Below are 72089 nucleotides of genomic sequence, written 5' to 3' on the forward strand. Positions count from 1 at the left end.
TTGCATAAGCTACTCTATGATATGCATCAGTCTACAGATGGGCCAGTTGTCATTTATTGTGACAACATGAGTAGTATACATTTGGCAAAGAACCCAGTCTTTCATGCCAGAACAAAGCACATTGAGGTGCATTATCACTATGTGCGGGAGAAGGTTTTACTAGGTCTTATTGATCTAGTTTATGTCAGCACAGAGGATCAGGTAGCTGACATATTCACGAAAGCATTGGGCGCAGAGAAGCTGTGCAAGTTCAGAGACCTGCTTGGTGTGCAGGAATTGGGATTGAGCTCGAGGGGGAGTGTTGAGATATCGAGCTCCACTCGCGATATGCCAGGGTGACTATTGTGCATTTATGTCACCGACTTGTTAGCTGGAGATGCGGTTGGTACACCGCCCACGAATAATAGCTGGATGACAGCTATCCTTATGTACACTAGTTCGTGGCTCAGTTAGTATGCCACCTTAGTTAGTTGAGTTTGGTTTGAGACCCACATATAGGGTTCTTCTATTTTCTTTGTACTCAAGTTCTTTTGGCTTTCACAACTAAGAAGAGGAAAACTGTTTTCAGCCTCCACCTTCGTGTGTATTCCCCCATTGTGCATGTGAGAAAGCCGCAAGTGAGACTCCTTCCCTCTCTCCCACTATCTTCACATTCCATGCAAGTATTCTAGACTATGTCTCTATTTTTGAGGACATAGTATTTTTTTGTAGATGCCAGATTTCCATGGAGATTGTTGTAGCCACTTTTCGAGTCAGTTGTGTTGAAATCTTTTATGAATTTTTGCTCCAGTGTATCTGCCTTGCATTTCTTGTCCGCTGTTGTTAGGACTTCTGCTTTGAAATTCTTGTCGAACGGTTTGTACCTGTTGACATCAAGTTTCATTTTCAAAGGAGGGTTAGTTCTGTGTTGTGCAAGCCGTTTGTGAAGGTTACTAGTTTGTTTGATATATCGCTTTGTTGTAGGAATGCATTGAATATAGTATACGTAATAAGTGTCCTCTTTGCCTTCTTGTTTGTCTTCGTTGCACTTTCCTATGTGTAGTACGACATTCAAGAGGTATGAGTTATTTCATGATGATTTGAGAATGAAGATAGCATGTTTTGTAGTATTTGTACTAAAGGATTTACCTGTAGGGGGTGGCGTTACGTCGGTCTTTAGTGGGGTTGGGAAGAAATCAAAAATTTTTCCATATGCTTGTTTTGCGAAATTGAGATCAATAACAGCAGTCACACGTTCTATTGTAATCAGCAACTCCTTTCCTTTTTTTGCTTCATCACTTTGGTACATGTTGTTGAACTCTGTTAGTATCATACTTCCATTTTTTCGATCTATTTTGAGGAGCTCATCCAAGCTGACGTTGTGGCCAAAATGAAGAGCTTCAAGGCAGTAAGTTAAAATCCCTTATGAATGTCGATCTATTATAGCTTGTGCTTCTGTTCTCAACATCATTGGAGTAATGAAATCGTCCTTATTTGTGATTTTTTGAATAAGGTACTTTGTTAGTCTTGCATCATTCTTGTATTGAGTTTTGGAACAAGAAAGGAAATTTGAATTTGTAAAGTCAAACATCGTGATATTTACCATCAACTCTCATGTCTTTGTCCCCATGTTCTTCTTTCCATTGTTGTATGTCTTGTTGATTGTCGTCCATGAAATTCCTGAGCTCTTGTAGTGTGCTCCATCCGTGAATGTATTCTTGTGGCTCTTTTTCTCCCATGTTTGTGAGTCGCATCTAAGCTGTATATAAGAAGTAACTTTGCCCCTTTCTTCTTTTTGCTGATTTCTCGTGATCTTGTTGAGCCAATCGAGCTTTGTTTTTAAATTGTTTGAAAATCTGCAAATAAAGAATTTAAGGTAGAACAAAGGAAGAAGAATTATACGTAGCAAGGAATATAATATTGAATTAACAGATGTGTGAATGAGACCCGCACTTTTTGATTGATGATATGAGATCTACCTCATCTGTGGTTGCCATTCTTTGTCATATGATGTACAATCGGGTAAGTAAGTTTGAATCTGTAGAAATTGTAAAATGTTAGAGAATGAAATATTGCAATTTGCACAATCGTTACAATTCATTTTTTTTAATTCATTTTTTTCCTTGCATAATACAATTAGACTTACACAATCAAAATTCAGATGGCATATGAAGAAAATTCGATGGTGAAATTCGATTCAGATTTCGTAGATGTGTGCGAGTTGTAACTCGAGAGAGCATTACGTATGTTAGTCCAGGTGCAAATGACTTTTGTATCACAACAAGAACTTTTCCATTGAGCATGCATCCTTGAGACTTGTGTCCAGTGATTGCATATGCAAGAGTTACTCGAAAGGTTGTCTTGTGATACCATATTGAGTTTAGAACTTTTCGTTTGTGTTTAGAATATCTAAGTGCAAATTTTTCGTTAGTTGATAAAATCTTTGCATGGATTTTCATTAAATTGTTGTTTTGTTTGTCATTATCTAATGCAGTAACTGTTGTTGCAATCGCACCATTTGTAGCTCCAATAGAGAGATCTATGTTCTCAGTAATCATAATTTGTGCTCCAACTGCGATTTCTTGGATTGAGTGAAAATCAAAATCCTTCAGCCATTCTTGTAACTCGATTATGTTTTCTGCATTTGAAGTCACTTTAATTTTCTTGATTTGTCTTTTGCTGAATTGTTTGTGAAGAATGAGCTCATTGTAGTGGCGTGTGTCATTTTGATGAGTACAGAGTATAGTTGTATTGTTGTCAATGAATTGATCTATGTTTTTTTCATTGACGATCAAGTTTCCTAAGTAGTATTGAATCTCTTCTATGCTAGGTTGGCACATTCTAATAATATTTAGGAATTTGACATGTATAGGATCTTCAAGATGACGCATAGAAGTTTGTAGAAATGAATGATTAGCAATTGTCTAGAAGCCGGAGTTACAGATGTCGCATTTTCAACAGTATTGGTTTTCTTGAATTTTGCACTTGCACACAGGCGGTAGTTGTGCCATGTCCTCGAACAATAGCTTTTTTTTTTTGTCGAATGGTTGTAGCAGAGTTTGATTACAAGTTTCGCATAATTGTTTGATAACCATGTTTAGCATTTGGCAAGTCATCATTGAGATTTCATCAATAATGATGACGTTTGCAGATTTTAGGTCTTGATAGCGCTCGTCAATTATTGGAAGCGATGCACGAAACATGTCATGCTTCTTTGGAAGAGCAAATTGATGATGCACTATAGTTGCTAAGCGGCTCAGTCTTAGTGTTGCTACACTGTTGTAGTTGTAAGAACAACTAATTTTCCTTATTCTATGTACTTGTGAGTGATGTATTGAATCATGAAGGTCTTTCCTGATCCTGGTGTACCATAAATGACATGAAGGCCTCCTGGTAATTTTGTAATTTTATCATAAACGTCTTGTTGCTTAGATGATAGAGTCACTTTCTCGAATTCCTTGAACTCGTCTATCATTCAAAGGATTGAGATTTGAGATCTGTTGTTGATGTTGTTTCCTTTGTCAAGATCTGTCGATGTTATATAATTTCCATTCAATGCACATAATGGACTCTTTTGTAGAATCATATTTGTTAGTTGGTGGAAATTCTCATCAATAAGCATGTGCACCTTGCAATATTGTTCGACGATTGATTCAAAGTCATCTTCTGTTTGTATGAGTTATTGTATATGGCATTCCAAGAAGTATGATTTTGAATGATTTGCCTGGGAAATAAGCTCATTTTCATTTTTGAAATGTATGTGCTTCAGTAGCATATTATAGAAAAATCCATCAAAATGATGAACAGGATGGTAATCTATGAAACGTACAATGCGTGGGGAGGGATATAGATAGTTACCAAAAGAATCCTTAATGATTTGATTTGAATTGTTCTTGTGGTTGCCTTTTTGAATCTCATATGGCTTCCCAAATTCGTAGAATGTGAGGTTTTCCATGATGTTTGGTCGACCACAATACGTATCTATTGGATTCATTGTTGTCACACAGTACTCTTGAAGATATCATTGGCACAATGATGGTGGGAGATGAGTCTATGAAGTATATAGCCTCGCTTCTTTGTATAGTAGGAATTTGCAAGCATGATAGTGCTGCCTCTGTTGGTGATGTTGGCTTTGATAAAATACATGTAGCTATCATTTTCAACTTCAAAGGATCTAGATTGTCATCCAAGAAGCTTTGCATCCTCAATGTTCAAGTTCATATGTCCCATTGGCTCTGTTTTCATAGCATACTTTAAGAGGTAGTATGATAGGCCTGTATTTGTTATTCTTTGAATGTTCAAGTGTGCTTGCCACAACAATAGTATGCTAGTGTGATATGGAATAACATTTTGGTGTTCAAGGGATGGGCGATAATAGAGCCATCTATGTGTAAGAGGATCCAAAGTCGGTCTTGTTTCTGAATGGATAGCAAATGAAAATCCATATTTGCATCTATAGTTGTTATCAGATTCCATCGAAGTGCATGCTGCTCGGCATGTATGAATTTGCTTTCTCTTCACTAAATCATGAAGCTTCTTTTCCAAGGAATTCTCAAGTAGTATATTTGAGTCATTCAGGTACGGTATATGTGCATCAATTTGATTTGATATAATTCCTTTATCATCCTCCTCAATCCACAACATTATATGAGCATGCATTGATCCACGATTTTGGATCTCGTATCTCACTATATGATGCTTGAATCTTCCTAGTAGTCCTTTGTTAGATATAACACATCTGGACAAGAATCTTTGTAGTCGAACATGAAATAGTACTGCACATTCAACTGGACAATCTCTCCATGTGAAATTTGGATTGATTTGTCTTGCAATTGCTTCTATCTCATCAATCTCACACCATCTTGTGTTTGATACCTCATCTGCAATGAGTGTAAGAAATATGTTAGGAAGTCCCCATGTTTTGACCATCGCCATTAGATCTTTTAAGTTTCTACAATGCCATGAAGGTGATCCAGGTATCAACCTTAGCACTTGAAACTTGATTACCTGTTTCATTATCACATGTTCAGATATTCTTGGATTCTGTCATCTTTGTTGATCAATATCTCTTTGTAGAATTGTTGTCTGTGTTGAGTTTGCAATGATGATTGCTTCTTGAATTTGGTACATTAGTAGCAAGTACAGCTTGTAGAGTGTGAATATTGAGAATAGTGTTCCTATTCTCATTTTTAAGTACACATTTAAGAATAGCTTACCATCATGGCTACCATGTCCAAAAGGATACAAAAATGGAAATAACGCTGTCTCAATTGTTAATCCATGAGAATCAGATAATCCATCTGTGGATGTAAACATTTTTTGTTCCACAATTCTTTCTGAATTATGGAGTACAACTGTGCCAACTTCATGTGAATCTTGTTTTTGAAATTGATGGGTCGCAAGCACTACATCTATGTGCTCCAATAAATTGTCCTCATGTGCAACTCGCATTAGATCGTAAGGAGAATCTGCAGAGTGTCTCTCTAGAATATCAACAATAGCTTCTGAGGAAACGACACTAATTCCAAGTTTTGGATGAGGTAACCTAAAGCTTTGCTACAATTGAGCTAGCCTAAAGTCATCAGGCATCTTTAGTTGTGTCCTTATTGCAAGGCTGGTGGAAAGTGGTTCAATTCATAGACAATTAGAGACTCTGTCGTAAATCGCGACATAGGAGCATTCGATTTCTGATTGTAATAAACCTTCGTCTGATGAACTGGGCGCCTGTTGAGAAACTTGTGAGGAGTTGCGAAGGCAAAGCTGAATCACGTTCGGTATTGCGCAGCTGAATCACATTTGTTATTGCATTTGTGTATAGATCTCTTTCGCGTCTGAGGCCATTGCTTCCACTTCTGCGTTTGAGCTTGTTAACTCGGATACCTACATTCCGATAGAGGAAAATTGTGGCTTTGCTGAGTAGATTCTTTGGACATAGGAGCTATAACATCAGTGCTTGTTAGTTGAATACAAAGCTATCAATGAGGCTAGCAATGGATGGCAGAACAACCAAACAAAAGGTATCGCTGTTGGCTCATTCATTTGAACAAAAATGAATTACGAAAGGAGCAACCATCATTTCGCCATACAGAGATCCTGAATGATACAATAGTTAGTTTTGGATTATAGCCAAAGTAATTCTAGCAGAAGCAGAGGAACAATGGAAGGTCGTTAGGTGCAAATTTGATCTCGAAATGTGCTTGGCAGAAATATACAAGTTTGATGGATTTGCTCCGACCATGAACCTAGCTTCCTTGCATCTAGGTTCACATTCCTTGCGCGAAAAGCAGTACACTATCCTTGATTCTTTATCGCGAAAGGATTAGATGCTACTATTCCTGATTCTTTATCGTGAAACGATTATCACGAAACGATTGGAGGCTACTATTCCTGATTTTGTATTGCGAAATGATTGGAGGCTTGAGGGAGGACCTTAAGGCTCAAACTAAAGACGTGCAAAGCCATGAGATTTGAGAGCGGTGAAAGGAGCATGAGGCAAGAGCCTGGGGGAAGGGGGCTCGAGCAGATTTAGCTCGAGTTGTGGCCTTCACCACAGCGGCATCCATACTTGTGGCTTTCGCCTTGGCATGCTTAGCCTCATTCATTGCTAGCGCAGCGACGGTGTTAGCAGCAGCCAAGGCCTCTTGATTAAAGCAAGATAACTTGACAACTTTGGGCAACTAAAGAGCGCTGGATTCTTTGTAACTCCTGGCTTCTTCGCATCCAGCCCGATACGCCCCATCGAGAGCAGATTTAGCTTGAGCTACTTGTGCTCGCCAGTCCTTTGTGTGTGTGTCATCAAGCAGAAGGAATCTTGTGCTCGTTAGTCCTCTCTGTGTGTGTCATCAAGCAGAAGGAATGCAGAGGGAATTCAAGCCTGCTTTGCAAGAAAACAAAAATTGGCAACTAACTAAAGAAGGCTTACCTTGAAGCAGCTGTGCTTGGAGAGGAACGATCAAGCAGTCAAGCAGGCGCTAGAACTCAGCAAATTGCAACAGATCCATAAAATTGCAACAGGCAATGCCCAACTGACAACTGCAAGGAAAATTTAATCCCAATACAGCTATGCAAAAGGCATACCATCCTTTTGGGAACATGCAAAAAGCCAACCATTCTTTAGTTAGGGATCACGACTTGAATTAGAAGGACAAGTGGTTGACAGCTTGAATTAGCTTGCCATGTGGTGGCTCACAGCTTGGCCACATGGTGCAACCACAGCTTGGCTTTTGAATTGATCCCGCTATGCTGCCTGCCTAAAAACCGATGATCAACTCGCAAGACCGACGACCTCACCAGATATAAACTCGGATGACCCACGAGTATCACCAGATGTCAACTCGGATGACCCACGAGAATCACTTTCAAAACTCCACCGAAAGAGAGTGCCCCTTTGAAGACACACCGAGAATCCTAGTGGGGTGGGGATTAAGTTCAAATAATCATGACGATTAAGCTTTCATCATCTTCCATTCATGCTCGCTCTGTTTGTAAAGGCTATGGCGATGGCGTTGCATCTCTCTTGCATGCAAATTCTGTGCTCCTGACAGAGTTTCTGGTAAATCTTAGCTCTCCTCTTCGATGTTTGGAGCACAAATTTGGCTCTCCCGATCGAGGTTTTTTGTGATTCAGTCAGTGCCTGGCATCCTGCCATTGCCAGCCATGGGGCATTTCTCCGTCCTTCGATTGCTTGCATGCCTCTCTAATCTCTCGAGATCCTTTGGCGCCTCCGCCTGCCTCTCCAGTTGGCGATCACTCACTTGAATTGCGGTTGCTTGAGCACTTACTCGACCAGAATCAAGAGAAATCCAAGCCATGTTCAAACGCTCTTCCTCTCGGCCCCGCGCCAGGCTCTCTCGATCTTCTTCCTCCTCCCCTCGGATTCATCAGCGGAAAGGGTGCTTTTTGGGTTATATCGCTGGTCTCCTTCTCTTGTGTACGGTCGCTTTCCTTCATGCCAAGCTTGGAAGCTCTCGACATGATCCTTCCGACGATGCTCATTTCGAGCGTCGCTCAGTTATTGAGTTACTTCCAGAGGAGCAACAGGATCGTTGGAGTGCAAAATCACAGGATGGGCAAGGGAATAGCTTCGATAACCCAGATGAAGTGGTAGTAGAGAGATCCAATCGTGGCGAAGACATGCCAAGGTCGTCTGACAAGGACATGGGGACATCGGCTTCGAAACAGCTTAATGAGCTGAAATCAGGGAATGGCTCCTTCGTGCTAGGACAAGATGAGTACGACCAAGATGACGACGAAGACGATAAACTAGATGACGACACAGAAGCTGATGTAGAGCTGGAGACTGACGACATGGAGGACCTCGAAAACCCCGGAGACACTGCAGGGGAAGGTCTTGATGACATGGATGAAGACGAGGAAAGCGAGGGAGAACAACAGCTGGAGGATTTCGAAGAGAGAGATTCGGAAGAAAAGGAAGAGAAAACTATTGAAAAGCGTAAAGAAGAGGCTGATTCGAAAGTTCAATTAGCTGCAGTTCAAAGAACTGCAAGTGAGGTGGGAAACAGAAATGGAGAGTCCGTTGCCACAGAGCAAAATAGTACTGAAAAAATTCAGGGTGGAGTACCCCCAAAACATCCAGAGAGGTTGGGAGGGATAAAGACTATCCCTAGATGGGATCCCTTGGAAGGTTTGGGCAGCAGAGGCAACGTTGGTCATAATTCTTCCAAGAATGCACAGCATGAGTATGACAAGAATGCCAGTCATGGAAGAGACGGCATCATCTGGGACCATCTATTGGGCGTTGCCCGGAGGATGGGGGCTTTCAAAGAACCCTCAATTGTGAAGAAGTCTCAGATTGGAGCAGATGAAACAGACAACCGGGAATCCTTGTATCCAGGAAGGCAAGGAAGCTCAAATAGTAGCTCCTCTGGTAGTACACAGATTTTCAGTTCCGACGATGAGCCTTTGGATCAGGACATCAGGGAGAGACTAGAAGAGGTCAAAACAATAGAAGACGCACTACTTTTGAGAATCGATAAAGGCTCTCTTAGAAATGGGTTTTTGCTGGACAACTCTGGTAAGAAGTCGAACAAAGGTGACACGTACAAAAAGGACCGATCCGGCAAAACTGCATTTGATCCTTTGAATCCTGCCAATAATCCCCTCTTGCAAGATCCCGACACGTTAGGTCCCAATGGTCTCAGTACAAGCGACAAAGCCATATTGAAGGCTTTACGAAGGGCCAGCATTGAGGGGACCGCATCTCTCCAGGAGAAATCAGTTAAGACACACAGTAGCATTGTCGCAGAGAAAATAAATTCATCTGAGAGTCATGAAGAAATTCCTGGGCAATTGGTTTCTGGAGCAAATGGAGCAGAGAGATCTATTCTCGAAGTTCTTACAGAATCCATGAATTCAAATCCACTAATAAGAAGGATCCCAAGTAGTGAGGCAACAAATTTACAAAGAAAAAGCAAATTGGCAGGTACTGCTAAACCTAGAAGAGGAGTTGTGGTCAGAGGTAGAAGACTCAAGGAAGGCTTGAGGGCAGGAACAAGCTCCAACAAACAGAAAACCATTCACAAGAAGCATCGTTCATCTGGTGACACTAGGAAATGGGGATTTTTCAAAGGAATAGATCCTTGTTTGACGTTTTCTGAGTTTCTGAAGCAGTTTCTAATGCATTCTGAATGCTCCCTCAGAGTTTTTATGGCTTGGACGACTCCACCATGGACATACACTGTAAGATATCAACGTAGTCTTGAAAGTCTTCTACACTTCCATCCACAGGCCTGCGTTGTGGTGTTTTCAGAATCAATTGAGCTCAACTTCTTCACGAGTTTTGTGGAGGACGGGTATGTTATATTCAAAATTTCATTTTGTTTTGTTTTTTTCTGTTTTTTTTGGGGGGGGAGGGTAGGTTGGGTTGTGATGGAAATTCAACCTGATTTAATTCTCTCTCTCTCTCTCTCTCTCTCTCTCTCTCTCTCTCTCTCCCCCCCCCCCCCCCCTTCCCTCCCTCCACATTTCTCCTTCTAATTCTCTGCTTTGTTTCTTGCTTTTTGATATCAAAGTTTTGTTGTTTGGTTGCGATTTCAAAGCTTAGCACTCAGATGGAGGGTACTGATGAGAACGCGTAGCTTTGCTTACTAAGTTCTTTTACTTTTCTTTTTCTTATTTACTAATAATTTTGTCTAAAGTTGCCTACAAACTTCATTTGGGCTGCTGAACAATGCCATAACAACAATTTGCTTTTTATTTTCGAGGATCAATAGATTTGGGATAGGAATGCAAGGACAATATATTTTTGCAGGAATTAAGAGGCTAAAACTGTACTTCTGAACTTTGACCAGAGCCTGCCAGTGGTAGCAGAAAAGGTAGTAGTCCTCTAAGAGGGATAGCATTCTCCTTTAACAAATGTAGGGGTGTTTTAGTATTACGTTGAAGTTGTTTGGTTTGCGTTTCTTGCAGTTTTCATGCCCCTTTCACTTTAAGCATCTTCGCAACTTAAAGGGTGCACTTTTAGTTTTGCAAATTGTCAGTTAGGGAAATCCTCTGTGAGAAGCTGTATGAATCTTATGATATAAAATTTTCTATAAAAGTACTTTCCTGATGTGCTGCTGGGCACATGCTGGTAGAGTCTAAATTGCAAGAAGGTATTGGAGGTTCTTATGTGGACACGCATGAATCCTCTCTGACTGGCTTAGAAAAAGTTATTTTTTGGTCAAGGACAATGTTTTTCAATCACAAAAGGACAGCCTTGATGACCCTTAGGGGCATAATCATAATTATCTTTGTTATTCTGGAGTCTGTACAAGTCTTGTTTGCGTGTCATGGATGATATCAGGAAGGAGAGGTGCCTTGCTGGCAGCTTGGCAGCCCACTGCAACCCACAGCAGCAGCAGGACAGCAGGACAGCAGACCAGGGGCAGACCTACTGCACACTCAGCAGCAGCAGAGCCCATTGGCTCTATGGTAGAGAACCCTTGGGTTCACCATGGTCTGCTGCGTCATTCTGACCCATCACTGAATTACCTGTCTATAGATCTAGTCGTTAGGGAGTCTCAATGCCTTAGCCCTTTCATCCTGGAAGAACACGCCTCAATGAGTGAATCGGAGGTCTCAATATTGTTACAGGAGCTATTTGATGGGTAGAATCTTGTTCCTTCCGTTTTGTGGGTGGGGGGGGGAGGGGGAGAGAGTCGCCCTGTTAGGACACCCATTTACCGTCCGAAAAACAGAAACACAGTGCAGTTTCAAACACAATGGAGTTTCAGAGAAAAGAGCTTCCCTGGAAAACTCCGATTTTTGTATTTGCTGGTCAGATCCTCATGGCAAACTCAAACTTTCGTCCTCTCCTGGATCGGATTCTCTTCTGCTCTTCCTCCGATCGGTGTAGAGCGATGTACTTGTGTCAGATTTCACTCTCTGTCACGCTGCTCTTCACACAGCCTGCATCGCCCTCTGCCCTTACCCGTACAGCCTCTTGTCTGGCGTCACTCTCTGCCCGTATGGCCTGTTGCCCTGGTCATCGCTGCCTGCACATGCCGCTCTCTGCCTATTGCATTCGCCTCTCTCGCACTAGACACGGATAGATTCTTCCTCTTTCTTTCCGTCCCTTCAGTGGATCGCTACAGCTTTGATATGAAATGTGAAGAGCTAGAATTTCGAGGATGCAAATGTGTATGAATGCAGAAATTCGACGATGAGCGCCCTTGTGAGAGTACTTATTTCTTGTTTTACGTCTATCCAAGGTGATACCCCTTCATTAATGTCCTCGAGATCCCTCAAGGTCATCTTCCCATTTAGACCTACCCTTAGGCTATATATAACTCATGCACCTACCATTTTATGCACTCTAGTGCGTCCTTCCCTTTCCTATTACCCATAGGACCTAGACACGTGGGTGCACAACTTTATTAATAATCAGTGGCCAATGTTAGAAATTTAGCGGTACCATCTGCACCGCTTGATCGATCATAAATACAAACATATGCCGCAACATCAAATTGGCGCCTAATGTAATAATGTTGCAATGACTATTAATTGACAAAATAACCATTTCTCTTGTTATGACAGACTTTATGTGATATAGTTTGCAGCCTTGTTGGCTGCCAGCTATGACACTTGCTTGTCCTCCATAGAGCACTACAATGGATTGTTTTACACGTCTGATGTGCTTCTTGTCCCAAAGGTTGTCTCAATGCCTGTGCACTTCTTTGTATTGCGCTTGAATACATATCTTTGCATTGATATCATATCATTTAAGCAATATAAAAATATATGTGAATCAAGATATTTGTGTACATTTATTCCTTGTAATAAGGATCATAGCTTCATCAACTCTTGTAAGAAGGATCTCAAGCTGTTCTTTTTTTATAAAATATCTCAAATAATCATCCAAAGGGTTGAATATTTGTTTTTGCAGGTTTAAAGTTGCTGTTGTCATGCCAAACTTGGAGGAGTTGCTGGAAGGGACTCCCGCTGATATTTTTGCTTCTGTTTGGTTGACGTGGAGAAAGACAGACTTGTTTCATATTCATTATACAGAACTGCTACGCCTGGCTGCACTTTACAAGTATTGGTTAAAGTGTTATTCTATTCTTCAGTTTCTCGGGGAGACTATTGAACATTGGAAGCTGTATTGAGAATCATCTGTAACAGTGTAGGATATCCTTTATCATTTTGCAGGTATGGTGGAGTTTATATGGATACAGATGTTATAATGTTGAAGCCTCTGGATCTACTTCACAATACAGTTGGTGCTGAAAGGGCAGAAAATCAAACACAAAGACTGAATGGGGCAATCATGGCCTTTGACAAATTCAGGTTGTCTTTACCTTTGTTGTCTTTCCAAACTTTTTTTGTATGTGCATGGACATAAAATAAAAGGCTGGTACTGAAAGGACACACAAAAATTAAATTGATTTTAATATTTTCCGGTTGCTAAACCTCCACAAGCCAGTGGTTGTAAATCCTTATGAACAAGCAAGCTAACTCTCTCACTAACCTGGCAAATAGTGAACTTCTCTCTCTCTCTCTCTCTCTCTCTCTCTCCATTCAGACAGCAAAAACCAACTAATACATCTGGTCAGGGAGGGCACAAGGCAGTTCCCAAGGAGTACATAAAGCGACTCTGAGTTATTTTAAGGCACCTACATTGTAGTCTGAAACAGTAAGACAATCTTTGGTCATACACCAGTTTAAGACTAAGGATCTTTTGGTTTTGATTTAAACTCCCCCATATACTGCCCATTTGCCGGCCTGTCTGGCTGCTCGGACCTTGGCCCTTTGATTCAGTTATGCTCGAGTGAGCTTCTCGGCTATCCATACTCTTGTCCCATTTAGTTTATTCGACCAGCGAAGAATGTTAAGTCTTGTAGGCCGTGTGCTAAGAGTAAGTGGCTCCAAGCTCGATGGATGCACTTTACCTCATCCGCTTCATCTTCGTCATCCTTTGGCCATGTAATACTTGGGAAGCAACGCTACACTTATGTTGTCGTCAGTACCCATGCATAGAGATTCCAAAATCTCTTTTACATAAATCCCCCAACGAGACTTTGTGAAACTCTTGGGAACATGCCTAAGCAGGTTTGGGTCAATATCATGGTATGTCTTCTCATAATGCAGGCTTTCACTCATCTGGCAATCACCCTTAAAACTTGTTCCTCTTCATATTATCATCAACCTATAAACTCTTAAATATTGTAAGATGTAGACTATGGAGGGAAATTTGTATACTACATGCCTAAATTATACTTTTTTTAACAGACATAGCCTGATCTCTCATAGACTGACCAGGTTTGTGAGGCAGTTGACAGTATGCCAGGCCCCTATATAAGGACCTGCAGACCCTCATTGCATCTGGTGCCACCTGGGAACCCAGATCTGCTGGCTTTGTCTGCCCTCTTGCTGTACACTGCTTCTTTATGGCTGCCTTTGGCCCATGACAGACCTAGCAGCATGTCCATGGGCTAGAGCATGCCTGTGACATTCACTTCTGCTGAAGCTGGTACCAGGGCATGTTGAATGCCTCCTCGTATACAATAAGAAGGCGAGGATAATTCAGGAAAAATATCATCATCTACCCATGGTGCTTCATGGGAGCAATAAAGCTTGAACTTTAGTGCATACTAGCATTTGCGCTTACATGTACCCTTGAATCTGTGAACAATATCAGTTCAGCTCAACAATCTCTACCTCGTCCAAAATCTCGGGCTGTTCCACGTTTAGAATGGCTGTCAGTGCTGGAGCTGCATAGGCTTGAGCCATGACAAACAAACGTTAGTGCACAAAATAGGGACACCTTTGGTATAGGCTAGCACGTCACCACCCAACCGTAGATCCCTAAGGATGATCTTGGAGCTAGGGTTCAAGCAACCTCCAGTCATAGTCCATCCCAGGTAAGGTTACGAGTCCCATATCACTCAACCCCTTTCTCTCACAGATGTCTTTAGAGAGAGACATGCCTGAACGGGCTCTCTACCCAGCTGGGTATTCTTGGAAGGCCCACCCCCAAGAATGACCCAAGTCAGTAATCGTCGCTCTCACTTAGCTACATCATTGATTTTTTCCGAAATCTGAAAGGGACCATAATATCTCATAGAAAGCTTAACATATAGCCTGTCTTTGCCGTTTTTAAGTACCTGGATTCATCTACATATATGCTAGTTTAAGGTCGTCACGAGGTAGGCCTTTCTCCGGATTCCGCACACAGCTACACGAGTGTGCAGGTGCTATGGTTGCAAAATCTGGATCCATAATATTGGAGATGAAGCTTGGTGACACTCCCATTCGATCTCATATGAAGATAGCACTACGTTTCTTCTTATCGAAGATTTAGAATGGTTCAAGTAAATATGAATGCTAGCTTTTAGGACCTCTTCATGTTGCGGTGAAGCTTTCTTGTCTTTCAACCCTGCATTTGTGGAAAGCTTGGTATTAAATGTCAGTGGTTATGAAAGGGATGCACGTGGCCTACTATTATATGAATAGTTGAGGGGAAAAAGAAATGGATCGCTCCTCAATGTGCTGGAGTTTTAGAGCATAGGTTGTTAAATGTTTTGGGCTTGTAACAGCCAACTGAAGGGCTCAGAGAGATGGAAATAAAAATTTATCGGATATGCCAAAAAGTAGTTTTTCTTGATACAATCCAAGTTTGATTTTGTTTGATTTAATGTCTCATGCTATTTTCAATACATTGCCTGTTTCTTTTGTTTGCTTGCTATATTTGATATTTGTGCATGTGCTGATCTGATTGTTTTAATGTTTGTTTCATTGATGTTATACAGCCCCTTTTTATTGGAGTGCCTTTCCGAATTCACAGCAACCTATGATGATGGACTGTTAGAATTCAATGGTGCTGGGCTTCTGACACGGGTTGCTGACAGAATTTTGGGAGGGCAAAGTAAAGTGTTGGGACAGCTGTCTGGGGAACTGAACATTGAACCGCCACATGTTTTTTTTCCCTTGAGCTCTGGAAATATTACAAGGTGTGTTCAGTCGTAACAAATTCTGGTTTGATTTCATAGCTAGTATTTTTGGCAGAAATTTTGTTTTCAGGCTATCAATGAGCGGCTTGGCTAGTGTGTAGTCAATGTGTGGAGGCCTCATAATGGAGTTAATAATAAAACTCAAAAGAAATGTCAAAGACTGCATCATTTGTGTTTAACCCTTTTGCAACTCTGTGATTTCATCGCTTACAACTCCACTGTGGAAGCACATTTTGTGCTCTTGAGCTGCATGTCAAATTTAGTAGAGTCTTGTGTCTCACAAAACTTGCAAGAGAAGTATGGACCGTCTTGTGAGTGTCTTCTTTGATCTATAGGTATACACCAGCCTTCTCCTTTAGTGCTAGCCTTCGTCATGGCTGAGTCAGCCCTTCACCTCCGGAGTGCTGACAGAAACTCAGTACAAAGACTTTGTATAAATGGATGCTCAAGTATGTGTGGGTGTGTGAATTTGTATGTGTGAGCAAATTTTTATACTATGGTCTACACCCACTGTTGGGCGCTGATGACGTCAGTGGGGATGTCATAGTAGCTAGTCCCTACTATGCATGATGGAGTTTATGGTTTTCAACCTTGTGAGTGACTATCATGAGATTGAAACTGCACTATGTTGTGTTTGAAACTGCACTATGTTGTGTTTTTAGAGGATGAGTTTGGGAATGTTCCCGGATTCATCTAGGTATATACACCAGTATATTGTGTGTATATGTGTGTTTGTGTGTGTGTGTGTGTTCATTATATAGAACATGATGTATACTTGTCATATAGTGAGATTTTCTGTTGATGTAATTTGGCATATCTCGTTTTTTTGGGATAGCCAAACTGTAATATAAAGTATCAAAATTTTCACCAAAAAAAAAAGAGTGTGTGTGTATGCTCAATGGTCACAAAAGTTCAGAAGGGTTGGACATTTATGTATTTTCGACCAGCATGGCACACATGCCAAGAAATTGTGCATCAATTTGCTTATATCATACTGTATGTTTCTAATGGTCATGAAACTATGCACAGGTGTTTGAATCAGTACGGTCTATTGGCAAATTTTCATAAGGATTGGACATCATTTGCATATTGGGACACGTACATTTTCGACCATGCATGGTGCACAATTGTCAAGAAATTGTGCATTGACATGCTTATACCATATGTGTAGGTGTTTGATGGTTTCACACACACACACACACATTTTGTTTTAATAGTGAAATCCATTTGCCATTATATTACAGAAAACAGTCCCAAAGAATGGGACGGAAAATTTCAAACATCAAAACACATCATTATATGACAAGAAGGCAGGATAATCTATGTCCGGTGCATAAAGACAATCACAAAACGATTGTCGTAGAGAGGCATGGAAAAACTGATATTTAGCTAGAGAGGGATCACCAAAGACCCGATGGTTTACGCGCGCACAATTTTTTGTGAAAGAACCTTTCATTAAGACAAATGTACATTTGTAGCTGTCTCAAAGTGAGACAACTACTACTGTATGTATGTACACAACACACACAAACACACACACTCACATGCACAAAAACACATACATAAATATATGATTCAAATGATTTATATGTGTGCGTGCACGTTATACGTACACATACATACATACATACATGTGTGTGTGTGTGTGTGTACATACATGTACACACACACATACACACAAATATATAAATGTACATGTATGTGTATATGTATACACACATACATGTATGCAAACTCACGCACGTGCATATAGAGCATGCCCAAACTCATTCTCTGAAAACACCACACACAGCGTAGTTTCAATTTCATTACAGTTACAAATTTGAAAACCATAAACTCCATCACGCATAGTACTTCTCACACCCCCCATTGGACACTAATGATGTTGTCAGGGATGTCAAATAGCTAGTTCTTGCTATGCATGATGGACTTTGTGGTTTTCAACTTGGTGACATAAGATTGAAACTGCACTATGTGTTGTGTTTCCGGAGTCTGAGTCTCTTTAGCTAATACAAAAGTTTGAGTCTTCTCTAGCTAATACAAAACTGGTCCACATTCTCTTCATTCAAGCTTTAATTGCTTGTGAAGACTATAAGATTTCATTTTAGTCTCTGCCAAACAAGAGATGCTAATAGAGCTACACACCACTTAAGATATATAGAACTTATTGCAATATTAGCAAGCCATAACAGGGATGAAAACTTCTTAAGGTGAAATTTACAGTTCGGCTAGTACGACAAGAACACATATGTGGATGAATCCAAGAACATGCCCAATCTCATCCTTTGAAAACACACCACAGTGTGCAGTTTTAATCTCATGACAGCCACTCACAAGGTTGAAAACCATAAAGTCCATCACTGGCTACTATGACAATCCTACCAATATCATTAGCACCCAATGGTGAGTGTAGACCATAGTATAAAACATGTTCTCACAAACACCCAATACTTGAGCACCTTTTTGTAGAAAAGGGGGTAGGGGTAGATTAGAGAAAGAAAGAAAGAAAGAAAGAAAGAAACTTTATTAAAGTCTTCGGAAGACCGATCGGTCTATGAGACTGTGAGAAACCTGATACAAGTAAGCTGACGAGCATCAACTCCCATGCATAAAACAAAAGATAAATGCTACATAGCGATATAAAATAATAGTCATCTCCATCGTCACTATGATCATAATCATCATCAGATAATTTGTCATATCAATACAAAGTGAAATATGCTCCAATGTCACGACTGTAGTCCCCTCTATTCCCCCTCGTCAAGGGTGGGGGAGCAAGAGCATAAAGCTGGAGATAGAATGCCGTCGGTTGCTTGTGGGCATAGTCCTGCACTATCTCCCGGTCACAGCTCTATGTCTAACAAGGGAGACTGTGACCCCTGTCGGTCACACTCCCACAGTGAACAAAAAGGGAATGTCCCCAAGCATAATCTCTACGTCAACCCTTTGCTTGAGCTGTCGTGTTGCTAGTTTTGGACCACGATCGCATCTAGGACTTGTGGAAAGGGGGAGAGGATGAGGGAAAGAAGGAAGGAGAAGGGGTAGAAGAGAGAGAGGAAGAGGTGGAAAGGGGAGAAAGAAAGAAAGTTTATCATAGTCTATGGAAGACTGATGGGTCTATGTGGTGGAAAACCTGATACAACAAAGTAGAAAGCGTGGGGCTACTAAACGAGCACCATCACCCATGCTGAATGGTAAGTCCTAAGTAGTACATAGTCATATCATCAATAATGACATCATCATCATAATCACAATCCTCATCCACATGTCAATCAATCCACACCATCAGGCCATGCCGGCCTTGGCTAGTAAAAGTAGGCCTCACAGTGTATAAATGTCAAGGGGGGCTCGTGAGGGGGCGGGGTCGTGCTGATGCGTAGCTAGTGATGGAGCGCTGGCGACTGTCTGTGGGCGCTGTGCGTCTCGATGTTCTGGCAGTGGCTCTCAGCCTAACCAAGGCTATTGTAACATTGGTGGGTGGTGTCGCAGGTCTGAACAATGAAGGGAGGTCGCCCAATGTGATCTATGTGCTCGTTCGCTGTCGAGTGTGGCGTGCCTCGGGATTTGGGTCCCTACTACATCTGCCATTGGTGACTGTGTGGCCTGTACGATCTAAATGGAAGAACTTCGTGATCTTGCTGTGAGAAGAGTCAGGTGGTGTATCCGAGGTCTGTCTGTGTATCCTAAGTAAGTGCTCTCTATGTCGAACCGCCTCATGAATGAAAGCAGCGAGGCATCCCTGATTTGGATACGAAAGGAGCTTGGAGAGGGAACCAAAGTTGTCTCTAAAGAGACAATGATAGCGACCACAGATCTCGTAGTTCATGGGGTATCGGAGTGCGAAGTGCTCCTCTAACTCAACCTCATGTCGATCACATAGCGTACATAGGCGACGTTCCCTAGGTATCCACGGGGGGCGGGAGAGAGAGAGAGAGAGAGAGAGAGAGAGAGAGAGAGAGAGAGAGAGAGAGAGTTTCTTAAAGTCTTTGGAAGACCGATGGGTCTATGAGACTGTGAGAAACCTGATACAATGAGTTGTGGTAGTGGAGCTACTAAATGAGCATCCATACCAATGCAGAATGCAGAAAATGCAAAATGACAGTACTAAATCCTAAGTACAACATAATCATATCTCGACTATATATATATCAATCTCAACATCATCGTCAACATCATCATAACCATCATCATCATTATCAACAACAGTAGGACATCATGATGGATGGGGCTGTGGAAGTGGAGGCATGAGGTCAGCAATAGAGCGCTGTCGCCTCCCCTGCAGTCTTGGTACGTCTCCTGGTCGTAGCTCTGCGTCTGACTAGGGCCGCTGTGACCCTCGTTGGTCGAGATACGACCCTAAACAAGGAGGGGATGTCCCCAAGTATGATCTGTGAGTCAACCCTTTGTTCGAGCTGTCGGGTCATAGGCTCCGGGTCACGGTCATGTCGAGGCCTCGCCTCATGGGGTCTGTGTGATCTGGCTGAAAGAACTCCGTGATAGAGCTCTGAGAAGTATGAGTCGAGGAGGAAGTTTGCCCTTGTCCCCGTGCTCAGAGTATCCTATCACGGTGTTAGAGCACCTCATGAATGAAAGCAGCCAAACATCTCTGGTCTGGGTAGGAGAGGAAGAGAGAGAGAGAGAGAGAGAGAGAGATATGAGATATGAGATATGAGCTATTTTTACTTCGTAGCAACAATGCCAAGGAGCCGAATAGACTCATCCAAAGCACACACACACACACGACATGAACCAGAGCCTCAACCACCAAGACCCACGCGGGTTTTACGAAACTTGGTGGGGAAGGATGGCTTATACAGAGATGAGATATGAGCTATTTTTACTTGGTAGCAACAATGCCAAGGAGAGAGAGAGAGAGAGAGAGAGAGAGAGAGAGAGAGAGAGAGAAGGCAACAACTAGGAGGGAGGAAGGAGGAGAGTAGATAGGATTAGATGTCACATCAAAAGTACATTGCACATGAGGGGAGGGTACTTACATGGTACTCCTTATCCCCTTTGACCTCTCTATCTTGGAAACACCCCCAAGTACTAATCATCCTAATCCCCACTAACTAGGCCAACTTTTGGCCTTCATTACAACCATCTCCGCTCAACATAATCAAAATTGCAAGTGATGGAGGTTAAACTCAAAACTATGTGCTGTAGAATAAACATGCTCCAACATAGCTCCACAATCACATAGCCAATGCTCGTCTCCATGGAGTCACTTTGCACACCTCTTTATGCCTTGCTGTCCCCTTTTTTCTACATTGGGAGCATTTATTGCTTTTCCATATATCCACTGCATCTCTAGCTATGTTTTCTTGCCCAAATGCAATAAACTGAAAATCATCTTCATTATACATGCTATATTCAGCTCCGGAAGTTCTTGTGCTTCCTCAACATTCCAGGGATCTTCACTCCTCACATGTAAGGCCTTCAACCCTAGGCTGTACCATTGTAATTTCCTTCTAGGTATGACACCCATGAGGTCTTTGAAAGCTGCCCATGTGTAGGGCTTCTAAGATGAAGTCCTCATCTTCAACCAGGTGTGGGCATGGTGCATGTCATCATAAAGAATCTTGCCCTCGTCAACCATGGTGAAATATCTTCCAAAACTGAGATTCTTTCTGCTTATTAGGATTCTTGGTTTCTCCTTTGAATCTGTGGTCTGTCAAAATATGTTTTAAGTGTCTACCATACACTTGTCCAACCAGGCCCTTGCCATGATGTAAGAAAGACAAGTTATCCTTGACCTCAAATGTGTCATGTGCACAGATTGGTATCTGACGTGTACTAGGTACACAGGACTAGCTCAGGTAGCCTGGGGAGGCTTAGAGCTAGGCAGGCTTGATTCTCGGGTTGAGTGACAAGGGTACGAACCAGTTAGAGGTCTTCGCGATTTTTGGCGCTTGGGGTCCGAGTCTATATAAGGGGCCCAGGGGTTTAGTTCTCAGAGAGCCGATGGGAGCAAGTTTCGTTCCCAGGTGCTAGGTCTGATCCTGGATTGAGTCGTGGACGCGCGCCTACATCTTAGCGTAGCCCAAGGCCCAGTAGCAAATCCTAGGCTTCACAACGCCACTTGGTGGTATGGGACACCAGGCTGGTTTGGATTTGATTGGGAGTTCGTGCCAGTAGCTCAACTCGTGGCTCGGAGGGGACATCTCCTGATTCGGGATCACATCCCGTAGATGTCATGGTTGGGTGGTGAGCAGCCTGCTCAGTTTCTCATGTTGTGTGTGTTTGTTTGCAGATCAGAGGTTTCAGGAGTGCTGGGACGTGTCAGTTGGTATCAGAGCCAACTCCTGAGGTAGGAACTTCTGATGCGAAAACTTTGGACGATTTCTTCCTCCAGGTATGCCCTAATTTTGAAATTTGTTGCTGCAAGATCTTGTTGGTTCATGAGTTATCGGAGGTGGTCAGGATGTAGGGAAAAGGTAGGAGAAGGAGAGTCTTTGATTTCGGAATTGCTGAAGGGAATAGTGAGAGAGGGTTGAGGTTGTAGCTAGGAGAGAGTGGAGATGCAAGTAGGAGAGGCGTGAGAAGGGCTGAGTGGCAGGCGAGGAGTTTTCGTTTGCTGGTCAGGGCTGCGTAGAGGCAGGTGACGCAAGTGCAAGTGGCTGAGAGGTGCGCCATGGCTGGAAGGGAATTCGGCCAGGTAGGGAGGGGTGCTAGGGGCTGGAGCAGGGTGCGGCCACGCTGGAGGAGGATCTGCTTTTTTTCGAAAAAGCACCACCCTCCAAGTTTGGGAGGGTGAGCTTTTCTGGGAAGCATAGCTTCCTAGATAAGCTGCCCCATCCCCTATATAGTTTGGCAGGGACCCAAGCTCAGCCATAGCCTCAGCTAGTGTGCACAAGTAGACCTCCTTGCACATCGATTGGATTGCGCCATCTAGATTCGGTACAGCCTGCGTCAGATTCGGTACAGCCTGCGACAGGCTACCGTACAGCCTGCGTCAGCATCCGTACAGCCAGCGGGGGATTTCCGTACAGTACGGCCTGCTGCAGAATTCCGTACACTGCAGCCTGCAGCGAAACCAGCAAGGAGAGACTCCGGGATCATCTACGCCCGCTGATCGTCAGTTTCCAGCATCTTCTTTCGACCGGCTCCTCTTCTTTCGTCAGCTTCTCTTGGGACGGTTTTTCTTTGCTCCACTCTCCTTCCAGCTTCGATTCCCCCAGTTATTTCTCTCAGTTTTATACTCTTTTCAGATCAGATTTCAGACATGGCTGATTCTGTAAATCCTGAGTTTGCCATGGGCGATCAGGATTTGGATTACCCTGCTGAGGAAGACCAGGGTCTTTATGACGATCTGATTACGAAGAAGGCCTTCAGTGAATTCACCACTGCTCTGGATGGAAAATTCGAGCAGGTTAATGCAAATCAAACGGGGTTGATACAGCAACTCCAAGGGATTCAGACGACTCTCACCCTTCCGACTAGCACTGTGCAGGCACTCACGCATGTGGATGCCATGGCTTCAGTGCTAGGTCCGAACATAACTCCAGACCCTTTTCCCGGAGATCAGAAGTCTCAAACCAAGGAGGTTGTTGACACTTGGTTGCACAAGTGGCAGGTACACTTCCAGTTCCACCCGTACCCAGATGAAAAGAAAATACAGCTTGCAGCCGGCTTGATGTTAGGAAAGGCTTTGTTATGGTGGAAGGAACTCCAACCTAAGCCGGTTACATGGATAGATTGCGAAGGGGTCTTCAGGAAGGAGTTCCTGAAGAAGGAGGACGACTATGATATCGTTGGCAAGCTTAAAGCCCTCGATATGTCTAAGCTGAACTTGTCGTTTGAAGTTTATCTTCAAAGGTTTCGAGATCTGCAGACCAGGGCCACAAAGATGGATCCAGTGACCTTGTTAGGTTTCTTTGTGGATGGTTTGTCAGATTCGTACAAGTTGCAGATTAAGAATAACAAATGTACAACGTTGCAAGAGGCCATGAATTACACGCGTATTTATGATGATACCATGGCCGGTGCAAAGGCAACTACAGTTTTTGACACGAGTGGGAAGAACAAACGGAAGTTCTTCTAGTCTACGACTGGTACCAGGGAGACAAAGTCTATAGACAACGCCTCCAAGAAACACTTGACTCAGGCAAAGAATGGTCGAGCCCGTTTCCTTCGTACCTTGAAGCTTAAGAAGGACGTTGCTTCTACTGCGAGGAGTGGGGCCACACCAAGAATGAATGTCCAAAGTACAAGAATCAAAAGTTAGTGCTTGGACCGAAGCTCCAGCGGGTCCAGGTACCAAGGCTAAGGGAGCGAACTAAGTTTTGATGATAGGTATTTCTGTAAATGTCATTACCTGTCCACTTTCTTGTAATTGCACTTTCAATACTTCGTTATTTGATTCCCATGATCTTTTCCGAGTTTATGGAGAAGTTAGGGACCAAAGGGTTCACATTCTCTTTGACCCGAGCAGCTCTCACAACTTTGTTAATTACAAATTTGTGCAGAAGATGGGGCTGTCCACGATACCTAGCGATCACACCTATGAGGTGCAATTTCCAGCTGGGAAGCAGTTTTGGGATCGCAAGATTGAAGCGCTTCCTATCCGGATTCAAGAATACACAGGGGCTCTTACGTGCTATGTTATGCACTTGGAGCATGTAGACTTGTTAATCGGAATAGAGTGGTTTAAAACCCACAATATTCGGATTGGATGGACGGAGCATACCCTTTCTTTTGTAGAAAAGGATACCCAATTTTGTATTCAGTGTGATAATATTCCCTCTTCTCAGGGACCTATTGTATCTGCGATGATGCAGTTGCGGAATATATTGAACACTTCTCATTATGATGTCTATCAGTGTGTTTTTATTCCGCTTTCTTTATTTGTTGTCTCTGTAAATAACAAGAATGATTTAAGTGTATTTGAACACCGTGAATTGAGAATGTTGTTAGATAGTATTTCCTACTCAACTGTCGGAAGGTTTACCTCCAGAACGGGCAGTAGATCATCGCATAGACTTAGTCCCAGGGGCTCAACCTATTAGTGTACCACCATATAGGATGAGCCAGCTTGAGGAGGATGAGCTAGCTACACAGCTACAGGATTACTTGAATATGGGCTATATTCGCCCAAGTAAATCACCTTGGGGTGCACCTGTCCTCTCAAGGAAGAAGAAAGATTCTACGTGGAGAATGTGTATAGATTATAAACGATTAAATAAAGTGACAATTAAGAATCGATACCCTCTACCTTCTGATGATCTGATCGACCGTTTGGCCGGAGCGAAGTATTTCACTAAGATTGATTTGCGTACGGGTTATCACCAAATCCGTATCTATGCTAAACACATAGATAGAACCGCATTCCGAACTAGGTATGGCCACTACGAGTTTCTTGTATTACCTTTTGGTTTGACCAATGCTCCTGTCACCTTCCAGCAGATGATGAACGATTTGTTTCGAGATTTTCTGGGCAAATTTGTTGTAGTGTTCTTAGATGACATCTTGGTATATAGTCGAACGCTTGAGGATCACATAGGACACCTTCGGATTGTCTTAGTTATTCTCAGACAGCATAAACTCTATGCCAAGATGAGTAAATGTGACTTCTTTATGAAGGAGATCATTTACTTAGGACACAAGATTTCTTCTGAAGGTATTAGCATTGATCTGGATCGTACCCAGAAGGTTTTAGAATGGCCTATTCCTCAGACTGTGAAACAACTTCGTTCTTTCCTAGGATTTACGGTATTTCTACGGAAGTCTGTGTGTGATTATTCACATATCACGGCAACCCTGACAAACATATTGAAAGGTCGTGGATGCAGGTCTACCCAGCCGATCTCTTGAAATGATGCAATGAACAAGGCTTTTAAAACCTTGAAGTTTTCTATCAAGGAAGCACCCGTTCTTGCATTACCCGATCCTACCCGGCCTTATGTTTTAGAGGCCGATGCGAGTGATTTTGCGATTGGGGCAGCTCTATTCCAAGAGGGAAGACCTGTAGCTTTCGAGAGTAAGAAGCTAGACGACACCCAATATCGTTGGCCCACACTAGAAAAGGAACTTTATGTTGTAGTGTATGCCCTTAAGGTTTGGAGACACTACTTGTATGGTTTGAAGTTTCTTGTATTGACTGATCATCAGTCAATTAAGTATGTGTGTGATGGATCTGAATTGAGGGGACGGATAGCTAGATGGGCATAATTAATGCAAGATTTTGATTTTGAAATACGTTATCGAAAGGGTTCGTTGAACAGTGTGGCGGATGCCTTAAGTCGAGTCAAGTTTGTAAATGCTCTGTCATTTATAAAAATATCCTCAGACCTATTTCAATCCTTGAGAGGGCTATACGCAACTGATAGTCATTTCAGTTCTTATTGGCAGAGAGTCCAGGATGGGAGCTCCATGGTTGACCAGGACTCAGGGATTGTGCCACCTACGGTACAGGCGGCGGGAGGTCAGTGGATGATTAGGAACGGCTTGCTGTTCCGGAATGGAAAGATTTGTGTGCCAGATGTTCTGGAACTTAGATCCAAGATTCTCTGGGAGTGTCATGATGCTCCTAGTGCTGGACATCCGGGTATACATCGGACTCTGTCTCTTGTGAAGCATACCTTTTATTGGCCTAAGATGCGTGCATTTATTGAGAACTATGTAGTAGGTTGCCGGGTTTGTCAGGTTACTAAGGGAGAACGCCTTAGAAGCGCAGGTTTATTACAGCCATTACAGATTCGAGGTAATAAATGGGAATTACTGGTTTGCCTCGAACGCGCAAGGGTCATGACTCCATTTGGGTCATAGTCGACCGTTTGACAAAAATGGCTAGATTCTTACCTACTAGAACAACTATTTCAGTTGTTCAGCTGGCTCACGAGTTTGTGGACCACTTGTTTAAGCTGTATGGTTTGCCATCTGACATAGTCAGTGACAGGGATTCAAAGTTTACAAGTAACTTTTGGACACTTGTTTTTGAGAAGTTAGAAACTACTCTAAGTATGAGTTCCTTAGATCATGCACAATTCGATGGCCGTACAAAGAAGGTATGCTTCGGGCATATGTATCTAAGAGACAGTCTTCATGGGAAGATTATCTACCTATGATAGAATTTGCTTACAATAGTGCAAAGCATTCGAGTACTGGTTACAGTCCTTTTATGCTTATGTACGGGTTTCAACCTAAGTCACCAGTTATGGTTGGGTTAAAAGGGATTCAAAATGATGCTGCAAAGAACTTCTTGCAAGACATGCAGGAAATGTTGCAGTTTGCCAAGGAGTCTATTAGAAGTGCCCAAGATTGGGACAGATTCTATGCTAATAGACATCGTTCACCTACAGAGTTCTTTGAAGGAACGATGGTATATTTGAGAATTCCTAAGGAATCCAAGAGCCTAAGTACTGGTTTGGTTCCGAAATTATTCCCCAGATACTGTGGTCCGTTCAAGGTTATTAAAAGAATTGGACCAGTTGCATATCGACTAGAATTGCCTCCTGATGTTAAAGTACATCTAGTCTTTCATGTCAGTAGATTGAAAGAAGTCTTGGGTGCGGATGATCAGCTTGTTTCTCCTCACGAGATAATAGAAGTTACAGATTTAACTTTTATTCCACACGAACCTGAGTGTATTCTTGAAGTTCATGACAGACAGATTCGTAATCGATCTATCACGGAATACAAGATCAAGTGGAAGGATCGTGTTGAGGAGGATGCAACATGGGAGACATTACAAAACCTCCAAAGAACATTTCCGGGTTTTTTAGAGGAGGGGAAGTATGTCGTGTGCACAGATTGGTATCTGACGTGTACTGGGTACACAGGACTAGCTCAGGTAGCCTGGGGAGGCTTAGAGCTAGGCAGGCTTGATTCTCGGGTTGAGTGGCAAGGGTACGAACCAGTTAGAGGTCTTCGCTATTTTTGGCGCTTGGGGCCCGAGTCTATATAAGGGGCCCAGGGGTTCAGTTCTTAGAGAGCCGATGGGAGCAAGTTTCGTTCCCAGGTGCTAGTTCTGATCCTGGATTGAGTCGCGGATGCGCGCCTGCATCTTAGCATAGCCCAAGGCCCAGTAGCAGATCCCAGGCTTCATAGCGCCACCTGGTGGTATGGGACACCAGGCTGGTTTGGATCTGATTGGGAGTTCGTGCCAGTAGCTCAGCTCGTGGCTCGGAGGGGACATCTCCTGATTCGGGATCACATCCCGTAGATGTCGTAGATGTCATGGTTGGGTGGTGAGCAGCCTGCTCAGTTTCTCACGTTGTGTGTGTTTGTTTGCAGATCAGAGGTTTCAGGAGTGCTGGGACGTGTCAAAATGGTACGCCAACATAGGCATTTTACTGATTTGACAAGGCAACATCAATGTTGGATTCGGCCCACAAACTCATGTGCGTATTGGGCATATGGCGTCCTTCCACATACATCTTTCCAGGCTGCGTTTGCTGTTCAGGCTGCCCTTGAGGTGGCTAGACTCTAATGTAGAGCCTCCTGTTTGATTGAGATTGGCCTCCTCCTGTTTGATTGAGATTGAGGCCAACTCATCGCATAGGCATTGTGCTGAAATAGAGCTGAGAAATAAATGCTAGAGGGACAGGCTCTTCCAAAAGCATCCACATGAGGCAATAGTGAAGACTGGCCTCTATCCCCTGCACATAACTCATCCATTTTTGTTTCCTTTATGTGGGCTGCTGTTTGTATTTGAGCAGCTATCCCCACAAAGCCCTCTTGTATTTGCAGCCTGAAAACAACCAAAATTTTGTCATGCATACGGAGGCATCGTCACCCGCTCTAAAACATGATTTGGCTTTGTACTAGGGAGAGGCATAACATGGCTGGCTGCATTACTAGCATTGGCATTCCTCAGATGTTGAGTGTTTACTTTTATAGGCCTGAATAGCCTTTGGCATAACTCCCCTCAGCATCATAGCTCTGACAATTGGCTGCTCTATGGCATTTGTATCTCACAACCACCGTCATATATATCCTGACCATGCAAGATGTTTCGTGCTTGAAATGCACTAGCTATGAGGCAAAGTGTATTTCAGCTTGGAGATCAGGTGAAATCTGATGCATGGCAATCCTCTTAATAAGCCCAAAAGGAGAAAATACCTAATGCAACATCCAATATAAGGGGGTACAACAGATTGCTGATGGTAATCAAAAAGATTCCGTTGGCCTATGAATCTTCCTCAGGCTAAAGCTGCCCTAATCTTTTTGCATGCTGCTCAGAGCCTTGCATAAGCTGCCCAAAACGGCATGTTGCGCCATGTTCCATCCATGTGCTTTTGGCTGTCCCATGGTGTGTAATAAAGTTGTCCCGTGTGCCAAATGTATGCACGTGTGAATTCCTTCCTGTCTCAATGCTCGAAATGTGATGGAGAGGCTCGGAAGGAGGTGGGCCAAGAAGCTCCAAAATGGAGCTGACAAATGGGCTGCAAACAGCCAGGCAAGGGCTAGTAAAAACCTGCAAATTTTGGTTGCCAAGGCTCTCTTTTTTTTTTTCCTTGGGTGGGGGGCTCCTAGGTCACCTACAACTGTTAGAACACCACTAACCTAGGACTTGTAAGACAGTTAAGACACACATGAGTAGAACCTAATCTTAACCTAACCCTAGTCATCTTGACCTAACCTAATCCAAATTAACCAGCACTAACCTCAACCCTAATCTAAGGATACTAACCCCCCGGTTAATCTAACCTAATGTCCTATCCTAAGGTTTTGTAGTGCAAATGTAAGAGTGACAAAAATCGGATGGGCAGTGAACGGAGGGCGGCGCAGCAACAACAAATGGGCCGCGGCCATTTCAATCTGTTCGTTGTTATCTTGACTGCTTCAATTCGTACGTCGACTCCAGCCTGAGCAGTTGGGATAAATGAGCAGGCCACCGCCGGCATGATACTCGAAAAGGACACACCCAACTCCCATTTTCAATAGCCATGACTTCTGAACAGCAAATGCATCTGTTTGCAGCGCACACTTGGGTTGTCCATCTTTCATCTAGATATCAATCTACAACGCGACCTACTGGAAGAAATACTCCTCACGCTTCCGTCTCACCTTGCGTATAATGCCCTTTCGTACGTCGTGTCCAAATGCAAGTCTCACCCTCACAGTTCTTCTACCAGATGGAGTGTCGAGGCTGGAATTCATCGATCATCAAAGAAAGCCGGCGAAGCGCAGCGACCGAGCAGATAAAGAAGGTCGATAGATGCGTAATAGTGAAGCATCCTTTTTATGATCAACTTGGCCGATCAAATCCACGCACATGGACGCGCGTTAGGGAGCTATGCTCAGTTGGCCAAATGAATCCTGATACTTGTGCTCGAGGGGCTATTCTCAGTCGCCAATTCGTTATGGGAAACCAGCGTGGTGGTTGTTGGGATATACTAAAAACAAGCATGGGTTTTACCGTTTGGGATTTACAAATGATGCCAGACCGCCGTCCAAACGTCGCTTCATAAGGTGTGCGGCCAATACTGGAAGAATAGGTATCGTTCAGAATGGCTTGCACAAGCAGGAGAAACTGCTCCCACTCTCTTGAGCATCATGACAATATGATTTCCAAATATCAAATGCCATACCATTATACTTTTTCGTCTCATCGTTCGATTGCGGATGGAAAGCGTTGGACATCTGCAGCTTAGTACCAAAATTATCAAACAATGCTCGCCAAAAGACGTAAACTTGGAGTCCCTGTCGGATGTGATGGTCTTTGGCAACTCTCCAATGGGATACCAATACTTGATAAACAAACGAGCTACATCTTCAGCGCTGGCCGTTTGTTTGCAGGGAATAAGCATACAATATTTACTAAAGCGACAAACAATAGTAAGACATTGAGTATTACGTGTACCTGCAGATGTTGGAAGTGGCCCCACGAAATCCATACCTATGTTGTGAAAAGGACTGTCGGGGATTGGCAATGGCATAAGTAAGCCTGCTGCTTTCTTGTGGGAAGCCTTGAACATAGCCGTATATGTCCTTCTGCATCTTTGGCCAATAGAAATAGCGCTCTAACTTCAAACTCCCGTTGATACCTCTGTGACCACCGGTAAGGGCGTCATGGGCATCATGAAGAAGCAAACTGCTGTTTGTCTTTGAGTACACACGATCTTTTCTTATAGAAAAGCCAACCATCCTCTAATGAGTAATGGCCTGGAGCAAGCGTTGTGGCTAACTGGAATTGCGTGCCAAACTCTGCTGACTTCGCGTATTGTGTCTTCATGCTATCAAGGTCCTTTCCTTTGATTTCGAGCATAGTGGCTTGCTCAATGGTCTGGATGGAACCTTTCCAAGTGAGAGCGTCAGCAACGGGGTTGTTTTTGTCGGGAACGTACGCGATCATTATCCCAAATTGTTGGAATATTTGGCTCCACCGTTGTTGTCGATCGCTTCATTGCGCATTAGGCATTGTCTGAAGCCACTTAAGGGCTTGGTGATCTGTCTTAACCGTGAAAGTCCGTCTGTATAGGAAAGGCTTCCAATGTTTTAATGCCTGGATGACACCAAGGAGCTCTCTATCATACACTGAATAGTTCTTTTCGGCATCGTTAAGCTTTCTGCTGTAATATGCCACGGGCCTATCCTCTTGCTGTAAAAGTGCCCCTATGGCGACATTGCTAGCGTTTGTGATTACTAGAAATGGATCATCCCAAGAGGCTTCATAACTGGTGCTGTCGTGGCCAACTGTTGCAAGTCATGGAAGGCCTGCAAAGCTTTGCCTATGACTTGAACTTTTTGTTTGCGTGTCTTTACCCCCTTGAGTAAATCTGTAAGAGGGGTTGCGTATGTTGAGAAACCCTCCATGTGCGAGTTGTATGCTTGACACAAACCCACAAAGGATCGAAGGATCGGATCTCTTGGGCCGGCGTGGGGACAGTCCAACTTGTGATAGCTTGGATCTTCTCAGGGTCCAATCGAATCCCTTGAGCACTAATGATGTAGCCCAAATACTGAATTTCCAGCAATCCGAATTCACTTTTCTTTGCATTGAGGTATAGCTGGTTATCACGTAATAACTATAGGGCACATCGCACATCCTTAATATGTTGCTCGGCTGTAGCGGAAAAGATAAAGATATCAGCGAGAAAGATGAACAGGGACTTCCCAATATACTCTGCAAATACTCGTGACATCATCTTGTTGAATGCTGGTGGTGCATTCTTCAAACCAAAGGGCATGACGACAAACTCGTAATGAGCTCGCTTTGTTCGGAAAGCTGTCTTTGGGATGTCAGCTTCAAAAATCCCGACTTGATGGTAGCCACTCTTGAGGTAAATCTTTGAGGAAAATTTTGCACCATTGAGTCGTTCCAAGATGTACTCTATGCGGGGAATAGGAAACTTGTTGCTTACTGTAAGCTTGTTGAGTGCTCTGTAGTCGACACATAGTCGTGCAAACTTATCCTTCTTGCCACAAATAGAATGGGTGTAGCAAAAGGTGAAGAAGAAGGTCTAATAAACCCTGCACGCAGTAATTGAGACAACTGTTGTTCTTACTCCTCCATAAACTTGGAAAGTCGATACGGAAACTTACTTGGAGATGTCGAGCATGATGTCTTAGAACTCTTGGAGTAGATCCACCATTGCTTGCCCCATCGGAGAAGCGGCTTGAATTGCAGTGATTTGGCACTGGACGTAGACAAGTGCACACATGGCACCCTTGCGGGCGGCGCGACCTACTTGAATATGAGAGATTAACGAAATCCCTGATATGCTCCGATCATCGCGTATCACGGCGGGCTCAGGTAAACCTTTTACAATCGTGAAGGTGTCTTGCCGCCAATCAGGTGTCGGAACATGCTCACGGAACCACTGAATCCTGAGGATCATGTCGCACCCCATTAAAGGAGTCAGAATAAAATCCCGCGTAAATATCGCCTTCTGAACGGAAAAAGTGAACTGGACGGCCTTATGCGTGATGTGTGCGCAAGCCGGGTGTAAACCCGTCCACTGCAAGCTGGTGAGGCACCAAGGTGCACCCCACTGTCTTGGCAAGCTGAGGGGAGATGGCATCTTATGAACTTTGCATATCGAACATGACAATAAACTGATGCCCGTTAGCTGTGCTGTATGCTCGAATGAGCGCCTTCTTTTGATATGAGAAATCACTCTAGATCCTATAAGAGAGCTGAGACCCCAAACCTTGCTCCGTTCGCTGTCCCGACTCCCGGTCTGATGCGCTGCACGAACACCTTCCTAGAGGCTTTTTGTTTCTAGCTTGAAGTGAAGAATGTTTGCTTGGATCTGTGTTTCAATTTTTTGAAATCATAGATTTTCTTATTGTCCTTATTGTTGTGAGATAGTTACATGCATAGTTTAAGCTAAGGAAGGTGAGGGCTGGATGGGGACTTCAATATTCAGGGAATCATACTTTCAAACTATTGAGTTGCTTTTGTGATCTTCCAGTATTTTTATGCTGATGCTTTTACACTTCTTGATGTCTGTATTTTAATGTCTCAATGTAAAATACTAGAGCCACGATTTTTATTTCCATTCCAACGGAGAGCTCCTAGTTCGCATACTTTGTATCAACTCTTTTGATTGATCTGGTGTTTTCTGATGATGTGGCAGATATTTTTTCACTCCAGTCAGTCAAGAGGAGCAGTACGAACAGGATCAACTTTTTAAGGCGATGTTCAATCATTCCCACGCAATGCACTTCTGGAACCAATTAACTGCACAGCTGGTTCCTCAGGTTGGCAGTCTAGTAGAAAGAGTCATAAATCATCGCTGCATGAGATGCCATGAATATCTATAAATTTGGAGCATCAACAAAGCCCGTTTTTTCTTATCTGAGGGAAGGTGGCCATGCAAGGACTGTGAAGAAAATTATGTCCCTCTATCTCTGAGCTTTGGCTAAGATGTGGCTGAGCTAAGTCTAGCGAATCCATCACACGATCAAGACGATCTGAGGAACAAGGTGGCAGCTTACTTCTGGGCTTACTTGAGTCGAGGTAAAGAATGCAGTAATGGGTTGTCCTTAGTGGCTGCAGTCACGTATTATGCAGAAAAATCAAAATACTGTGGCACTTCGATGCACCTGTAGATTTCAGGCGAGCGTCCTAGCAGGGCCACTGTCAAATACTTAAATGGAGCGTAAAAATCAGGCAGGTATATCTTCTGGTACATAATCTCATATTGTAAAGTAGACTGACTCTGAAAATGATGGTTTTTGAAGACAAGTGGATCCTTCTACAAAGATTACGCCCTTTAAAAGTCCTAAGGGGAAAGGAATCCATGAAAAAGAAAAGTACAAGACTGAAAATAGTCAAATGCTACGAGTTTACACGGTTTAGTCCTACTCTTTATGTTCATCTATGAACAGCATGGGTGTTTTGGAACTTTTGTTGGAACCTGACAGGTGTCCGCTCAAAGTATTTCAGACTGTAAGATGTTTTATAATTCCTTGTATGAGTAGTAAATGACTGGTTTGTACACAACCATTGCATTGAAGTTTATTGAGAATTTGGGTGCCACAACAGTATGCCGCATGTGGAGTGGTACAGCGAGAGGGTCCGCGTAGAATGTACTGTCCACTAGAAGGTTTGGGAGCAGATTCTTCTAGATATTCCATGCACTTGTATTGTTTCAGAGTAGAAGCTTGTAGGTGTACAATATTGTATACCAGAGCATTTGAGAGTTGTACAGCAGTGCGTATGAGAGATCCTTTCTCTTACTGTCTAGAGATGGGACTACAATATTTGACCTGGGATAGTACCGCCCATGCACATCTACCTTATTCATACTATTCCGATTTCTTCTTATTTGCCACAGGTCAACACCTCAGTGTTGGAATGATTGCCTTTGTCCCACTCATTCTAGAGGAGCATAATGTCTGGAAGACAATCCTCTCTCTCTCTCTCTCTGAGTGTGTGTGTGTGTGTGTGGCAGTTTTTGCAAACTCCAAGGGAATGTGCCATAGAATTAGATGAACAAGGAGTCTTGGGGGTGCGCTCCCTTGCAATGAATGGTTTGGTGAAGAGCGTGGTATGAGGCAGAAGGTGAAGGACATCATGGATGAAACAGAATTGGAGTTAACAAAGGAGATGAGACCTCTCACTCGGAGGAAGGCATGGAATTACGAGGTGGAATTGGAGGTGAAGAAAGCATGCAATGAATTTATGTGGGCATGAATGGCAAGTTCTTTTGATTTGTGATTTCTTGAATTCTGTCGTGCTCAAGGGTTCCTAGGATCTTGCTGAATTGACACAAATTATGTGGAATTATGAGGTGGAATTGGAGGTGAAGAAAGCATGCAATGAATTTATGTGGGCATGAACGGCAAGTTCTTTTGATTTGTGATTTCTTGAATTCTGTCGTGCTCAAGGGTTCCTAGGATCTTGCTGAATTGACACAAATTATGGGGATACCAAACATTGTAGGCAACTATGTTTCAATTATGGTACGTATGGTTCGTTGGGACAATCAGGAGATAAAAAAAGCCAATGGGTTGCAAATAATGAGAAAGAGCCAAGGGCATGCTGGTTTTCAGGAGGGAGATAGCACCACTAATTATGTCGTAGGTGGGGGGGCCTTTGCTACTGTTTTGTTGAAGGCATTTGAAATGGTGCCAAGACGGCCCATTGAGGAATTGCATTTGATTAATACCATGCTTCTTCAATTGTAAAAATATGTCCAAATATACTAAAATAACATGAGTGTGTGCTTGAAAATCAAAGATACCTTCTATATAGTACACCCATAGCCAAAAGTCCTTGTTCCTTATATGCACATGGTGGGTAAGAATTTGGGACTTATGTACAACCTTAATAGTGCATTTTTCAAAAAACTAACGTGAATTTGGCTACTTGGCATAATGCCTACTTCTCAAGGGTGCACAAGTGTGGTTTTAGCCAAGAAAACCAAGGAGGACAACACCAAGGAAGAGTAGACAAGGAGGCCCACTGACTTACGAGTCATATGAGCTTCTATGTTCAAGAGTAGACATTGCCCTTGTTCTACTGACAAGAGGTAATACCCTCTTCATATTTGATTTATTTGAAGGCATATGGGATGCATGTGATCATAAAGTTGAAGTCAACTTGCTGGAGGCTACTCTTTTAGTAGCATACTTCACTAAGAAAGGAGCAGTAAAACAAAGGAGCTGTACCAACAATGATATGCTTGTGCTCTCGGAAACTATGAAGACCAGGAAGAAAGAGCTAGACCAAGATGCTGCAAATACCTCTACCAATGAGGAATCGATTGAGGAGACTTTCATCTAGGAGGGCATTGGCTCTAAACTCTTAAATTAGGATTGTGTGTTTGGAGTCAATAAGGTGCTCTACCATGGATAGTCCATCCTAAAATGATATGTTTTTCCTTTAAGTCAGTTGAGTGTGCTTGTTGTCCATGTACTTGGTAGTTCTAGAGACACCACCCATTGTAAACCAAGAATCCTAGCAATGAGTCACAGGTTGGGGCCATGTGTGTTGTCACATGATGGTGGGCAAGCCAATGTACTGCTCCCAAGGGATGAGGTCATCAATTTGTGGGGGGTGTTAGAACAAATTGATATTTTTGGCATAGCATATGGTCTAGACATTATTGATTGTGGGACAGTGTGTGAAGTTGTGTGAGCACCTCAGTAGGTTAGTCTAGTGACTTGGCAGTTAGGTTGGTGTGATGTGTGGGATTGGAGTGATCATAGGAGGTAACTGATTGAGCTAATTATGGAGATGATTGTGGATCTGAGATCTACTAACACGGAGGCAGTTGCCTATATATATAACCACTCATGAATAAAGTGTTGTTCAGTGTGCCTCAACATTTGCCTCATTATCTACACTGTTCCAACAGGCGAATGAATACACACTTGAGTGGAATACAAGTAGTGTGCAAAATTACAATTTAGATATGCAAACACACTTATATTAATTCAAGAAATCTATTTGTGATACAAATGGCTCGTAGCCATGGAACTAAAAATACAAGACTCAAACTCACTCTTGCTTGCCTTAGCTTAAGACACAAGACTCTATGAGCAGCAACATCTTTGACATAATCCTTCTAGCCTCTACATAGCAACAACTGGACTAGAACTAGTATGGAAAAGAGCCCATTACAAGTTGCATTCAATCTATATACACTAAGAGCCTTGATTTGGACTTAGGTGGTTAAGCTAAACTATTTTCTAAGCTTGTTCTTAAAAGTCAGTTGAACCACTCTCATCGATTGTTCCATCAATGTTCCTAGCCTTTCGTCTTTCCTAGAAGCTCAAAGGCGCACTACTTGTGTTGGCCAAATCCTATTCTAGCTTGCCTGCATGGTCTCTACTCAAGCAGTCATATCCCCGATCATGGTGACCTACTTACCCGAGCTTCCTATTAACTAGGGTTTAACATACTAGGGGGACTTTTTCCAAGCTCTAATACAAAGCTTTGCATTGCATTGCACTCTCTGTAGCACCAAGGCAATCTATTCTGTTGAGTTTTTAATTGGAGGCATTCTTTAAATTATTTCAAATTCAAAATCCTCATTGTGGGCTAAACTTGCCCAAAATAGAAATATGCATAAGCAATGCAGAGATAAGAAGGCAATGCATAAACATAATCAAGTCGGACAGAAGTCGACAGACTGTATTATGAGCTCAAAATGTATCCTTCAAGGCAAAAGTAGACACAACAGAGTAAGATAGATGCAAAAGCTTTCTTCTCCCAACAATACACAGTCAAGAGCATAGAGAATTGTGCATACGATTAGCATCGAGCTTGCCAAAAGGGTATACATGGTCTGAAATCCTGGTCAGGCAGTAATCTGACTACCATACATCAAGATACCATTATCCAAAAGGAGTTATAATTGCCCCTCATGGTCCTTGGTAATTGCCACTCATCTGTATGACTTGTGACCTTCCAACTTCCACATGACTTGTGACCTTCTAACTTCCACATGGCTCTACTTAGCCTAGGGGCCTAAATACCCCTCAACACCTGGCACTTTCGATGGGTAGCTCTTTTTGGAACAAAAAAGCATAGACACAAACCCTTCTTAACCTCCTTGGTGTAGGTTTTGTTGATTACAATTGTACCATTTCATGGCTACATGCCAGGGCTGGGAACCTATCAAGTATAACATCATCCATACATGCTGATAGAAAATGAAAATATAGAACCATGAACATATGAGTATGTCTAGACTCCACTAGCATGGAGTAGACATGGAGTAAGCATAGCACTACTCATAAAAGTATGTCGATGAAGTACCAATAGCTGAAGCATAAGTATCCATGGGCTCCATGAGAGCCATATCTGCATCATAAGAAACATCTCCATCAATCTGCTCCATCTTCCTCATGCACTGGCATGCATGAGGAAGGTCTTCAACCAACATAGTGAAGGCATGATAACAAAAGATATAAACACATAGGGCCATAAAAATATCATGTCTGCAAGACAATAGCATAGGAAAATCCATGCTATCTCATCATGCCATATCATGCATAAGCATAATCCTGAACATCCATCCATATGTAGCATGATACAAATAAACAAATCAGCCCTATCATGGCTGCTCAAACAATGGTAGAGACCCTCAATATCATGGCATACACCAGCAACTTGCATCTCATCATGCATGGAATATGTATCATCAAGCATCATGTCATATCCCTAAGAAACAATGACCATATCCTGAGCAATAGCATCATCGGCATCATTCTCATATAAAGCATCATCCAATGGAACATCAACACATAAAGGCATGTCCACCAAATTATAAACAACAATATCCATTTGAGAAACATGAGTATCATTGTCATGAGCATGAGAAACCTGTAATCCTGCCTCATCATGAGACATATGCATGTCAGCTGAAAGTATAACTGCACAAACGGTGATCATAATCATCTACCAAATCATATCATCATGGTGATCATAATCATCTACCAAATCATGGGAACTATCCATTGTGAAGGTGGATACCACTGCGACCTCTTGTTGGCTCTTTTGGCTCACTGGGTTCGCTTGGGTACTCTCATCCGTCATCATGGCTGGCCCAATGTATTGGCAAACAAAGTAATCATCCTCACTATCATCATTATCACCATCACTAGCATATGTGTCCTCTAACTCCTCTACGGTTGACTGCAATGTTTCTATTTTGCTCAATCTTGATCATGATTTGTGGTTATGTTCATCAACATAAGGATAAGCACGATGCAATGTCTCAAAAAAATCAGCCAACTTGCTTTTGGCTTTTTCCAACTTCCTAGATGAAGAAGCTTTTCTCAAAACTTTGATGATGCAATACAGTTCTTCAACCAATTCGGCAAAGAAAAAACACTTGCATATATCCCCTTTTTAACATAGCTTGCTCAAATATGAACATGCAAAAATCCTATGATCCTTTTCCAAACAAAGATTGAATTTTTTCTTTCTCACTTCACCAAAAACAAAAAAATATTAAGGTTGAGAAAAACCTTGAACAATTACTGTAGTAGTGACCTCCACTATTAGTTTTCTACCTCAGAAAATGTTAAAGTGGAGCACAATGGAAGCAATGGATCATAAAACATAACACTTTATTCATGGAGAATGCCCAATATATAGGCAAGAGAGTATACATCTTTGACATTATCGATGATCTCAGGATGGAATCCTTAGATCCTATAATCACTCCCTGATTCTCTCAATCACACCTATTGACTGACACATCATCAGTCACACCTACACACACACATGTGTTCACACATTCACTCATGTGATCATACTCACAATCATAGACCTTATGACCCTTGGTATGATCCCATTACATCGATTTGTCCCAACAGAAAACAGTTTGAATTCTATCGGATTGTCATCATCTTCTTGCTTGACACCAAAGTGCAGATTCACCATCACCATAAACTTTCTATGAATCTGTCGGACTTTAGAATTTGTCATTTGAAATTGTGTTGGACTGTCGTACGACAATCAAACACAAGTCGGAGCTCAATCCAACAAGAAAACCTCTTCCATTTCTGAATGAAAACACGTCCTGAAAGCTGATATAATGTAGAATTATGTTGTCAAGTCGGCTTTCAAATAATAGATTAATAATGAGAGAACAATGGTCGGCTTCTATTGGGCTGTTAGCAAGTCGGGTTCCTGTCAAAGCAAGTCAGACTACACGATCGGACTGTGGTCGCGGATAGTCAAAACAAGACTGAATCTGATGTTTGAAAGTCAAATTTACTTCTAGTTTGCACTTTGAATCATCTAGTAAAGACGTCAATCTTGAGGAATTAATGCTTTCATCATGCTTGAAGTCAGACTGTATTACGAGTCGGACTGTATTACAAGTCATACTATGGTCGGACAGTCAAAATAGGAGCACCAAACCACTTTGAAGATCTCATTTCCATCCTCAGGATTGTGTGGTGCTCTCCTCAGTGCAACAAGCCTTGCCTTGCATCTCCTGTACTGCTGTCGATCCTTTGTACTGTTGTCGAAAAGTTCAGTGATTGTTGTGTCTTTTGGTTGATCTTCAGCTTGTGCTTGGGCTCTTTCTCGGGTGAAGTAAGGCTCTCTATCCTCCTTGTCTAACATCTGTCTTGAGACTTTCCATGAGAAACTAGTGCTATTATGTCAAGTTTGTCGTAGCAACTTGATGTTGAAGAAGACATAGTCATGGTCGGTTATGATCTTAGAGAGGTCACTTTACTTAGCTTTAGACAAGATGGGAATGCATACAATCCTAGTTGGATGCTTTGCCATCGTGGAAAGTCGCCAATCCATATTGGTCGGATGTTGGTTGTGATATCTTCCGATCACCTTCCGCCACCCTTGTCTTGATGTAGATGTGCGAGTCTTGTATTTTTGCACCTCCGCCTTCTGAGCAAGGTCGATGGTGCTACTGTGTGTTGGAAATTCTTCACGTGTTGTTTTCACTCATGATTTCCATAGTGTAGTTGCTTGCCGTAGATTGGAGTCAGAACACGTTTTGAGCTCTTGGTCAATTGGTCTATCACAACCAAAGCAAGTCGAGGTCGTTTAGAGGCAGGATCGCCAAATGTGTTGTGGGATACAGAACATAAATATGCATAAGCAATGCAAAGACAACAAGACACTGCAGAAAAAGAAGCTAGTTAGATAGAAGTCGGATTGTATTACAAGCTCAAAATGTATCCTTGAAGGCAAAAGTAGATACAACAGAGAAAGATGCATGCAAAATCTTTCTTCTCCCAACAATACACAGTCATTAGGAGCACGGAGAATTGTGCATCCGATCAGTATCGAGCTTGCCAAAAGGGGAAAATATGGTCTGAAATCCTAGTCAGGTAGTAGTCTGATTGCCATACATCAAGATACCATTATCTAAAAGGAGTGATAACTACCCCTCATGGTCCTTGGTAATTGCCACTAATCTATATGACTTGTGACCTTCTAACTTCCACATGACTTGTGACCTTCCAACTTCCACATGGCTCTACTTAGCCTAGGTGCCTAAATACCCCTCACCACATATCTAATTAAGAAATTATAAAAAGGACTTGAAAGCAACCAAGTCTAAGTCAATGAAAAAGCTCTATTGTCTAAGTCACTACAAGAATTTGATTTCCACTTGAGCTATTGAAAAGTATTTATTTTTTTAAAATAAAGAAAACAATTTATAATATAATGTTTATATGGAACCAATAGAGCCCTATCAACTCAAAATAATGAAGCCATGCTACAATAAAATAGCTCAAAGCAGTTGACCATGCTCAAATAACTAAGTACCAAGATACCCCATTATAATGACAATAATAGAGACAATACATAGTACACACTCCATCATTGAACTATAAACACAACAAAGATTCTAATTGATGGCCATATCTTGGTTGGCATATGTCAATTCTAGTGCTAATCTTGATTCCTCTTCATCAAAGTGTACATCCTCGTATTGGCGACATTCATCTCCTTAGCCATAAGTCTCATGTTCAATGTATTAATGATATCCTTGTTCGCTTGTCAAATTTCTTTAATTCAACTTATCTAGGATTTAGACAATCACAAAAGTATGGGATACTACAATATGTAAGAGGACATAAAATGATGAAATAACATATCCATTGACATTGTTAATAAGCACATTTTTGTTGGCAATCCCCTTTTGTTGAAGGCTTATGATCCTATTCCAGTTTCTCCCCACAGGTCTATGAGTGCTCACTCTCTACTCCTTGAATTGTCCATGTGAAGGTCAGTTCATAATTGCTAACATGGAAGCATGATCACTTTCTCTCTTGGACCCTTACTTTATCCCCACAAACACATTGATTGCATTCTCTGCTATTGCCCACATCCCCCCCAAGCAGAATATAGTGTGTGTTCTCCGATGTGACTCACGTGTTGTGGGGATCTACTCTCCTCCTCCTTGTGGGAGCAATGCAAGCATGAACCGTCCTCAATCGTCACACTTGAGATTCTCAAAATGTTGCAATGTGTTTCCATGAGAGAGGAAAGGGGGGGGGGGAGATGGGAGAAGAGAGGGGATAAGAGAAGAGAAGAGGGGGACAATGGAAGCAAGAGAGAACTCAAACACTTGGAAGAGAAAGACAGAGATCTATGTCCAATCTTGTGCAAACAATAATGAAGGCCAAAGTCAAACATTTGGCCTTTTATACATTCCACCTTTTGAAGGGAGGTCTAACCCTATTCTTTCTCACCTCTCTCTCTCTCTCTCTCTAAGAACTTGGGCCCATACGGCCCCAAGGTGGATCTTGTATTGTCTACATCTCGTCCTCTCATATTTCTCTGCTCTATCATGCAAAATATGTCGTGCTTGCATGAGATATTAAATGTGGTGGTTAGCATGCCCCCCTTCCTGCTCTTAATCCATTTGTGATTGGACTCGGTGCATGATGTCGAACTTTAGGGCATTGTTCATGATGTGATGTTAGTTGAAGAGATTGTGGGAGATTCGGAAAAATGAGTGGAGAGGCTTCCAATTGTAGATAATTTTCGTAGGCTCAAGTTCCCAATAGTGGATACCTCCTATGCACTGGTGGCACAAATGGAGGAGTTTGATATGACATTTGCCACTGTCCCAAAACCAATAGTCGTGGCCACCATGCACTTTTTTTGGTTTCCTATCATTTTGTTGCAGAATATTCCCACTCAAGAGCCAACTATGGAGGAGAACCTTCAAAGTCTTCAATTTGAGAGTCTTCGACCTCAACACTAGCCCCTAGTTTCCACAAATTATGTGTCTATATCTACATGTCCAAAATCTTCACAGTCACCATATATAGACCTTTGAAGATATCTTTGAGACACAGTTTGAGGCCTTCATGGCTTTAAAATCTTTGCAAGACCACCATCTCTGCAGAGGCATGTATGCAAGGTTGACTCATTGGTCAACTCCCATTGAACAGTATGCGTGCTAAAATGCCTCATGCTTTAGAAATGGGATCCGCTAACGACAAGGCACTTGTGGGCAGAATTGTGGGCCTCACGCCTACACGGAGACAGGTGAGGGAGTGGACCAAGCAAGCTTGGCATTAGAGGGAGACGACATTCAGGAGGTCACCATCTATGGATGAGGCGTTTTCCTCATCCAGCTGAGCTCCCCCAACATCGCCTCAACACTTGTGGAGCAGAGCCCCGTACTCCTTGGCCTGCACCTTGTCTACCTTTTTCCTTGGTATGATGGATTCATAGTGGAGGACATGGATACGACACACCATGTTCCACGGTTTTCGAGTACACTCTGCTTCCCAGGGCTCCCCAAGGAGTATCGAGCCATCCTCCCTTCCATTGGTCGGGCAGTTGGCACAGTGCTTGAGTCCCCGCAAGAGACGGCCGCCTCCGTTCTAGCAGATGATGGAGTCCTCAGGATCCGACTGGTGGTTGAGAGCCTAGAGTCCCTCCCAGAGTTGATCCTTCTCGAGACCCTAGAAGGGGGCACGCTTTGCCAGAGGGTGGAGATCTCCGGGTTACCAGGCTAGTGTCTTTGGTGCAGACAAATGGGTCACCTCGCCAGAGATTGCCCCCGTGGCCTCCCTCGTGCGCCTCCCCCCCCTCTTCTGTAGAGTAGGCAGAGTCAGCAGGCCCGAGTTCAATGCCCTCTCAGGCAGGAGCAGCAAGAGTCTTAGACCCTATGGGTTACCCCCTCAGCAGGGGACTGGACACAGGTAAAAAAGAAAAAGAAACCAAGCAAGCAGGCCCGCAAGTGCCGTAGGCAGAGGGCCAATCGTAGACAGAGGGATGGGATTGACCGGTGTGCATACCCCTTCACAACTAATCTTGCCTTGTATCTGTTCACAGAACCATCTGCATTGTGCTTCACCTTATAAACCCACTTGCAGCCAATTGCATTCTTGTCTTTAGGCAAAGGCACCAATTCCCATGTAGCATTTGCTTCCAAGGCATCCATTTCTTCATCCATGGCTTTCTCCCATTTTTCTTTTCCCATGGCTTGCTCAAAAGAAGTGGGTTCTGGTTCCTATATCACTTTGACCATATAGGCATAGTGAATGGCTGTAAATCCATCATATTTCAGCCTATCCATAGGATACCTAGCTCTGGTAGACCTACACAAAATAGGCTCACTTCCAGGTGCTCTGAAAACATCCCTGGTCTTCCTTACTCTAGGTGTAACAACAGAAGGAATACCCAACTCATCATCAATGCTCTGTTCTGAGCCATTGGATTTACCATCCACATAAGAGTGACCGGCATTCACATCAAACATGGGCTGATCTACCTTCTCTTTTTCTTTTCGTGATACCTGCATGCCACTATCTACATTGCTTTGAGGAGATTCTCATGATCTCAATCTACCTGTCCATGGCGAAGTATGTGAACCACCGCTAGAGGACACTACAGGTCCACTAATATTTTGTGATTGCTGCTATGAATTTTGTGCAGCATTACCATTTTGTGCATCTACATCAATCATCACATTTACTGGTTTATACCAGCTACTCATCTCATCAACAACATCTCTGCTCATTGTAAACTTACGAGTAGAAGGGTTATAGCATCTATACCCTTTTTGCTACAGAGAATAACCAATAAAGATGCACTTCTCAGCCTTTGGATCCAACTTGGACCTCAACTCATCTGGCACATGGACATAGGCAATGCAACAAAAAATTTTCAAATGAGAAATATCTGATTTCCTACCAGTATACATCTCCTCTAGTGTCATGCCATGTATTGCTACAGTGGGAGTCCTGTTTATTATGTAAACTGCTGTAGCAACTGCTGCAGCCCAATAATAGTCTGGTAGATCTTTTTCATTTAGCATGGCCCGAGATACCTCTCCAATATGCCTATTTTTCCTTTCTGCAAGTCCATTTTGCTGTGGGGTATGACTGCATGAATATTGCTGCTTTATGCCATGCTCCTGTAGGAACCTTGCAAACTCATTTGAGAGATACTCTCCCCCTCCATCTGACCTTAGGCATTTTATTTGCAGGCCTGTTTCTTTTTCAGCCATAGCTTTAAAAGCTTTGAAGTGCCCAAACACTTCACTTTTCTTTTTCATAAAATACACCCAAACTTTTCTGCTGTAGTCATTAATAAAAGTGACAAAGTAATGATAGCCTCCAATAGATGCAGCTTTAGTAGTCCACACATCAGAGTGGATTAATTCCAATGGCTTCTTACTCTCTTGAACATGCTTGCCTGTTTTCCAAATTGACAGGCTTCACATACCTTATGCATTTCTGCAACCTTGAATTTAGGCAATCTTGCAACAATATTTTGGGCCTGCATTGATTTAAGTCATTGTACATTAACATGACCAATGCGTTTATTCTAGATATCAATATCTGCAACTACACCAGTCCCATGTGCAAACATTGCTGCACTCAATTCAAGCATGTCTTCATCCAACGTAAACATCCTGCCCTTCTTCTTTCCTTTTGCTATCAAGCGACCATTATTTTTCATATCCTCAACAAAGCATCCATGAGGATTAAATCTGACCTGCAAGCCCTACTCAACCATTTGACTAATAGAAACCAGGTTCTTTGTGATGTTCGGGACATGAAATACATCATATAAGTATTTCTCTTTCCCATCCTGCATAGACAAAGGAATTTTACCAATCTGCACAATAGGATGTGCAGTATCATCACCAATCTCCACAAATCCTGGTTTTTCCATTTTCCTTGCATCCTGCATCCATTCTGCATGACTTGTAATGTGGTTTGATGCACCTGAGTCAACATACCACACATCATTTCGTTCTTCTACACTTGTCACAGAATTGGTCATGTGCTGCACCATAAATAGATGCTCATTTCTGTCATCACCCTGTCTACTAGAAGATGCATAATTGCCTTGCTGCAATTTTCTATTCATAATGTCATTCTGCTTTTTGTAGCAGTCTTTAGCCATATGACCCATTTTAGCACAATAGTAGCATTCAACATTGCTGTTTGCATTTTGACCTCTCTGCCATCCACAACGGCCTCTTTGGCTCCCCCTGCCTCTAGAGTTACCACGCCCTCCTCCATAGGACTCGTTTTCTGGAGTTTGCTGCATATTTTGAATTCTACCACGGCCTCCAGATCGGCCTCCTCTACCTCTGCCTCTACCTCTTCTAGCATTTGAGTAGAAGACAGTTTCTTTTGAAGTTCCTCTTGAAGAAGATGCACCACCATTTCTTTGCTCTTCAGAAATTAGAAGAGCAAACAACTCCTCCAAATCAGGAAATTTCTCACGAACGGCAATGGATGTTCGGAACTGTGCATAATCCTTTCCTAGACCATTCAAGGTCATAGAAACCAAATCATCATCTTCCATTGGCGACCCAATGGAAGCAAGTGCATTTGCAAGTTTCTTCACCTTCATGTGGTAGTCATTGATGTTCATATTTATTCTCTGCACATTGTGCAACTCCTGCTTGAGTTGCATTTTCCTGGCTTGCGTATTTGTGCTGTACATTTTTGCCAAAGTATCCCATGCCTCCTTTGGCGTACTTGCATCCTGAATATGCACAATCATAGAATCTGAAATACTGATAGATAGCCAATACATAACTTTTCTAGGTCTCTCATGCCATCCTTTAAATGCCTGCATTCCCTGTTGATTGGGAACATTAGGAAGAACTGGTTCTTCTTCATTTCCTATAATGAACTCCCAATAGCCTTTTCCCATAAGAAAATTCGTCATTCTGAACTTCCATGCTTGGAAGTTGTTCTTGTCAAGCTTTTCAGTGACAATCTGTGAAAGAGAATCATATGCCATTACAGAACACTGCAAAATATTCAGTCACTGCAAAAAACACAGCTTCTGCCTCACATGGGCAAATCTGCAAAACTGACGAAAGTGGTATTTGATCACATAGTCACTTCCTAGTGACGATTTTGCATCAATAGTGGTCGTACAACAAAAACAGGGCACCTTTCTAAGTGCGTGCAAGACTTTTGCCACCAAAGCTGGCCTTGAAATGGCATCGAATCAAAAAAATGATGTCACCAAGGGCTTTTCCCTTTCTCGCAGCATATACTACCCTCTCATTGCACTGCAAAGGGCGTCCCAATCTGAGACAGTGCACTCTTGCACTTTTCGGCTATGCTACTTGCAGAGATTCGTTCCCAAACTCGAAAAAGGAAAGCAACACTAATCCTCTTATGAAGACACCACGAACTCGGTTTGCTTTCTTGAGCTCCTTACCACAAACTGAGCTCTGATACCATGTGAAGAGAGTGGGAGAGAGGTAAGGAGTCTACTTGCAGCTTTCTCACATACACAATGGGGGAATACACACAAAGGTGGAGGCTGAAAATAGTTTTCCTCTTCTTAGTTGAAAAGCAAAAAGAACTCTCTCTTAGTACAAAGGAATAGATGAACCCTATATGTGGGTCTCAAACCAAACTCAGCTAAGCTAGGTGGCATACTAACTGAGCCATAACTAGAGTACATAAAAATAGCTATCATCCAGCTATTATTCATGGAGGCTAGCCTTCGGAGTCGTGACATGCTATGATGGCATTGCATCTTTCCTAGTATTTCCTAACCATATCCGTGGACTAACCATATTAGCTAATCCTATGCTAACCTTCTTACCTTTTCATGCTAAGCGTACCATGCATGTTGACTAACTTGTTACTTACCTTTTAAATATATTTTTCTATTGTTTTGTCAATTCTTTTTATAGAATTTTGCCTAATAACCCTTTAAGCACCATCTCTATATGTTTCCTCTAATTACGCATATTGACTCCTTCATGGTGATATGATTTATTCTAATAAAAAATTGGTCTTATATCCTTGACCCCTGGTATTATTAAATAATGTTTTTTCTTGTAACCTTGTGCTTATATGATTATTGAGAGAAAATGTTGGGATTGAACATCCCTTCATATAAAAAGACCACTAGAATGTCTACTTGCTTGGACCCTATCAAAATATCCTTCATTAACCAAATGATGGAGAAGGCTTAAAAGGAATATGAGAAAATTGAAGAAAATCTTAGGACTAGACCATACCTACATAGGAAAGCTAAGAGACTTTTGAAATAATGGTAGATTTCCATTTATGCTTTCCCTTATACAAAAAATATTTTTTTGCTGGGTCAATTGTTTAACTCGATGTTTATTATTTGTGACAACAATAACAAGCGTGGGGGGAATGCTTGGATACCTGTCACCTATTCAATGACCATTAAAGTTCTAACTTTTATCATTGTATGGTTGGTTGGTGGGTATAGTCCCTTCCTCCTCGAATAAGTGGCATCAAGGATGCAACTACCCTGGCTACACTATTGCTATTCCTTTTTTATTACCTAGATTATTCTATTGATCTTCCTTTTTTTGTAATCAGCTATTGATTTCCTTTTCTATAATCAAATATTGATTAAAATGGTATCGCTTTTCTCTTCTCATTTTTCTATTAATAATAGTGTCTTTGATTATACTACTTTGAATTAAATGTATGGTCCATTAGTGCGATGGGATATTGAATTGTCCACACACACACACACACACACACACACACACACACACACACACACACACACACACACACACACACACACACACATCTAGCTTTGGTGGAGGGGGGGGGATTTTTTATGGGAATGCTTTGCCACTCATCTAGCTATTAACTGAACATAGATCCAAGCCAAGTAGTTCCTAGGGTGGGGGTGGTCTTGAGACTTGAAATTTAATTTCTTGAAATTCAATAGTTGTAAGATCCCACACCTTGAGACCTAGTGGAGCGGGTCTAAACCGTCATAGATGGGTCATGTTACTCATCCTCCTTGGGTGATAACTGCTTCTTGAAGCCTCATGCTCCTAGCCTTCTTCTTATTGCTCACAATCTCAGCCACTTTTTCTCCCCAATCTGCTCCCTTTTAGATCTCTCTTCCTTCATATCCTGCCCTTCACTCCCTCGTTCATTTTTGTGTTGCTATGCTGCGGCCTGCCTATTTGCAGCTTCAGTTTGCAGGATTTCATTCCACCTTGTACTCATCGGGACACTGCTACTAAATGTATAGAGACCCTACAACTAGTTGAGAAATTCCATCGCTGCCTTTACAGCTCTCTGTCTCCCCACAAAAAACTCATAAAAACACAATGCTGCGAAAAGACTCCTCCTTGCCTAGTTGAATGAATGCCATTGGCCAACATGCAAAAGTTGTAACAAGTCATTGCATCCTAGATACTTGAGGGAGGGGAGGTAGAGAGAGAGTTGAGGGAGAGAGACTACTAAATGGAGGGGGGGGAATAAGCGAGGTAGGGTGGAGGGAAGCTGAGTGAAGGTGAGAGATAGCTAAGCAAAGGGGATGGAGAAGCAAGGTGAGGAAGGAGAGGTGGAGGGAATAGGCAAAGGGGAGAGACATGGCAAAGAAGAGAGGTAGAGAGAGGCAAAGGGATGCAAAGTTGCGAAGGTAATTGAGGCAATTAATTAGGCTTTACGTTAATTAGATTTATGCTTAGATAGCTTAAGTTAATGTGATGACTTGGTCTAATTGATTAATTGAAAATTAGCTAGAAGCGATTAGGAGACATGCATGTAAGTCTACCTTCCCACCTATACAACCATATATTTACATGCATACGTAACTCAATGTTAAATGCTCGACATTGGTACAATAGCTCTGCTATGTATAATGTAATCTAGAATCCCGTGGTAGAAAGTTCGCACACCACTACAAAATATTCAAAACCTGATTGGTCTAATACTAAACCACATTCTTGTTGTCTCTATGGCAACATGGACTTAGGTAGTACAGAATGTGTGTGGTGTAGAGTAGCGGCAAAGCACCACTTGTACTTGCATAAGGCTAGATATAAATCTCTCTTAAGAATGATCAACATGCAAGCTCTACTTGTGATTCCTACATGCAATTCCTACATGCGATTCCTACATGCATGTCCTTGCAACTTCTACATGCAAGTCCTACATGGGATTCCTACATGCATGTTCTACTTGCAACTTCTACATGCAAGTCCTACATGCGATTCCTACTTGCATGTTCTACTTACAACTTCTACATGCAAGTCCTACATGCGATTCCTACATGCATGTTCTACTTGCAACTTCTACATGCAACTCCTACATGCAAGTCCTACATGCGATTCCTACATGCATGTTCTACTTGCAACTCCTACATTGCAACATGCGAGTTCTACATGCAACTCCTACATGCAACTTGCAACTTCTATATGAAACTTCTATATGCAAGTTCTACTTGCAGAGAGAGAATGTCTTACAATTCCTACATGCAGAGAGAGAAGCTCTCCAACTTTTATAAATACCTCATAATGGAATGAAGCCCACACTCTTTGGGGCATTGTGTTGAGTTCCATTTGGTATTCTAAGCAATTGTCTCAAGTGTCCATGCTTCCTTGCACTCCGCATCCAAAAGCATGTCCTAACCTTGCAACTCCTCCTCCCCTCTCCTCCAACCTTGCAACCCATCCTCTCCCTCTCCTCCTCTCTTCTCCTCCTCCTCCTCCCTCCTCCTCTCTTCTCTCCTCCTCCTCCTCCTCCGTCCTTCTCCTCCTCCTCCTCCCTCCTCCTCCCTTCTCCTCCTCCCTCCTCTCTCTTCTTTTCCCCATGCTCTTATACCTTCTTGCTCTCCCACTCCTATGCTCCCCCTAAACCCTTAGTTTCTCAATCCTTAACCTCCATAATCTATGAGGGAGACGAGTTCACCATGTACTCTACCCTGAACCTTGGATCCTCCTTCTAACCCTAGAACCTCTTCTAAACTCTGGAACCTTCTTCTAAACCTTGGAACCTCCTTCTAAACCCTAAACCTCCCTCTAACCCTTGAACTCCTCCTAAACCTTGCAACCTCAATGAAGGCGAAAGTCTTCATTACCTCAACCATGATGACGCACGTTCCTTTTACACATGCATGCACTATGTTTGCTTACCACACTTAAGCTTATGTCTCTCACCGGAATATGACTCAGATTGGGACGCCCTTCGTGGTGTGGCGAAAGGGCAATATATGCTACGGGATAGGACGAAACCCTAGGTGAAATTATTTTTTTTATTTGAGGCCATTTTGGGGCCCGTTTTGGTGGTGGAACTTTTCCAAAGGCACTCAGAAAGGTGCCCTATTTTTGTTGTGCGACCACTGTTTTGCAGGTCAGTGAAAAGTTGCCACAGAAATTGCATCGTATGCCTATGTGCAGAGATATTGGGAGTGACAGAATCGTTCTTATTTCCTGTTGATGCAAAATCATCACTAGGAAGTGACTGTGTGGTCAAATACCACTTTCATTAGTTTTGTAGATTTGCCCTTGTGAGGTAGTAGTGTTTTTTGCAGTGAGAATATTTTTGGAGTGTTTTGTAATGGCGTCTGATGCTCTTTCCCAGATAGTCACTGAAAATCTTAACAAGAACAACTTCCCAGCATGGAAGTTTAGAATGACGAATTTCCTTAAGGGAAAAGGCTATTGGGAGTTCATTACTGGAGCTAAACAAGAACCAGTTATTCCTAATGTTCCCAATCAATAGGAGTTGCAGGCATTTAAAGGCTGGCACAAGAGAGCAAGGAAAGTTATGTACTAGCTATCTATCAGTATTTCAGATTCTATGATTGTGCATATTCAAGATGCAAGCATGCCAAAGGAGGCGTGAGATACTTTGACAAAAATGTATAGCACAAATACGCGTCAGGAAAATGCAGCTCAAGCAGGAGTTACATAATGTGCATAGAGAAAATATGAGCATCAATGACTACCACATGAAGGTGAAGAAGATTGTAGATGCACTTGCTTCCATTGGGTCACCAGTGGAAGATGATGATTTAGTTTCTGTGACCTTGAATGGTCTAGGAAAGGATTATGCACAGTTCCGGACATCCATTGCCGTTTGTGAGAATTTTCCTGATTTTGGGGAGTTGATTGCTCTTCTAATTTCTAAAGAGCAGAGAAATAATGGTGCATCTTCTCCAGGAGGAACTTCAAAAGAAGCAGTCTTCTACTCAAATGCTGGAAGAGGTAGAGGCAGAGGTAGAGCAGGCCGATCTCAAGGCCGTGGCAAAAATCAGAATATGCAGCAAATTCAAGAAAACCATTCCTATGGAGGAGGACATGGTAACCTTAGAGGCAGGGGGAGCCAAAGAGGTCATGGTGGATGGCAGAGAGGCCAAAATGCAAACAGCAATGTTGAATGCTTCTATTGTGGTAAAATGGGTCATATGGGTGAAGACTGCTACAAAAAGTAGAATGACATCATGAATGGAAAATTGCAGCAAGGCAATTATGTATCCTCTAGTAGACAGGGTGATGATAGAAATGAGCATTTGTTTATGATGCAGCACATGACTAGTTCTATGACAAGTGCAGAAGAAAGCAATGATGTGTGGTATGTTGACTCAGGTCCGTCAAACCACATGACAGGTCATGCAGAATGGATGCAAGATGCAAGGAAAATGGAAAGACTAGGATTTGTGGAGACTGGTGATGATACTGCACATCCTATTGTGTAGATTGGTAAAGTTCCTTTGTCTATGTAGGATGGGAAAAAGAAATACCTGTCTGATGTATTTCATGTCCCGAATATCACCAAAAACTTGGTTTCTGTTGGTCAAGTGGTTGAGCAAGGCTTGCAGGCCAGATTTAATCCTCATGGATGCTTTGTTGAGGATATGAAAAATAAAGGTCGCTTGATAGCAAAAGGGAAGAAGAAGGGCAAGATGTTTACATTGGATGCGGACATGCCTAAATTGAGTGCAGCAATGTTTGCACATGGGACCGGTGTAGTTGCAGATATTGATATCTGGCATAAACGCATTGGTCATGTTAATGTACAATGACTTAAATTAATGCAGGCCCAAAATTTTGTGCAGGATTGCCTAAGTTCAAGGTTGCAGAAATGCATAAGATATGTGAAGCCTGTCAATTTGGAAAACATGCAAGGAAACCATTTCCTAGACATGTTCAAGAGAGTAAGAGGCCATTGGAATTAATCCACTCTGATGTGTGGACTACTAAAGCTGCATCCATTGGAGGCTGTCATTATTTTGTCACTTTTATTGATGACTACAACAGAAAAGTTTGGGTGTATTCTATGAAAAAGAAAAGTGAAGTGTTTGGGCATTTCAAAGCTTTTAAAGCTATGGTTGAGAAAGAAACAGGCCTGCAAATAAAATGCCTATGGTTAGATGGAGGGGGAGAGTACCTCTCAAATGAGTTTGCAAGGTTCCTACAGGAGCATGGCATAAAGCAGCAATATTCATGCAGTCATACCCCACAGCAAAATGGACTTACAGAGAGGAAAAACAAGCATATTGGAGAGGTAGCTCATGCCATGCTCAACGAAAAAGCCCTACTAGATTATTATTGGGCTGAAGCAGTTGCTATAGCAGTCTACATAATGAATAGGACTCCCACTGTAGCAATACATGGCATGACACTAGAGGAGAGGTATACTGGTAGGAAACCAGATATTTCTCATTTGAAAGTTTTTGGTTGCATTGCCTATGTTCATGTGCCAGATGAGTTGAGATCCCCGAGTATGCATCAATAGGGCTCGCAACAAGATGATTGCTGAATATGCTCTTGCGACGTAGGCCTCCTTCTCCTTCTGCCCTAGCCGATGATGGTCCACTCTCACCTTGGGCACATGAGGAGAAATTCCTACGATGGCTTATTGTTTGCTGACATTGGAGTTGGAATGAAACCGGAATAGCAACCCTTCCCTGACGATGCCTATCCGACTATACACAAGTAGGTAATGAAACGTTACCAATGCATAACCAATCAAAACGCTGCCCATCACCCTTTCTTCTTACGAGATTCCTGTGGGATCATCACAAGGGACTTTGGACCAATCTCTATATAGGAAATTTCTTGGTAACTAGGAAATTTAAGCATATTTCCTAGATAGGAAGAGAGATTTTCTCCCCTTTATCTAGGAAATTCTTTTTCCTATATAGACTAGGTAGTGTGGAGAATCAAGTGGATTCTAAGTTATCTATATAGGAAATGAGGTCTTTTGTATATAGGAAATTATATTTCCTATATAGACCATGCAATGCTATGCAGGAAATGTGACTTTCTATATGGTGAATGAAGTGGATTTTATGTTTCCTATATAAGAAGTGGGGTATTTTCTAAGAAATGTGACTTTTTATATGGAGAATCAAGTGAATTCTAAGTTCCTATATAGTTAATTAGAAAAAATGTATCTTTTCTATGTGGTGATTTCAATTACCTACATAGAAATGAGTTGTTTATGCAACCAAGAACATTGTATTATCCATGTGAATTTTTATATTAAAAATGAGCATATATATAGGAATCTTGTATAATTTAATTTGAACAGGATACACTATAGGCAAATTATAATTTTTACAAATTTTAAAACTCTCATATTTCTTCTATATATGCAACATTTTCTAAGTGTAACATATAATAATATATCTATTTGTAAGTGCAACATACAAATAATGTCAATGTGAATTGTCAAATGTGTAAAAAATAAAAATATGAAATGTAATTTCAAATTGATGATTCAAATAAAAAGGTCAATTAAAAGTAAGCGCACAATGTGCAGCTGATATTTAGATGAAAGTCTCAATTGTCTAATAAAGGGTAAATAATTACTTGAGCCATGAAATGAGCAATGTGTGATGTAAAATGAAATGTTTTGGTGTAAAAATTAGTTATCTCATGTTAATCCAAATGATACAATTAATTTTAAATGAGATGTTGAGATCCTCTAGTGCACAAAATTTCAAATAGGTATGCAAAGTTTTATGTTGTGATGTCAATGGGGTGTCAATGCATCTTCACTCCATTGATTTTTTAACACCCTGAAATTCCACGTACATTTGTAAATAAATATGACAAAATAGACCTCTAGGTTGCTTGCTATATTGTCCATCCAAGAGGCATTCATCTAATTGAAAGAAAGTTTGCTAATCTCCCATTGTTTTCCCTTAAATTTTTGTATTTTGTTCATAGTACACATTATACATTTAGTATTATGCTGTGGTATTGATGTATAGTCACTCCATGAACTTTTTGATATCCTTCATCCATCTATATTTGAAAATAAATCCAAAATAAAACTCTATGTTGCTTGCAATATTGTCAATCCGAAAGGAAGCCATCTAGCAATAACATAATTTTCTTAGGTCCATGCGAGCATGGTGACAAAATTGGCCTAAGTAGTGCATGCCCGCCACCCATTCCTATGTGATGCTAGGGAGAAGAGGCTCCCTAAAAAGACAGAGAAGCGACTTAGTAGCCGTCAAGTGTGTGAAAAAAATGAGTGTGGTGCATGGTGAGGATGGAAGTACCTCAAAAGAGGCGGAGAGAAGTGATGAGAGTAGTGCCTCGAAAGAGGTGGTCACTATGGGTGAGTGAGCAACTTGAAGAGGATGGAGAATCGATGTCTTACATGGAAGCACCAGCAAAAAATCTCCAACTGGGCTTCACTCTGCTGGAGTTGGAAGAAGCCAAACAGATCACGCAAGGGAAGATGCAACCAAAGGGTGGTACGAAGTGGGCTAGAAGCATGTTGTAAACTTTGAGCTCGAGGTTGAAGACATCAGGCTGAGCTCAAGCAGTTGGCAAGAGAAAGTGCCTACTTCTTTACAGGCAGGGTACCAACTTTGGAGGAGCTCCAACAGGTCCTAGCTAGTTTTTGAATGTGATATTCCAGCCTTGGCCTATATGGCAAAATTCATTGGTAAAGGATTTTTTTTGGTGCGCTTTATTTCGAAAGCTCTTTGCTACGATGATTTGAGTAGGTCCTTCATGTTTCCTAATGCTTCAGTGATTGTTATACCTTGGAGTGTGACCTTCTTCACCATCGGATTTGAGCATGCAAGAGAGAGCACCAATCCAATTTGCTTCTAATCAAGTGATCCCATCATCGTATCCAACCATGAGCAAATGCGATCCCGTCATCGTATCCAACCATGAGCAAATGCGATCACGGATCAACGGGGACCAACACACATTCAAGTGAACAATGGAGGGTGGTGGGTAATAAAGGTAAGTCCAAGGTGGTCGACTCTAGTGAGAAGCCCATGCAGAGTGTTGACCCATTGCATGAAGCCCTACTAGTTCATAATAAGGAGCTATTGGTGTTGGACTCAACAGTTGTGGTCTCTCAACTTCCAGGGATTCAACAGTTGTGGTCTCTCAACTTCCAGACACTCCATAGATCTTCTTGCATGGTGGTCAAGATATTCCCAATGCCAATCATAAAAAGTGTCGCCTTAGAAGAAAAATCTCAACTAGGCCCATAGGAAGATCATCATGAAATAATTAGTTCAGAAGGCAAGGCCCTCCTTGCCATCCCATCGGCTAAAAACTTCATGAAGAGAATAAAAGAGGCTGCCAGTTCTGCTGGGTTAGGGAAAGAGAAAAGATTTAATTTCTTTAGAGATGCCTACAAAGTATTTGCTCAATAATCTAGGTGCTGAGAGGAGCAAGGGTTCAGGTATTGTTGTAATGTCTTGGAATATTAGAGGATGGTGTGATAAAGGAAACAAAAAGGTTGTCTGACTATAGTGAAGAAGTGGAGACCTCAAGTTCTCCTACTTCAAGAATTGAAGTACGGCTTGGATGAAAGTTGGTGGTTTGATTTTCATAGGCTTGGTTTTGAAGTCTTTGCTAATTGTCCACATCGGGGTAAGGGTGGCACAACAGGCTTGTTACAAAGTAGCCGTAGCCCTAAGGAATCTATAGAGATGACAAATGCTCAATTGTTCTCTGATTGTTATAGTTACTACATGTAGGAATGGCTTTGTGTTTAGGGTTGTCAATATATGGACCCCATTCTCCGCAAGATAGGATCAATTGTTGGGAATCTTGGAGGAATGCATGGTGTATGATCATCGAATAGTTAGGCAGGATTGGAACTTGACAACCACTGAGCTAGATTGGTCTCACCCAGATTCATCAATCTCAAGTCCAAAAAAGCATGCATGGTAGCAGTTGGGGATGAGTAAAGGCTTAGTGGATTGTGCAGAGCTAGCTTTTGTGAATCTGAAGGACTTCTCATGGTTAAACCGCAGAAAGAGTGAAGAGTACAGGGCTCCTAGACTAGCTTGATTCTACGCTTTGGAAGAGGGGTGGTGGCTAAGAGGACCCATGCATGGTGAAACTATTCTTGACGCGGGTCTATTTGATCATGTGCTAGTCTAGACATTTGGTAGCCCACTGGCGGCAGGGAGATCCTTGGATATCCCCTCCACCTTTAAGAAGCATCTTTTAGAATCCAAAAAATTATGCAAAGAGATTAGGGAGTAATGGGTTGAGCACATAGCTGCATTTTCTAAACCGTGTATGAAATGGGACCCTGCCATCTACAAAGTAATTGTCAGAGCTAGTGAGGTGGATTGCAGGCTGCGGGAGTGTAGGAAGACTGAGGGGGATCGCCATATCCTAGCTCAAAAAGCCATTGGGGTAGCTCTAGCCTTAAATCCTACGAATACATTCCTCTCAAGTTTCAACCTTAATGGTCAAGACGGAGACAACTCTACAATTTAGAGAGCAAGAAGAAGCCAAAACGGCCAGTGTTAGAAGCAAACAAACATGGTTGGCAGTCGGGGACTACCCCTCTAAGTTCTTCTTTCCCATGGTGATGATACGAGGGACATGGTCAACAACTAGTCACCCTACTCTTCGCTGATGATATGGACACCTTCTCGGTAGAAGATATGGGGTGAAAGTGCTTAATTGAAAAGGGCGTAATGGTCTCACAGGTGATGCTAGCCTCTTGGAATCAATCAAATGGAGTGTGGTCTTATGAGACAATGAACCTTTTAGTTTGCATGATATGGCCAGCAGAGCCCGGTCATGTGCTCGGCCTCTCGGCATGGTCAATAATGTGTTTCTCAAGAGCCGACCCATAAGCCGTGGCCATCAAGTGACCAATCATCATCATCTAATATCCATGGGATCCCTTGCCTTGTGAATGTGTATATGTGTTTGTGGTGCAGGAGATTGGAAATCCTTTGTAAAAGGCATCATTGAATAGCTTGGCTAGGATCAAAGCAAGTATGCTCCAAGGCCATGGGTAAGGGGTTTTTCTTAAAGGCCATCTTGATACTTGGCATTGCCATTCGAAGCTCCTTGATGATCTCTTTTAGACAAGCTATGGTCAAGAGCATGGGATGAGATTGAGCTAAGATGAGCATTGACCAATCGGCAATATTATAGAGCTAAAGGTAAGTCGTGCATGAACTTATCAAATGATCTCACTATGGTGGATGCATGCAAGGAAGCTAGGATACATGAACTTAGTAAATGATCCCACATTTTGGTGTGTGGAAGGCATACCATCACACTTACGTGATCCAAGGGACTATGCAAGGGTCTATTTTAGTGTGTGGAAGGGATACCATCACACACACATTTTGTTGGGTGTATGAAAGGGACTTATCAAATGAACCCATACATGAACTTATCAAATGATCCCACATTTTGGTGGGTTTGCACACAAGCCACTAACATGAAACTTTGCATGGGTGTTAATTAGAGTAGGTGTCATGTCTTGATACATTATAGCATATATTTCTCTGTTGTATATGAACATAATGTTCAGCATCATTATAAATTCTATCACCTATGAGAATGAGCACAAGGGTCATGGTAAAATGGGAGTTAGAGGTGGCCCATGAACTTAAGACACTCGTAGAATTGATAAGTTTGGGCATGCACTTGAAACCAAACTAATAACACCAATGCATGGACTATGTGAACTTCCATTGGGCTTATCAAACTCATTAAGATATTCCTCATGGCATGCTCCAGTTTTTAAACCTAGGAGGCCATAAGGATTTACATTTGATGCTTTGTATAGGCACATAATTATTTAAGGCCAATTTGTAAATATACTTATGTGCATTACTTTGGCAAGTAAGGCCTTTCACTAGATAATTGTAGCTAGGGATATTGTTTATTTAGAAATAGCATTCCTCTTGCAATTATGGGCATGGTGCGAGCTTGCGATGTCTCGAGAAGGTTCTGTGAGCGAGAGGGCAAAGAGGGAGATGGGGGCAAGGGCAGAGAGGCAAAGGCAGTCTCGCACGCGGAGGAAATCGCGTGGCTGGCGATAGGGGCTACGATAAGCTTGATTGCGACTTGTGATAATTCCTCCGATTAAATGATTAAGGCCTTTAATTCGCAAATAGCATACTTTAATTGATGAGGAGGCTCATAGAAAAGAGAGACAAACTAATTGAATTTTGAGAGAGCAATGATCGGATAAGGCAATGACCAACATACTGTGTAACTTGTATCCATGACCTTATTTAGATAGGCGTTAGACCATAATCTGCAAGACTAACTTATAAAATTCACTTATAGATTTTAATATTCACTAACTCTAAGCAAGGTCCATGGAAAAGTATGCCAAGGCAGTAAAAATTGAGAGGGAAAATTGAAAACCAACCTCTGCCCTATCGCTCCCAACTTCAAGTCCTAACCTGCTCACGACATCTCATCCACAAGGAGCTCTCGATTTCTGAGCTCTTCAACAAAGTACGCCCTAGCAGTATGCCTCCATTTCCACAAAGAAACTACCTATCTAGCAATACGCCTCGATCTCCAACAAAGTTCTACTGTTGTCTTGACATACGCAGAGCCACAAGTTCTACAACGTCTGCTCGTGTCTCCAGAGGCTGCTATTCGACCAGGTTCGCAACCCGAACCTCAAGCATTAAGACCCTACGCCAGGAGCAGCTCAATCAGGTTCTTGCATACGCGCATCTTGTCCGTGCACGATTCTACTCGACTCCTCAGCTTGCGCCGAGATTCGTGAAGGTAGGTTGCATATAGTGTTTTCTTTACATAATTTTGTAAATGTATTGTTGTGGACGTTCCTCTTGGCTCTCTCCATCGACCGAATCCTAGTACTGCTGCAGAGCACATGTCCACAAGGCTGGCAAAAATCCCATGGCAGAAATCCCAATAGAGTGTCTCCCTTAGATCATGATTTTTTTGATAACGAGTATCTTGCTTCGTGTATTGTTCTAGATGTAAGATATAATCGGTCCTTTGCCTGTAAATCAAGATATTTTCCGCGCTACTTCACAGGCTGATCAAATTGAGCTAAGTTCAGAATCAGGGAGGGAGGGAGATCGATTGGGTAATTTGATTGAAAGCATAAGAAAGGTTGCGAAGGGAAAGAGAATCTGATCGGTGCAGAGCACGTGTCCGCAAGGCAGTCAGATCAAGAGCTTCGCCTGTCAACTTTGGGAGCAGCTTCTGTCTACAATGTGAATACATTAATCTGCCTTTTGACGGATCTGTAAACAATCCAAATATTTTCATTAAAATTCCGAGCGTGGCGGAGCAGGATGGATGTGGGTGCAAGATTTTGGGGGGGGGGGGGGGGGGAAATGGCGAGTTGGGGAGGATGGTGATCTGGGGGGATGGCGATCTGCTGCTGTTGGTGGCATGGATTTTTCTTCCGAATGCTGCAACCTACAGAGGGCTTCTCGTCTGCTAATGTAGGGTATTCTCTTGGCATCTTGGCGGTTCCATGGACTGCATCAGATAACACTTCAGACATTTTTGTAGAGACGTTCAAGGCACGAACCTGCACTGTCAAAGGCTTTAAGGAGAAAGCTGACAGAAGGCGAGCTCCATAGTTTAGGCTATACTTTTGGTACCATTCGAGCGTGAGTGCTGTAGATTTAGATGTTTGCATTAAGCACACAGTAGATTTAGATAGATTTAGTAGAGATTGAATACGTAGAGTAGATTTAGATGTTTGCTTTAAGCGCTGTGAATGATAGGCTAGAATCAAGCTCTTTTGCATGTTAAAACTTATCAAGATCTCTTTAAGTGAGTTTGCAGACCTGGTTAAAGTGTCAAAGCTTGAGCTAGCTTATATAAAGTAGATTTATGCATTGTTGATATTGACTTCTCTTCCATTTCAAACGAGTTTGTAGCTCTCTCTCCTCTGGATCAAGCGTGTAGTAGTGTGTAGGTAGCATGGCTTTTTGCGTTGTGTTGTAGAGCTAAAGGAACTCTCTTTCTCCCTCTCTCTCACACAAAGACACACACACACACATACATACACACTTTAAAAAAAAAAAAGAACCTCTCTCTCCCTCTCTCTATCTCTCTCACACACACACACACACACACACACACGATTTAATATGTTAGACAATGTAGTAGACACACACCTTCTCTTTATGTTATGCACTTGGATATTTATGCTACATTTCAAAATGTACTCATGGTATGCATCTTATCTTCTATCAGATTCTTACATTTCTACATTTCTATATTATCTTTATGTTATGCACTTTGCTACTTATGCTACATTTCTATGTTATGCAACTATGTTATGCATTACAAATCCATGGAAACTAAAACTAGTAAGTTAGAGAACACATATTATGAATCAATCGCTGCACTTAAAACAAGATTCATGGTATGATTTGTAACGATAGAAGTTCTTAAGTTTTAATTACTTATTGCTTGTGTGAAATTTGAGTAAGCAATGTGGTATGTGTGCCTTTAGAATGTAACTGCGGCGCCATTGCTCTATCAGATCCTCGAATCAGGTGGGGTAAGAAAAGCATCGTGATGACATGTCTAAAGTGTGTTTTTAGGATGCAATCGTGGCGCCATTATTCTATCAAATCCTTGGATCAGGTGGGGCATGAAAAGCATCATGATTGTATGTCTAAATGAATTTTACAAAAGCTCTAAATCAAATCTGTGTATGTGTGCCTTTAGAATGTAATTGCGGCGCTCTATCAGATCCTCAGATCAGGTGGGGTAAGAAAAGTGTTGTGATGGCATGTCGAAAGTGTGTTTTTAGAATGCAATCATGGCGTCATTGTTCTATCGGATCCTCGGATCAGGTGGGGCATGAAAAGCGTTATGATTGCATGTTTAAATGAAATTTACAAAAGCTCAAAATTAAATCTGTGTATGTGTGTCTTTAGAATGTGATTGCGGCGCCATTGCTCTATTAGATCCTCAGATCAGGTGGGGTAAGAAAAGCATCATGATGGCATGTCTAATGTGTGTTTTTAGAATGCAATCATGGTGCCATTGTTCTATCGGATCCTTGGATCAGGTGGGGCATGAAAAGCATCATGATTGCATGTCTAAATGATTTTTTTCAAAAGCTCAAAATCAAATCTGTGTATGTGTACATGCCTTTAGAATGTAATTGCGGCGCCATTGTTCTATCAGATCCTCGGATTAGGTGGGGTAATGAAAGCATTGTGATGGCATATCTAAAGTGTTTTTAGAATGCAGTTGTGGCACCATTGTTCTATTGGATCCTTGGATAAGGTGGGGTAAGAAAAGCGTTATGATGGCATATCTAAAGTGTGTTTTTAGAATGCAATCATGGCGCCATTGTTCTATCGGATCCTCGAATCAAGTGGGGCATGAGAAGTGTCATGATTGCATGTCTAAATGAATTTTTGCGAAAGCTCTAAATCTTAGATGTATCTTCGAATCAGGTGGGGTAAGAAAAGCATCGTGATGGCATATCTAAAGTGTTTTTAGAATGCAGTCGTGGCACCATTGTTCTATTGGATCCTTGGATAAGGTGGGGTAAAAAAAGCGTCATGATGGCATATCTAAAGTGTGTTTTTAGAATGCAATCATGGCGCCATTGTTCTATCGGATCCTCGAATCAGGTCGGGCATGAAAAGTATCATGATTGCATGTCTAAATGAAATTTTGCAAAAACTCTAAATCCTAGGTGTATGTGTGTAAGAAAAAAGTATTCAAATGTGGTCTTAACATATTCTAAGCATGGTAAGAAAAGCATAATGATTGCATGTCTTAATTTATTGCACGATTTCTTCTCTAAATTTGTTTTTACTATAACTTTCTTCTATGATTTACTTTGAAAATCATATTTTGGCTCATGATTGAAGCGTGTGTTTTATTGATTGCATGTTTATTGAAAATGTTCGGATTATTGTCGGAGAGTTTCTTTAAAGATAGATCGCACAAGTGTATTAGCCAGCCAGAAGAAGAAAGAGACCAACAGTGAGATTAAATTAAAAGGCGAGGATAAATTATTGCTCAACAAAGTCATTAGGGAATGCATGCTAGTCTTCATTAGTGGTCTATCTCAAAAAGAAATGGAGAGGATTATGCAAAGTGATCTTGCCATTTTCTAGTGTAAGATAAACATTGCCTTAGAGGTTGAAAATAAGTTGATAGACATGCAAAGAGTAGACTTTTTTCTTGCTTCACATTGGAATAAAGAGGGTCCAAAGAGATGGAGCGCCTATATTGGGGCGGTTCTAGATGTATATAATAACAGTCTCTCTCCTCTTACCCAACAGCAAGTAGACAAGGTCCAAATAGTATATTGGAATACACTTTGGATTAATAGGACTCGAATATGTGCAATGTCTCAGAGGTGAGGTGACAAATAAGGCTCAGAGGTCTTTTATAGAGCATGCTCTTATCGCCACGGACCAGTCTCTAGAAGAGATAGATTTGGTGAGGACACAAGACGTGCCTATCATGGAAACACACAATGTGCATCAAGTCATGTATTTTTGTAGGTTCAATGATGATTTGATACAAGTAGGTGAAAAAATTGTCAGTGGGGCATTTGGTACTACGTACAAGGTTAGGATAAGCGGTGTTCCTGGATTGCATGAACATCTATAGTTTGTAGGAAAGCATTTTCATGGTCAAAATGCCAGACTAGTTGTGCAAGAAAGGCTCCGAGAATAGGCAGTTACAATTAAGCACCCAGTGTTGGTGTGCGCACTGGCTGAAACTAGAAAGAAGCCCTTTTGGATTATAACACCATTTTTTAATGGTGGCACATTAGATGACTTCTTGAAGCACCTTCTCGTAGCTTCTAAGAGATATGTAGAATATATGGATAAGCACTTCGAGGGACAAAAGCGCAAGAGGGCAAAAGAAAATGACCCAACAGATGACATGCTTGAGAAAATTAAAAGTTTCACCAATTCCACTATCGATATGGCGCATGCTTTGGCCTTGGGACTTGTAGCATTACATGAGCATGGTTGGATCCATTGTGACTACATCTTTGTACTATTGTTCTAGATTGGGCTCCAAAAGGAGAGGTTCGGATAGGTATTATTGATTGGGGCCGTGCTCTAGAATTGAAAGAGGCAAGAGGTCTCTTGATTACACAAAAGGGAGTGTCAGAGCCATCAAGTAAATTCAAGTCTCGTGTTGATGCTAAAAAGAAATCTTTTCAAGCTCACAAGTGGCTTGCCCCAGAGATTTTGGACCCATCGGTATCTTCTCCATACTCTCTTGCTTCAGATGTTTATGCTCTTGGGTGGGTTTTCAAACAACTTGCTTGTTTTACAGAGGATACATTCAGGAGTTGCACCTATCGTCCTAGATTGCAAAAGGGCATTGACAGCACATTTGAAGACCATGAGTAATTCCATGATGACACCAAATCCTACTGATCGAAAAACAACTTATGACATAGTCAAACGCTTAAGTCGACTTGGTTGTAATGGAGAGCTTGCCATGAGACCCATGGCAAAGATGGAGTTGAATATGTTTTGCTAAGAATTTATTTATGATCTACTTGATACACTTACTTGAAGATCATGACTTCATGATGGATAATTACAGGGATGCAATTAGATTAAATAATACATTAGGGGAGAATTGGGGTCTCAAAAGGGCCTCATAAGGAATGGGTTAAGAAATGGATTAGGCCTAATGCAAGTCCTCTTGTGGGGTCCAAGGGAGTCCTAACCCCCCCTACCTAGGTGGGTTAAGCCCAGTTGATCCCACCTCTTACACCTAGGAGGGGGCCACTTCTTACACCTCTTACACCAAGGAGGGGGCACTTTTCCCAAAGTCAAAATTTTGAATTTCGAATTTGAATTCCCTCTCTCTCCCTCCTCCCCCCATCCTCCAAAGTCAAACTTTTGAATTTTGAATTTTGAATTTGAATTCCCTCCTTCTCCCCCCATCCTCCTCCGTGTCTCCCTCCTCCTTCCTCCTCTTCCACATGTCCCATTCCTCCTCCTCCTCCTCCTCCTCCCTCCCCCTGCCTCTCTCCTCCCTCCCCCCCTCCTCCTTCGTTTGTCCACACACCTCCTCCTCCCTCCTCCGACATGCATCCTCCTCCTCGCCTTGCTGCTTTTTCCTCCTCCTCCCTCCTCCCACATGCGTCCTCCTCCTCCCCCCTTGCTGCTTTTCTTGCTCCTCCTCCTCCCTCATGCTCATCCATTCTCATCTTCCCTCATGCTCATGCCTACTCCTCCTTCCTCCTACTCATGCAAGCTCCTCTTGCCATACTCATGCCTACTCCTACTACTTCTACTCCTCCTACTCATGCGTATTCGTCTGCCTTCATCCTCACACCTAGTCCTCTGCTTGCTTCTCCTCTCTCGTAATCATTCATGGTCCTTCTCATCCCTCAAACATCACCTACCTTCTATCATGGCCTATCACAGTCTCTGTAAACTCTGCGACTATTGATGGCACCATTTGTGGAGATCTCCCATGTTACCATGTGATCGTATAGTTGCAGGATCAATATGTGGTCCATGATTGTTTTTTTCAAGAAAAGAAGCATCTTGAACCTCAATAGGTGCTCTAAAGAGAAGAATATGAGATAAAATGTTATTTATGTAGTGTTTTGTAATTTCTTACTTTGGATTATCCACAATGGTGCATTGCTTTTGCTAAGGTTCCCTTAGTTGTTCTTTGAGGACCTTCACAAAAGATGATATGAGAATGGTGGGCATGGATGATATGGACTCTTCATATCGAAAGACACAAAGTCATGCATGAGCAAGTTGTTTTGGAGGTGATGTAGGACTTGAAGGGAATGGTGATGCAAACGAGATGCCTGAAGCTTGTGATGTTGCTAATGTAAGTCTTGAAGCTCAAAAGTTTATTGAAGAAGAAGAATTCACATGATGCATTACATCTATTTAAAATTAAATTTCTAAAATAATGTTTCTTCATGTGTGTAGTAGCAAGCAGGAATGGAGAATCTATCCATTTGGAACAAGAAGGCATGGAGAACTCACAGTATTGACCCAAGGCAACCTATGTGATCCATTCCAATGTGTTGTACATGAGATTATAAGAACTTACGAGTTGAATGTGAGATTCCAAATAGCATAGCGGTCTTTCTAAGGACTTAGTCGAGGATTCAAAGACCCTATTATTGGTGTAGAGTTGAAGAAGAAGAGAAACAGGCTATGAAGCCTCTTTGTAATACAATTTAAAATACAAACACCCATCTCTAATAATATTCTTCTATCTAAATCAAAAAAATTTCATGTATCTATGGATGGCCAAATGGTGAATCTTTTGTTATGTCTATTTTAATTATCTGTTGTTTTTAATATCGCATCTTTTTTTTTATCAGCTTGCACAAAAAAGTTATATCACATTTTGATGTAGCTTACAAGTCAATAAAATGTTGTTTGCCAAGTTTGGCCATTCCAATACATATGTAGAAGGGATTTGACCATGGCACCACATTAATTAGATGGAGTGTTTAAAAACTAAAATTTGAGATTTTCCTACATCACCTTGTAAAGGATTGATGCATTTCATGATTTTCTATGAAGAAATATAGATGCAAATAAAGGAGGAATTTGACCACGGCGCAAAAGGCAAAGTTGGTCAGGACATCATGGGTATCCAAAAATGCACAAACTCGCCACACTGCGAATTTGGCAAGGTGTCTAGATGGCCAAATTCATGCTGTGGTGGGTTTGTGCATTTTTGGATACCCCATGATGTGCTGACCAACTTTGCCTTCTGTGCCATGGTCTAATTCCTCCTACATTTGCAAAAAATGGTCACCAAAATTACCAAACTTGGTTGAGAGTATTTTGGAATATTCATAATATTTTCATAAATTAGTTTTACAAAAATATATATACAAGTAATAGAACTTAATTGCATGGAATATGAAGAGAATAGTAAAATAGCTATAACTTTTGCACTATAACTCCGATTGCAAATTTTTTAAGTTCAAAATCGAGAGCATGAGTAGCTCTATGATATTTGACTGGAAAAATAGGTCTACGGCCCTATTTTTTTCATGAATGTTCAAATTCAATGTAGAAGACCTTCAAAAATCAGTCACAAGTTGAGAGGGTCATAAATTTGTAATTACTTTGGATACAAATGAAGGAAAAGGGACAAGTTTGCATCTAAAAGGTTCACCTCTCTACACAACAAACTTGGAGGTGGTGTATTCAATACTCTACAATTCAAAGCGACATTACCTTATATTGAATTAACAACACATTCAAAATTTCAACCATGACTCAATCAAAATTATTGCTTATGACATGGTATCTTGCAAGGAAGAGAATGTGATAAAATGTACATTTTTGTATTTTAATCTCTCCATTCAAGTACAAAGACTCTTCATAGCATGTACCTCCTCTTTGTTACCTCTAATACATAGAAAAAAGAGGCTTTTGAAATCCCCAAGTAAGATCCTAATACTAATACCATAAAGGCTCTCCTCTCAGGGTAGCCAGGCACAAAGTTTTTTACACCATTGCCAATGGGATACAATGCAATAGGGGAAGCCATGTGATGTGGATCACAATGATTAAGCTATCAATACTTTGATGCACTTCAGTAGTTAAGTATGCCATTCTAAAAATTGGATGTGGAAGACCACAATGTATCCTCCTGCTTGACTAATATAGTGCACCAATGAGTGATATCAAATGCCTCATGCATCAATTCAACAACCATTACATTAGTAGACCTAACAAAGCACATTACATTAAAAGACCATAAATATAAATCAATACATAGGATGCTTACCATCATGGCATTGTCTCCTTTAATGATGCAAGCAAGGCAAATAGGTATAAACTGTAAACTTTAGCCATGAAAACTTTAGGCATGAAAACTTTATACATATTACCTAAAAACTTTGGACATGAAACCACATAATAAAACCATCAATGCTTTTAATGTCCTCCAAGTCATGAAGAAAACCTATGCAAATTCCAAAATGCCCAACCTACAATTTATGGATAGCTTGTACTAGTCAAACACATTGTTTGATGTTGTATGAGGGATAAAATGGACATTTTCATGCATTTCTTTAGATTGTTGCTTGCTATTTCACCATTTCAAGTAAAGTTGAAGGACTATACATTCCGTTGTAAGTTTCCAAGAAGCCTTTGGATCGGACCATAGTGTGCCATTATAATTCCATACTGCTATTTTCAGTCCAGTGGACACAAAGGTATTCCTGCACATAGCTTACAGACAATCCATTGTTAGTTATATCAAAGGTTCCACTACTTCCAACTCCTATGTTAAAATAGGATCTTGTAAAGAAGATAGGCAAGGAAGGTACATAGTCTAAGAAATACATCCTTCCTCTTGGGAAGCTTATGTGGACCCTTGGCAAAACCTTCCATGACTATCTAGTTAGTCAAACTATAAGTTCAAGTCATCCAATGCATTTTCCATGTTGTAGAACACATTAGAGCTCACAATATTGTCAACTTCTATCACTTTCTTCCTGACCATGCCTCTAGAACACACTAGAGCTCACAATATTGCCATCTTTGGCAACTTTGGTCACTTTGTTCCTAACCATGCCTCTACAACACACCAGAGCTCACAATATTGCCAGCTTGTGTCACTTTCATCCTGACCATGCCTCCAGAACACACGAGCTCACAGCATTACGACCTTGTGTCACTGTATTCCAAACCATGCCTGTTGGGAAAACAATAGCTGTAGGAGAGGAAAGAGCAGTTGTATCCTATATGAGAAGGAAAAGAAAGAGGGAAAAAGCTCCTGTAGGAGAGCAAAGAGTTGCTGTAGCAGAAGGAAAAGTGCTTGTAGGAGGGAAAAGAGCACCTGTACCAGAAGGAGAAGCACCTGCAGAAGGGAAAGAGAACATGTAGGATATGGCGGCTAAGCAAGAGGCCATAGAGCAAGAGAGGGCAGATCAAGAGAGGAAAGAGAAGGAGGAGGTAGAGCATGAGGGGATAGAGCAAGAGGAGGCACAGAAACAATGAGAAGAGTAGGAGAGAGAAGACCAACTGTAGGAGGTGCTGCAACCCAATTTTTGAAAATGGAGGGAGAGAGCAGCTAGACCAGAGCAAAGGAGAAGAGAGAGAGGGGGCAGGCCTGCAGTAGGGTAGAGGACAAAAGAAATTCGTCCAAAAGGTCACACAATGGAGGGAGAGGGCAGTTGGTGGACCAGAGCAGAGGAGCAGAGAAAGGGGGCAGACCTGCAGAAGGCTAGAGGACAAAAGAAATTCATCCAAAAGGTCCCACAATGGAGGGAGAGGGCAGTTGGACCATAGCAAAGGAGCAGAGAAAGAGGAATCAGACCTGCAACACACCTAAGGAGAAGAAAAATTCACCCACAAGGACCCACAAAGACATAAATGAGATTTGGGGATGATCTAGGGTGGGTGCACATGAGAGGGTGGTCAAGCATGGGTTAAGGGTAGGAGGATGGTTTGGGTGGTCCCAAATGTAAGAGGAATAGCCAATAGGGGATCTCTACATGCCTGCCATCCCTCCACCTCAACATACCATTGCCCCACACAAAGGAGCACTCTCATTGGTACACCTCAAATCCCTCTCTAATCCCTTGAAATTAGGAAACACTAATTGGAGGCCCTTTTGAGACCCCATTTCTCCCCTAATGATAATTTTTTTGGCTATGGTTTCGATGGAGAGAGAGAGAGAGAGAGAGAGAGAGAGAGAGAGAGAGAGAGAGAGAGAGAGAGAGAGAGAGAGTAGTCCCTTCCATGAATTCTTTGTAAATACAATAATTAACATAAGCTTATTAACTACTTGCAGATGGCTAGTCAAACGACTTCAAGTATGAGGAAATGCAACTGTAATTACAAGTGTGCACATACACATGAGGGTTGGAAATGGATTAGCCAAAGTACCTACTATGAGCACTATCTACACGATTTGTTGGGAAATGTTCATCCATCTATAATTAGAGAAATCCAAAATGTAGCTGAAGACCAAAGTCCATCTATATTGGATACACAAATAGAGGCACACTTGTTGAGGCCCCCTAGTGATGAACGAAGAAAAGTTTGGTGTAATTGTAACTCATTTTGTTGTGGAGGTCGTTATGTGCCACCTTTTTTAGACATTAAAAACAGAAGGATATATTTGAGGATCTTGGTGCTACATTTGGCTTAAATATCCAAGCTGAGAATATACCAGAGTTTGAAGATAATAATGATTTAGAAGATGATGATAGTGGTCCACTCCATGTAGAGAATGCTATGGATAATTTAGAAGCACAAGCTGAACTTTTGAGGGAGTTACAGAGTGAAAATGAAGATAGAGAAGAGTTTCAAGATGTAGCATTAGAGGATCAAATCTTAGGGAGTATAATTGAATTACAAGCATTGTAGGATGATCATAAGGTCTCACTAGAATTACAGGATAAGATGCTTCGACATCTATTTGGAGGTTTACGAAAGCCTAGTGTTGAAAGTAAGAAACCAAGCCTTAGTAAACTTTTGGTACAATTACATCCAATATGGGATGGTGATCCTAATGGCATTAAGACTCTTGCAAGTTGGGAGCAATTTAACTCTTTATTGAGTAGTCTTGGAATGGTCGAGACTCAATGCTATAGGCTATGTATGGGATCACTTAAAAATGTACATGATCCAGAGTTGCTTCTACCTTCAAATGAAGATAACTACTCTAAAAATGTGATATATTGTTCATGTACAAATGAAAATAAAAAGAGGATACCTAAACGTGATTGCAAAGATTGTTGTCAAAAGTGTTTAAAGTGTGGCATCCCAAGGAAGGATATGCTCTTGTTTGATTATATACCTATAAGCAAGCAACTTCAACTGCTAGTTAAGAGTAGAACTTTTTGTCATGAATTTCTTCAAATGTGGCGTAATAAGGAAAGGTGGTTAGGAAAAGAACAAAGTGCTCAACCTGAGCATATTTTTGAAGTTTGGGATGGTTCCAAATGTCGTGATGTTCAAGACTTTTGGAATCCCAATTCCCTTTACAAGCTACCTGTAATATGTGAAACCTCACATTGCAAGAAAGCATATGCTACATTCCCTGGAAGTGCAATGTCAAGAACTCTACAATGTGGTTGGAATGAGGAAGAGAAAAAATACAACTTCGTCTGCATGGAGTGTCGCTTTCCAATCAAATGTGAAAAGAAGTATTACAAGGGATATCCTCGCAACTTTGCATTGTTATTACATTGGGATGGTTTTCAAGCATCACGAACTACACAAAAAGACTGTGGTGCAGGGGAAATTTATATTCTAGACACTGGAAGAACATCCATTGTGGGGGTTCTACCTGTTCTCTTTGTACCTTTCAATTTCAAGAAAATAATTAAAAGCTCAGGCGATGTCTTTAGATCCTTTCTTAAACCACTAGTAAGTGATTTAGAGAGTCTATTCACTGATGGAGTTGATGTAATGTACAATTATCCGACAAACATGATTTTTGATGATGCATCTCAAACTTCTAAACAATGCAAAATACATGCCATGTTAATGATGATAACAGGAGATCATCTTGCTCAATGCAAAATAGGACTTTTTAAATATAGAGGTCAATATTTTTGTCGTAGAGACAAAGCTCTCACACAACTTTGGATTCAAGTAATCCATTATTTCAAGGATGCTATCTATATGATAGAAATAGATATCAGGGAAGGCATCCACCTCCAAAAAGAACAATATCTGAAATGGTACACGCTTTATCAGAAGTGAAGAGAGTTTGCACACAATTGGAAAGAGAATCCAAATTAAAAGTAGTAGGTTTATCAGGCGAGTCAATCCTTTGGAGGTTATATGATCTATATGGCTTTAATTTATCACTAGATTTAGTGTATGATACAATGCATATATAATCACTAAACTTATTTAGTAAATATATATCTAGTCTAATGAAAGAAGCCACAAACGATATGAAAAAGAGAATTGACTCTTGTACCCAAGTAGTTTTCAAATCTTCTTCTGCCTCTATTCGTAATGGTCGATGGCCACATACTCCCAGAAAATATCATGACCTTTTTAAAGCTGAGGAAAACCAAAAGTTCACACAATGATGTTTTCCATACATTCTCTGCATTGTCAAAGATATATCAAAGTAGATGTATGATTTGGGTATTCTCTTGATTGACATCGCACATAGCTTTTATAACTTTAGCCGTGACAATGGATGGTCAAAGGAGAACATGGAAGTTGTGAGAACTTTGTTTCTTTCTTGGAGAGTTTGCAAGGAGGAGATATTAGGACCAAATTCATCTCCATTAGAGGATGTTTTTGGGTTTGCAGAAATGTTGGATGATGTCATTAGGCATGGGCTACATGATATATTTTGGTGTTAT

General features: G+C 41.8%; 1 protein-coding gene across 1 annotated transcript; it reads left to right on the forward strand.

Moving 5' to 3' along the window:
* The first annotated feature begins 7499 nt into the window (after positions 1-7499).
* LOC147882687 (alpha 1,4-glycosyltransferase family protein) lies at positions 7500-34239 on the forward strand. Its single transcript, XM_087400402.1, has 5 exons — positions 7500-9791; positions 12365-12514; positions 12628-12765; positions 15228-15428; positions 32951-34239. Exons 1-5 carry the CDS (start codon positions 7789-7791, stop codon positions 33135-33137), a joined length of 2679 nt encoding a protein of 892 aa, XP_087256528.1. The 5' UTR covers positions 7500-7788; the 3' UTR covers positions 33138-34239.
* The last annotated feature ends 37850 nt before the right edge of the window (positions 34240-72089 follow it).

Source organism: Dipteris shenzhenensis, chromosome 29, assembly GCF_047967505.1.
Source record: "Dipteris shenzhenensis isolate YYH24624 ecotype China chromosome 29, Dip_SZ_1.0, whole genome shotgun sequence".
Classification (NCBI taxonomy): Eukaryota; Viridiplantae; Streptophyta; class Polypodiopsida; order Gleicheniales; family Dipteridaceae; genus Dipteris; species Dipteris shenzhenensis.

Coding starts and splice junctions, on each gene's coding strand:
- LOC147882687 (XM_087400402.1), top strand. CDS start 7,789: ATGTTCAAACGCTCTTCCTCTCGGCCCCGCGCCAGGCTCTCTCGATCT. Junction 9,792..12,364: donor ACGAGTTTTGTGGAGGACGG/GTATGTTATATT, acceptor TTGTTTTTGCAG/GTTTAAAGTTGCTGTTGTCA. Junction 12,515..12,627: donor CGCCTGGCTGCACTTTACAA/GTATTGGTTAAA, acceptor ATCATTTTGCAG/GTATGGTGGAGTTTATATGG.